A 72,089-nucleotide genomic window follows, 5' to 3' on the forward strand; every position below is an offset into this window, starting at 1 on the left:
TACCGTGTCATACAGTACCAACGCCATACTAACGTCTACATGACGCCTCACTGTTAACTACCGTGTCATACAGTACCAACGCCATACTAACGTCTACATGACTCCTCACTGTAACTACCGTGTCGTACAGTACCAACGCCATACTAACGTCTACATGACGCCTCACTGTAACTACCGTGTCATACAGTACCAACGCCGTAGTAACGTCTACATGACGCCTCACTGTAACTACCGTGTCATACAGTACCAACGCCGTAGTAACGTCTACATGACGCCTCACTGTTAACTACCGTGTCATACAGTACCAACGCCATACTAACGTCTACATGACGCCTCACTGTTAACTACCGTGTCGTACAGTACCAACGCCATACTAACGTCTACATGACGCCTCACTGTAACTACCGTGTCATACAGTACCAACGCCATACTAACGTCTACATGACGCCTCACTGTAACTACCGTGTCATACAGTACCAACGCCGTACTAACGTCTACATGACGCCTCACTGTTAACTACCGTGTCATACAGTACCAACGCCATACTAACGTCTACATGACGCCTCACTGTAACTACCGTGTCATACAGTACCAACGCCATACTAACGTCTACATGACTCCTTACTGTAACTACCGTGTCATACAGTACCAACGCCATACTAACGTCTACACGACGCCTCACTGTAACTACCTTGTCATACAGTACCAACGCCATACTAACGTCTACATGACGCCTCACTGTAACTACCGTGTCATACAGTACCAACGCCATACTAACGTCTACATGACGCCTCACTGTAACTACCGTGTCATACAGTACCAACGCCATACTAACGTCTACATGACGCCTCACTGTAACTACCGTGTCATACAGTACCAACGCCATACTAACGTCTACACGACGCCTCACTGTAACTACCGTGTCATACAGTACCAACGCCATACTAACGTCTACATGACTCCTTACTGTAACTACCGTGTCATACAGTACCAACGCCATACTAACGTCTACACGACGCCTCACTGTAACTACCTTGTCATACAGTACCAACGCCATACTAACGTCTACATGACGCCTCACTGTAACTACCGTGTCATACAGTACCAACGCCGTATTAACGTCTACATGACGCCTCACTGTAACTACCGTGTCATACAGTACCAACGCCATACTAACGTCTACATGACGCCTCACTGTAACTACCGTGTCATACAGTACCAACGCCATACTAACGTCTACACGACGCCTCACTGTTAACGCCGTACTAACGTCTACACGACGCCTCACTGTAACTACCGTGTCATACAGTACCAACGCCATACTAACGTCTACATGACGCCTCACTGTAACTACCGTGTCATACAGTACCAACGCCATACTAACGTCTACATGACGCCTCACTGTAACTACCGTGTCATACAGTACCAACGCCGTACTAACGTCTACATGACGCCTCACTGTAACTACCGTGTCGTACAGTACCAACGCCATACTAACGTCTACATGACGCCTCACTGTAACTACCGTGTCATACAGTACCAACGCCATACTAACGTCTACAAGACGCCTCACTGTAACTACCGTGTCATACAGTACCAACGCCGTACTAACGTCTACACGACGCCTCACTGTAACTACCGTGTCATACAGTACCAACGCCATACTAACGTCTACATGACGCCTCACTGTAACTACCGTGTCGTACAGTACCAACGCCATACTAACGTCTACATGACGCCTCACTGTAACTACCGTGTCATACAGTACCAACGCCATACTAACGTCTACATGACGCCTCACTGTAACTACCGTGTCATACAGTACCAACGCCATACTAACGTCTACATGACGCCTCACTGTAACTACCGTGTCATACAGTACCAACGCCGTACTAACGTCTACATGACGCCTCACTGTTAACGCCATACTAACGTCTACATGACGCCTCACTGTAACTACCGTGTCATACAGTACCAACGCCGTACTAACGTCTACATGACGCCTCACTGTTAACTACCGTGTCATACAGTACCAACTCCGTACTAACGTCTACATGACGCCTCACTGTTAACGCCATACTAACGTCTACATGACGCCTCACTGTAACTACCGTGTCATACAGTACCAACGCCGTACTAACGTCTACACGACGCCTCACTGTAACTACCGTGTCATACAGTACCAACGCCATACTAACGTCTACATGACGCCTCACTGTAACTACCGTGTCGTACAGTACCAACGCCATACTAACGTCTACAAGACGCCTCACTGTAACTACCGTGTCGTACAGTACCAACGCCATACTAACGTCTACACGACGCCTCACTGTAACTACCGTGTCGTACAGTACCAACGCCATACTAACGTCTACATGACGCCTCACTGTAACTACCGTGTCATACAGTACCAACGCCATACTAACGTCTACATGACGCCTCACTGTTAACTACCGTGTCGTACAGTACCAACGCCATACTAACGTCTACATGACGCCTCACTGTTAACTACCGTGTCGTACAGTACCAACGCCGTACTAACGTCTACATGACGCCTCACTGTAACTACCGTGTCATACAGTACCAACGCCGTACTAACGTCTACACGACGCCTCACTGTAACTACCGTGTCGTACAGTACCAACGCCATACTAACGTCTACATGACGCCTCACTGTAACTACCGTGTCGTACAGTACCAACGCCATACTAACGTCTACATGACGCCTCACTGTTAACTACCGTGTCATACAGTACCAACGCCATACTAACGTCTACATGACGCCTCACTGTAACTACCGTGTCATACAGTACCAACGCCATACTAACGTCTACATGACGCCTCACTGTTAACTACCGTGTCATACAGTACCAACGCCATACTAACGTCTACATGACGCCTCACTGTAACTACCGTGTCGTACAGTACCAACTCCGTACTAACGTCTACACGACGCCTCACTGTTAACTACCGTGTCATACAGTACCAACGCCATACTAACGTCTACATGACGCCTCACTGTAACTACCGTGTCATACAGTACCAACGCCATACTAACGTCTACATGACGCCTCACTGTAACTACCGTGTCATACAGTACCAACGCCATACTAACGTCTACATGACGCCTCACTGTAACTACCGTGTCATACAGTACCAACGCCATACTAACGTCTACATGACGCCTCACTGTAACTACCGTGTCATACAGTACCAACGCCATACTAACGTCTACATGACGCCTCACTGTAACTACCGTGTCATACAGTACCAACGCCATACTAACGTCTACACGACGCCTCACTGTAACTACCGTGTCGTACAGTACCAACGCCATACTAACGTCTACACGACGCCTCACTGTAACTACCGTGTCGTACAGTACCAACGCCATACTAACGTCTACATGACGCCTCACTGTTAACTACCGTGTCATACAGTACCAACGCCATACTAACGTCTACATGACGCCTCACTGTAACTACCGTGTCATACAGTACCAACTCCGTACTAACGTCTACATGACGCCTCACTGTTACTACCGTGTCATACAGTACCAACGCCATACTAACGTCTACATGACGCCTCACTGTAACTACCGTGTCATACAGTACCAACGCCATACTAACGTCTACATGACGCCTCACTGTAACTACCGTGTCGTACAGTACCAACGCCATACTAACGTCTACATGACTCCTCACTGTTAACTACCGTGTCATACAGTTCCAACGCCATACTAACGTCTACATGACGCCTCACTGTAACTACCGTGTCATACAGTACCAACGCCATACTAACGTCTACATGACGCCTCACTGTAACTACCGTGTCATACAGTACCAACGCCATACTAACGTCTACATGACGCCTCACTGTAACTACCGTGTCATACAGTACCAACGCCATACTAACGTCTACAAGACGCCTCACTGTAACTACCGTGTCATACAGTACCAACGCCATACTAACGTCTACATGACGCCTCACTGTAACTACCGTGTCATACAGTACCAACGCCGTACTAACGTCTACATGACGCCTCACTGTAACTACCGTGTCATACAGTACCAACGCCATACTAACGTCTACATGACGCCTCACTGTAACTACCGTGTCATACAGTACCAACGCCATACTAACGTCTACATGACGCCTCACTGTAACTACCGTGTCATACAGTACCAACGCCATACTAACGTCTACATGACGCCTCACTGTAACTACCGTGTCATACAGTACCAACGCCATACTAACGTCTACATGACGCCTCACTGTAACTACCGTGTCATACAGTACCAACGCCATACTAACGTCTACATGACGCCTCACTGTAACTACCGTGTCATACAGTACCAACGCCATACTAACGTCTACATGACGCCTCACTGTAACTACCGTGTCATACAGTACCAACGCCATACTAACGTCTACACGACGCCTCACTGTTAACGCCATACTAACGTCTACATGACGCCTCACTGTAACTACCGTGTCATACAGTACCAACGCCGTATTAACGTCTACATGACGCCTCACTGTAACTACCGTGTCGTACAGTACCAACGCCATACTAACGTCTACATGACGCCTCACTGTAACTACCGTGTCGTACAGTACCAACGCCATACTAACGTCTACATGACGCCTCACTGTAACTACCGTGTCATACAGTACCAACGCCATACTAACGTCTACATGACGCCTCACTGTTAACTACCGTGTCATACAGTACCAACGCCATACTAACGTCTACATGACTCCTCACTGTAACTACCGTGTCGTACAGTACCAACGCCATACTAACGTCTACATGACGCCTCACTGTAACTACCGTGTCGTACAGTTCCAACGCCATACTAACGTCTACATGACTCCTCACTGTAACTACCGTGTCGTACAGTACCAACGCCGTACTAACGTCTACATGACGCCTCACTGTAACTACCGTGTCATACAGTACCAACGCCATACTAACGTCTACATGACGCCTCACTGTAACTACCGTGTCATACAGTACCAACGCCATACTAACGTCTACATGACGCCTCACTGTAACTACCGTGTCATACAGTACCAACGCCGTACTAACGTCTACATGACGCCTCACTGTAACTACCGTGTCATACAGTACCAACGCCATACTAACGTCTACATGACGCCTCACTGTAACTACCGTGTCGTACAGTACCAACGCCATACTAACGTCTACATGACGCCTCACTGTAACTACCGTGTCATACAGTACCAACGCCATACTAACGTCTACATGACGCCTCACTGTAACTACCGTGTCATACAGTACCAACGCCGTAGTAACGTCTACATGACGCCTCACTGTAACTACCGTGTCATACAGTACCAACGCCGTAGTAACGTCTACATGACGCCTCACTGTTAACTACCGTGTCATACAGTACCAACGCCATACTAACGTCTACATGACGCCTCACTGTTAACTACCGTGTCGTACAGTACCAACGCCATACTAACGTCTACATGACGCCTCACTGTAACTACCGTGTCATACAGTACCAACGCCATACTAACGTCTACATGACGCCTCACTGTAACTACCGTGTCATACAGTACCAACGCCGTACTAACGTCTACATGACGCCTCACTGTTAACTACCGTGTCATACAGTACCAACGCCATACTAACGTCTACATGACGCCTCACTGTAACTACCGTGTCATACAGTACCAACGCCATACTAACGTCTACATGACTCCTTACTGTAACTACCGTGTCATACAGTACCAACGCCATACTAACGTCTACACGACGCCTCACTGTAACTACCTTGTCATACAGTACCAACGCCATACTAACGTCTACATGACGCCTCACTGTAACTACCGTGTCATACAGTACCAACGCCATACTAACGTCTACATGACGCCTCACTGTAACTACCGTGTCATACAGTACCAACGCCATACTAACGTCTACATGACGCCTCACTGTTACTACCGTGTCATACAGTACCAACGCCATACTAACGTCTACATGACGCCTCACTGTTACTACCGTGTCATACAGTACCAACGCCGTACTAACGTCTACATGACGCCTCACTGTAACTACCGTGTCATACAGTACCAACGCCATACTAACGTCTACATGACGCCTCACTGTAACTACCGTGTCATACAGTACCAACGCCATACTAACGTCTACATGACGCCTCACTGTTAACTACCGTGTCATACAGTACCAACGCCATACTAACGTCTACATGACGCCTCACTGTAACTACCGTGTCATACAGTACCAACGCCATACTAACGTCTACATGACGCCTCACTGTAACTACCGTGTCATACAGTACCAACGCCGTATTAACGTCTACATGACGCCTCACTGTAACTACCGTGTCATACAGTACCAACGCCATACTAACGTCTACATGACGCCTCACTGTAACTACCGTGTCATACAGTACCAACGCCATACTAACGTCTACACGACGCCTCACTGTTAACGCCGTACTAACGTCTACACGACGCCTCACTGTAACTACCGTGTCATACAGTACCAACGCCATACTAACGTCTACATGACGCCTCACTGTAACTACCGTGTCATACAGTACCAACGCCATACTAACGTCTACATGACGCCTCACTGTAACTACCGTGTCATACAGTACCAACGCCGTACTAACGTCTACATGACGCCTCACTGTAACTACCGTGTCGTACAGTACCAACGCCATACTAACGTCTACATGACGCCTCACTGTAACTACCGTGTCATACAGTACCAACGCCATACTAACGTCTACAAGACGCCTCACTGTAACTACCGTGTCATACAGTACCAACGCCATACTAACGTCTACATGACGCCTCACTGTAACTACCGTGTCATACAGTACCAACGCCGTACTAACGTCTACATGACGCCTCACAGTAACTACCGTGTCATACAGTACCAACGCCATACTAACGTCTACATGACGCCTCACTGTAACTACCGTGTCATACAGTACCAACGCCATACTAACGTCTACATGACGCCTCACTGTAACTACCGTGTCATACAGTACCAACGCCGTACTAACGTCTACATGACGCCTCACTGTTAACTACCGTGTCATACAGTACCAACGCCATACTAACGTCTACATGACGCCTCACTGTAACTACCGTGTCATACAGTACCAACGCCGTACTAACGTCTACATGACGCCTCACTGTTAACTACCGTGTCATACAGTACCAACGCCATACTAACGTCTACATGACGCCTCACTGTAACTACCGTGTCATACAGTACCAACGCCATACTAACGTCTACATGACTCCTTACTGTAACTACCGTGTCATACAGTACCAACGCCATACTAACGTCTACACGACGCCTCACTGTAACTACCTTGTCATACAGTACCAACGCCATACTAACGTCTACATGACGCCTCACTGTAACTACCGTGTCATACAGTACCAACGCCATACTAACGTCTACATGACGCCTCACTGTAACTACCGTGTCATACAGTACCAACGCCATACTAACGTCTACATGACGCCTCACTGTTACTACCGTGTCATACAGTACCAACGCCATACTAACGTCTACATGACGCCTCACTGTTACTACCGTGTCATACAGTACCAACGCCGTACTAACGTCTACATGACGCCTCACTGTAACTACCGTGTCATACAGTACCAACGCCGTACTAACGTCTACATGACGCCTCACTGTTAACTACCGTGTCATACAGTACCAACGCCGTACTAACGTCTACATGACGCCTCACTGTAACTACCGTGTCATACAGTACCAACGCCATACTAACGTCTACATGACGCCTCACTGTAACTACCGTGTCATACAGTACCAACGCCGTATTAACGTCTACATGACGCCTCACTGTAACTACCGTGTCATACAGTACCAACGCCATACTAACGTCTACATGACGCCTCACTGTAACTACCGTGTCATACAGTACCAACGCCATACTAACGTCTACACGACGCCTCACTGTTAACGCCGTACTAACGTCTACACGACGCCTCACTGTAACTACCGTGTCATACAGTACCAACGCCATACTAACGTCTACATGACGCCTCACTGTAACTACCGTGTCATACAGTACCAACGCCATACTAACGTCTACATGACGCCTCACTGTAACTACCGTGTCATACAGTACCAACGCCGTACTAACGTCTACATGACGCCTCACTGTAACTACCGTGTCGTACAGTACCAACGCCATACTAACGTCTACATGACGCCTCACTGTAACTACCGTGTCGTACAGTACCAACGCCGTACTAACGTCTACATGACGCCTCACTGTAACTACCGTGTCGTACAGTACCAACGCCATACTAACGTCTACATGACGCCTCACTGTAACTACCGTGTCGTACAGTACCAACGCCATACTAACGTCTACATGACGCCTCACTGTAACTACCGTGTCATACAGTACCAACGCCATACTAACGTCTACATGACGCCTCACTGTTAACTACCGTGTCATACAGTACCAACGCCATACTAACGTCTACATGACTCCTCACTGTAACTACCGTGTCGTACAGTACCAACGCCATACTAACGTCTACATGACGCCTCACTGTAACTACCGTGTCGTACAGTTCCAACGCCATACTAACGTCTACATGACTCCTCACTGTAACTACCGTGTCGTACAGTACCAACGCCGTACTAACGTCTACATGACGCCTCACTGTAACTACCGTGTCATACAGTACCAACGCCATACTAACGTCTACATGACGCCTCACTGTAACTACCGTGTCATACAGTACCAACGCCATACTAACGTCTACATGACGCCTCACTGTAACTACCGTGTCATACAGTACCAACGCCGTACTAACGTCTACATGACGCCTCACTGTAACTACCGTGTCATACAGTACCAACGCCATACTAACGTCTACATGACGCCTCACTGTAACTACCGTGTCGTACAGTACCAACGCCATACTAACGTCTACATGACGCCTCACTGTAACTACCGTGTCATACAGTACCAACGCCATACTAACGTCTACATGACGCCTCACTGTAACTACCGTGTCATACAGTACCAACGCCGTAGTAACGTCTACATGACGCCTCACTGTAACTACCGTGTCATACAGTACCAACGCCGTAGTAACGTCTACATGACGCCTCACTGTTAACTACCGTGTCATACAGTACCAACGCCATACTAACGTCTACATGACGCCTCACTGTTAACTACCGTGTCGTACAGTACCAACGCCATACTAACGTCTACATGACGCCTCACTGTAACTACCGTGTCATACAGTACCAACGCCATACTAACGTCTACATGACGCCTCACTGTAACTACCGTGTCATACAGTACCAACGCCGTACTAACGTCTACATGACGCCTCACTGTTAACTACCGTGTCATACAGTACCAACGCCATACTAACGTCTACATGACGCCTCACTGTAACTACCGTGTCATACAGTACCAACGCCATACTAACGTCTACATGACTCCTTACTGTAACTACCGTGTCATACAGTACCAACGCCATACTAACGTCTACACGACGCCTCACTGTAACTACCTTGTCATACAGTACCAACGCCATACTAACGTCTACATGACGCCTCACTGTAACTACCGTGTCATACAGTACCAACGCCATACTAACGTCTACATGACGCCTCACTGTAACTACCGTGTCATACAGTACCAACGCCATACTAACGTCTACATGACGCCTCACTGTTACTACCGTGTCATACAGTACCAACGCCATACTAACGTCTACATGACGCCTCACTGTTACTACCGTGTCATACAGTACCAACGCCGTACTAACGTCTACATGACGCCTCACTGTAACTACCGTGTCATACAGTACCAACGCCATACTAACGTCTACATGACGCCTCACTGTAACTACCGTGTCATACAGTACCAACGCCATACTAACGTCTACATGACGCCTCACTGTTAACTACCGTGTCATACAGTACCAACGCCATACTAACGTCTACATGACGCCTCACTGTAACTACCGTGTCATACAGTACCAACGCCATACTAACGTCTACATGACGCCTCACTGTAACTACCGTGTCATACAGTACCAACGCCGTATTAACGTCTACATGACGCCTCACTGTAACTACCGTGTCATACAGTACCAACGCCATACTAACGTCTACATGACGCCTCACTGTAACTACCGTGTCATACAGTACCAACGCCATACTAACGTCTACACGACGCCTCACTGTTAACGCCGTACTAACGTCTACACGACGCCTCACTGTAACTACCGTGTCATACAGTACCAACGCCATACTAACGTCTACATGACGCCTCACTGTAACTACCGTGTCATACAGTACCAACGCCATACTAACGTCTACATGACGCCTCACTGTAACTACCGTGTCATACAGTACCAACGCCGTACTAACGTCTACATGACGCCTCACTGTAACTACCGTGTCGTACAGTACCAACGCCATACTAACGTCTACATGACGCCTCACTGTAACTACCGTGTCATACAGTACCAACGCCATACTAACGTCTACAAGACGCCTCACTGTAACTACCGTGTCATACAGTACCAACGCCATACTAACGTCTACATGACGCCTCACTGTAACTACCGTGTCATACAGTACCAACGCCGTACTAACGTCTACATGACGCCTCACAGTAACTACCGTGTCCTACAGTACCAACGCCATACTAACGTCTACATGACGCCTCACTGTAACTACCGTGTCATACAGTACCAACGCCATACTAACGTCTACATGACGCCTCACTGTAACTACCGTGTCATACAGTACCAACGCCGTACTAACGTCTACATGACGCCTCACTGTTAACTACCGTGTCATACAGTACCAACGCCATACTAACGTCTACATGACGCCTCACTGTAACTACCGTGTCATACAGTACCAACGCCGTACTAACGTCTACATGACGCCTCACTGTTAACTACCGTGTCATACAGTACCAACGCCATACTAACGTCTACATGACGCCTCACTGTAACTACCGTGTCATACAGTACCAACGCCATACTAACGTCTACATGACTCCTTACTGTAACTACCGTGTCATACAGTACCAACGCCATACTAACGTCTACACGACGCCTCACTGTAACTACCTTGTCATACAGTACCAACGCCATACTAACGTCTACATGACGCCTCACTGTAACTACCGTGTCATACAGTACCAACGCCATACTAACGTCTACATGACGCCTCACTGTAACTACCGTGTCATACAGTACCAACGCCATACTAACGTCTACATGACGCCTCACTGTTACTACCGTGTCATACAGTACCAACGCCATACTAACGTCTACATGACGCCTCACTGTTACTACCGTGTCATACAGTACCAACGCCGTACTAACGTCTACATGACGCCTCACTGTAACTACCGTGTCATACAGTACCAACGCCGTACTAACGTCTACATGACGCCTCACTGTTAACTACCGTGTCATACAGTACCAACGCCGTACTAACGTCTACATGACGCCTCACTGTAACTACCGTGTCATACAGTACCAACGCCATACTAACGTCTACATGACGCCTCACTGTAACTACCGTGTCATACAGTACCAACGCCGTATTAACGTCTACATGACGCCTCACTGTAACTACCGTGTCATACAGTACCAACGCCATACTAACGTCTACATGACGCCTCACTGTAACTACCGTGTCATACAGTACCAACGCCATACTAACGTCTACACGACGCCTCACTGTTAACGCCGTACTAACGTCTACACGACGCCTCACTGTAACTACCGTGTCATACAGTACCAACGCCATACTAACGTCTACATGACGCCTCACTGTAACTACCGTGTCATACAGTACCAACGCCATACTAACGTCTACATGACGCCTCACTGTAACTACCGTGTCATACAGTACCAACGCCGTACTAACGTCTACATGACGCCTCACTGTAACTACCGTGTCGTACAGTACCAACGCCATACTAACGTCTACATGACGCCTCACTGTAACTACCGTGTCGTACAGTACCAACGCCGTACTAACGTCTACATGACGCCTCACTGTAACTACCGTGTCATACAGTACCAACGCCGTACTAACGTCTACATGACGCCTCACTGTAACTACCGTGTCATACAGTACCAACGCCGTACTAACGTCTACATGACGCCTCACTGTAACTACCGTGTCATACAGTACCAACGCCGTAGTAACGTCTACATGACGCCTCACTGTAACTACCGTGTCATACAGTACCAACGCCGTACTAACGTCTACATGACGCCTCACTGTAACTACCGTGTCATACAGTACCAACGCCATACTAACGTCTACATGACTCCTCACTGTAACTACCGTGTCGTACAGTACCAACGCCATACTAACGTCTACATGACGCCTCACTGTAACTACCGTGTCGTACAGTACCAACGCCATACTAACGTCTACATGACTCCTCACTGTAACTACCGTGTCGTACAGTACCAACGCCGTACTAACGTCTACATGACGCCTCACTGTAACTACCGTGTCATACAGTACCAACGCCATACTAACGTCTACATGACGCCTCACTGTAACTACCGTGTCATACAGTACCAACGCCATACTAACGTCTACATGACGCCTCACTGTAACTACCGTGTCATACAGTACCAACGCCGTACTAACGTCTACATGACGCCTCACTGTAACTACCGTGTCATACAGTACCAACGCCATACTAACGTCTACATGACGCCTCACTGTAACTACCGTGTCGTACAGTACCAACGCCATACTAACGTCTACATGACGCCTCACTGTAACTACCGTGTCATACAGTACCAACGCCATACTAACGTCTACATGACGCCTCACTGTAACTACCGTGTCATACAGTACCAACGCCGTAGTAACGTCTACATGACGCCTCACTGTAACTTCCGTGTCATACAGTACCAACGCCGTAGTAACGTCTACATGACGCCTCACTGTTAACTACCGTGTCATACAGTACCAACGCCATACTAACGTCTACATGACGCCTCACTGTTAACTACCGTGTCGTACAGTACCAACGCCATACTAACGTCTACATGACGCCTCACTGTAACTACCGTGTCATACAGTACCAACGCCATACTAACGTCTACATGACGCCTCACTGTAACTACCGTGTCATACAGTACCAACGCCGTACTAACGTCTACATGACGCCTCACTGTTAACTACCGTGTCATACAGTACCAACGCCATACTAACGTCTACATGACGCCTCACTGTAACTACCGTGTCATACAGTACCAACGCCATACTAACGTCTACATGACGCCTCACTGTAACTACCGTGTCATACAGTACCAACGCCATACTAACGTCTACATGACTCCTTACTGTAACTACCGTGTCATACAGTACCAACGCCATACTAACGTCTACACGACGCCTCACTGTAACTACCTTGTCATACAGTACCAACGCCATACTAACGTCTACATGACGCCTCACTGTAACTACCGTGTCATACAGTACCAACGCCATACTAACGTCTACATGACGCCTCACTGTAACTACCGTGTCATACAGTACCAACGCCATACTAACGTCTACATGACGCCTCACTGTTACTACCGTGTCATACAGTACCAACGCCATACTAACGTCTACATGACGCCTCACTGTTACTACCGTGTCATACAGTACCAACGCCGTACTAACGTCTACATGACGCCTCACTGTAACTACCGTGTCATACAGTACCAACGCCATACTAACGTCTACATGACGCCTCACTGTAACTACCGTGTCATACAGTACCAACGCCATACTAACGTCTACATGACGCCTCACTGTTAACTACCGTGTCATACAGTACCAACGCCATACTAACGTCTACATGACGCCTCACTGTAACTACCGTGTCATACAGTACCAACGCCGTATTAACGTCTACATGACGCCTCACTGTAACTACCGTGTCATACAGTACCAACGCCATACTAACGTCTACATGACGCCTCACTGTTAACTACCGTGTCATACAGTACCAACGCCATACTAACGTCTACATGACTCCTCACTGTAACTACCGTGTCGTACAGTACCAACGCCATACTAACGTCTACATGACGCCTCACTGTAACTACCGTGTCGTACAGTTCCAACGCCATACTAACGTCTACATGACTCCTCACTGTAACTACCGTGTCGTACAGTACCAACGCCGTACTAACGTCTACATGACGCCTCACTGTAACTACCGTGTCATACAGTACCAACGCCATACTAACGTCTACATGACGCCTCACTGTAACTACCGTGTCATACAGTACCAACGCCATACTAACGTCTACATGACGCCTCACTGTAACTACCGTGTCATACAGTACCAACGCCGTACTAACGTCTACATGACGCCTCACTGTAACTACCGTGTCATACAGTACCAACGCCATACTAACGTCTACATGACGCCTCACTGTAACTACCGTGTCGTACAGTACCAACGCCATACTAACGTCTACATGACGCCTCACTGTAACTACCGTGTCATACAGTACCAACGCCATACTAACGTCTACATGACGCCTCACTGTAACTACCGTGTCATACAGTACCAACGCCGTAGTAACGTCTACATGACGCCTCACTGTAACTACCGTGTCATACAGTACCAACGCCGTAGTAACGTCTACATGACGCCTCACTGTTAACTACCGTGTCATACAGTACCAACGCCATACTAACGTCTACATGACGCCTCACTGTTAACTACCGTGTCGTACAGTACCAACGCCATACTAACGTCTACATGACGCCTCACTGTAACTACCGTGTCATACAGTACCAACGCCATACTAACGTCTACATGACGCCTCACTGTAACTACCGTGTCATACAGTACCAACGCCGTACTAACGTCTACATGACGCCTCACTGTTAACTACCGTGTCATACAGTACCAACGCCATACTAACGTCTACATGACGCCTCACTGTAACTACCGTGTCATACAGTACCAACGCCATACTAACGTCTACATGACTCCTTACTGTAACTACCGTGTCATACAGTACCAACGCCATACTAACGTCTACACGACGCCTCACTGTAACTACCTTGTCATACAGTACCAACGCCATACTAACGTCTACATGACGCCTCACTGTAACTACCGTGTCATACAGTACCAACGCCATACTAACGTCTACATGACGCCTCACTGTAACTACCGTGTCATACAGTACCAACGCCATACTAACGTCTACATGACGCCTCACTGTTACTACCGTGTCATACAGTACCAACGCCATACTAACGTCTACATGACGCCTCACTGTTACTACCGTGTCATACAGTACCAACGCCGTACTAACGTCTACATGACGCCTCACTGTAACTACCGTGTCATACAGTACCAACGCCATACTAACGTCTACATGACGCCTCACTGTAACTACCGTGTCATACAGTACCAACGCCATACTAACGTCTACATGACGCCTCACTGTTAACTACCGTGTCATACAGTACCAACGCCATACTAACGTCTACATGACGCCTCACTGTAACTACCGTGTCATACAGTACCAACGCCATACTAACGTCTACATGACGCCTCACTGTAACTACCGTGTCATACAGTACCAACGCCGTATTAACGTCTACATGACGCCTCACTGTAACTACCGTGTCATACAGTACCAACGCCATACTAACGTCTACATGACGCCTCACTGTAACTACCGTGTCATACAGTACCAACGCCATACTAACGTCTACACGACGCCTCACTGTTAACGCCGTACTAACGTCTACACGACGCCTCACTGTAACTACCGTGTCATACAGTACCAACGCCATACTAACGTCTACATGACGCCTCACTGTAACTACCGTGTCATACAGTACCAACGCCATACTAACGTCTACATGACGCCTCACTGTAACTACCGTGTCATACAGTACCAACGCCGTACTAACGTCTACATGACGCCTCACTGTAACTACCGTGTCGTACAGTACCAACGCCATACTAACGTCTACATGACGCCTCACTGTAACTACCGTGTCATACAGTACCAACGCCATACTAACGTCTACAAGACGCCTCACTGTAACTACCGTGTCATACAGTACCAACGCCATACTAACGTCTACATGACGCCTCACTGTAACTACCGTGTCATACAGTACCAACGCCGTACTAACGTCTACATGACGCCTCACAGTAACTACCGTGTCATACAGTACCAACGCCATACTAACGTCTACATGACGCCTCACTGTAACTACCGTGTCATACAGTACCAACGCCATACTAACGTCTACATGACGCCTCACTGTAACTACCGTGTCATACAGTACCAACGCCGTACTAACGTCTACATGACGCCTCACTGTTAACTACCGTGTCATACAGTACCAACGCCATACTAACGTCTACATGACGCCTCACTGTAACTACCGTGTCATACAGTACCAACGCCGTACTAACGTCTACATGACGCCTCACTGTTAACTACCGTGTCATACAGTACCAACGCCATACTAACGTCTACATGACGCCTCACTGTAACTACCGTGTCATACAGTACCAACGCCATACTAACGTCTACATGACTCCTTACTGTAACTACCGTGTCATACAGTACCAACGCCATACTAACGTCTACACGACGCCTCACTGTAACTACCTTGTCATACAGTACCAACGCCATACTAACGTCTACATGACGCCTCACTGTAACTACCGTGTCATACAGTACCAACGCCATACTAACGTCTACATGACGCCTCACTGTAACTACCGTGTCATACAGTACCAACGCCATACTAACGTCTACATGACGCCTCACTGTTACTACCGTGTCATACAGTACCAACGCCATACTAACGTCTACATGACGCCTCACTGTTACTACCGTGTCATACAGTACCAACGCCGTACTAACGTCTACATGACGCCTCACTGTAACTACCGTGTCATACAGTACCAACGCCGTACTAACGTCTACATGACGCCTCACTGTTAACTACCGTGTCATACAGTACCAACGCCGTACTAACGTCTACATGACGCCTCACTGTAACTACCGTGTCATACAGTACCAACGCCATACTAACGTCTACATGACGCCTCACTGTAACTACCGTGTCATACAGTACCAACGCCGTATTAACGTCTACATGACGCCTCACTGTAACTACCGTGTCATACAGTACCAACGCCATACTAACGTCTACATGACGCCTCACTGTAACTACCGTGTCATACAGTACCAACGCCATACTAACGTCTACACGACGCCTCACTGTTAACGCCGTACTAACGTCTACACGACGCCTCACTGTAACTACCGTGTCATACAGTACCAACGCCATACTAACGTCTACATGACGCCTCACTGTAACTACCGTGTCATACAGTACCAACGCCATACTAACGTCTACATGACGCCTCACTGTAACTACCGTGTCATACAGTACCAACGCCGTACTAACGTCTACATGACGCCTCACTGTAACTACCGTGTCGTACAGTACCAACGCCATAATAACGTCTACATGACGCCTCACTGTAACTACCGTGTCGTACAGTACCAACGCCGTACTAACGTCTACATGACGCCTCACTGTAACTACCGTGTCATACAGTACCAACGCCGTACTAACGTCTACATGACGCCTCACTGTAACTACCGTGTCATACAGTACCAACGCCGTACTAACGTCTACATGACGCCTCACTGTAACTACCGTGTCATACAGTACCAACGCCGTAGTAACGTCTACATGACGCCTCACTGTAACTACCGTGTCATACAGTACCAACGCCGTACTAACGTCTACATGACGCCTCACTGTAACTACCGTGTCATACAGTACCAACGCCATACTAACGTCTACATGACTCCTCACTGTAACTACCGTGTCGTACAGTACCAACGCCATACTAACGTCTACATGACGCCTCACTGTAACTACCGTGTCGTACAGTACCAACGCCATACTAACGTCTACATGACTCCTCACTGTAACTACCGTGTCGTACAGTACCAACGCCGTACTAACGTCTACATGACGCCTCACTGTAACTACCGTGTCATACAGTACCAACGCCATACTAACGTCTACATGACGCCTCACTGTAACTACCGTGTCATACAGTACCAACGCCATACTAACGTCTACATGACGCCTCACTGTAACTACCGTGTCATACAGTACCAACGCCGTACTAACGTCTACATGACGCCTCACTGTAACTACCGTGTCATACAGTACCAACGCCATACTAACGTCTACATGACGCCTCACTGTAACTACCGTGTCGTACAGTACCAACGCCATACTAACGTCTACATGACGCCTCACTGTAACTACCGTGTCATACAGTACCAACGCCATACTAACGTCTACATGACGCCTCACTGTAACTACCGTGTCATACAGTACCAACGCCGTAGTAACGTCTACATGACGCCTCACTGTAACTTCCGTGTCATACAGTACCAACGCCGTAGTAACGTCTACATGACGCCTCACTGTTAACTACCGTGTCATACAGTACCAACGCCATACTAACGTCTACATGACGCCTCACTGTTAACTACCGTGTCGTACAGTACCAACGCCATACTAACGTCTACATGACGCCTCACTGTAACTACCGTGTCATACAGTACCAACGCCATACTAACGTCTACATGACGCCTCACTGTAACTACCGTGTCATACAGTACCAACGCCGTACTAACGTCTACATGACGCCTCACTGTTAACTACCGTGTCATACAGTACCAACGCCATACTAACGTCTACATGACGCCTCACTGTAACTACCGTGTCATACAGTACCAACGCCATACTAACGTCTACATGACGCCTCACTGTAACTACCGTGTCATACAGTACCAACGCCATACTAACGTCTACATGACTCCTTACTGTAACTACCGTGTCATACAGTACCAACGCCATACTAACGTCTACACGACGCCTCACTGTAACTACCTTGTCATACAGTACCAACGCCATACTAACGTCTACATGACGCCTCACTGTAACTACCGTGTCATACAGTACCAACGCCATACTAACGTCTACATGACGCCTCACTGTAACTACCGTGTCATACAGTACCAACGCCATACTAACGTCTACATGACGCCTCACTGTTACTACCGTGTCATACAGTACCAACGCCATACTAACGTCTACATGACGCCTCACTGTTACTACCGTGTCATACAGTACCAACGCCGTACTAACGTCTACATGACGCCTCACTGTAACTACCGTGTCATACAGTACCAACGCCATACTAACGTCTACATGACGCCTCACTGTAACTACCGTGTCATACAGTACCAACGCCATACTAACGTCTACATGACGCCTCACTGTTAACTACCGTGTCATACAGTACCAACGCCATACTAACGTCTACATGACGCCTCACTGTAACTACCGTGTCATACAGTACCAACGCCGTATTAACGTCTACATGACGCCTCACTGTAACTACCGTGTCATACAGTACCAACGCCATACTAACGTCTACATGACGCCTCACTGTAACTACCGTGTCATACAGTACCAACGCCATACTAACGTCTACACGACGCCTCACTGTTAACGCCGTACTAACGTCTACACGACGCCTCACTGTAACTACCGTGTCATACAGTACCAACGCCATACTAACGTCTACATGACGCCTCACTGTAACTACCGTGTCATACAGTACCAACGCCATACTAACGTCTACATGACGCCTCACTGTAACTACCGTGTCATACAGTACCAACGCCGTACTAACGTCTACATGACGCCTCACTGTAACTACCGTGTCGTACAGTACCAACGCCATACTAACGTCTACATGACGCCTCACTGTAACTACCGTGTCGTACAGTACCAACGCCGTACTAACGTCTACATGACGCCTCACTGTTAACTACCGTGTCATACAGTACCAACGCCATACTAACGTCTACATGACGCCTCACTGTAACTACCGTGTCATACAGTACCAACGCCATACTAACGTCTACACGACGCCTCACTGTTAACGCCATACTAACGTCTACATGACGCCTCACTGTAACTACCGTGTCATACAGTACCAACGCCATACTAACGTCTACATGACGCCTCACTGTAACTACCGTGTCATACAGTACCAACGCCATACTAACGTCTACATGACGCCTCACTGTAACTACCGTGTCATACAGTACCAACGCCATACTAACGTCTACATGACGCCTCACTGTTAACTACTGTGTCATACAGTACCAACGCCATACTAACGTCTACATGACGCCTCACTGTAACTACCGTGTCATACAGTACCAACGCCATACTAACGTCTACATGACGCCTCACTGTAACTACCGTGTCATACAGTACCAACGCCGTATTAACGTCTACATGACGCCTCACTGTAACTACCGTGTCGTACAGTACCAACGCCATACTAACGTCTACATGACGCCTCACTGTAACTACCGTGTCGTACAGTACCAACGCCGTACTAACGTCTACATGACGCCTCACTGTAACTACCGTGTCGTACAGTACCAACGCCATACTAACGTCTACATGACGCCTCACTGTAACTACCGTGTCATACAGTACCAACGCCGTACTAACGTCTACATGACGCCTCACTGTAACTACCGTGTCATACAGTACCAACGCCATACTAACGTCTACATGACGCCTCACTGTAACTACCGTGTCATACAGTACCAACGCCGTACTAACGTCTACATGACGCCTCACTGTAACTACCGTGTCGTACAGTACCAACGCCATACTAACGTCTACATGACGCCTCACTGTAACTACCGTGTCATACAGTACCAACGCCGTAGTAACGTCTACATGACGCCTCACTGTAACTACCGTGTCATACAGTACCAACGCCGTACTAACGTCTACATGACGCCTCACTGTAACTACCGTGTCATACAGTACCAACGCCATACTAACGTCTACATGACGCCTCACTGTTAACTACCGTGTCATACAGTACCAACGCCATACTAACGTCTACATGACTCCTCACTGTAACTACCGTGTCGTACAGTACCAACGCCATACTAACGTCTACATGACGCCTCACTGTAACTACCGTGTCGTACAGTACCAACGCCATACTAACGTCTACATGACTCCTCACTGTAACTACCGTGTCGTACAGTACCAACGCCGTACTAACGTCTACATGACGCCTCACTGTAACTACCGTGTCATACAGTACCAACGCCATACTAACGTCTACATGACGCCTCACTGTAACTACCGTGTCATACAGTACCAACGCCATACTAACGTCTACATGACGCCTCACTGTAACTACCGTGTCATACAGTACCAACGCCATACTAACGTCTACATGACGCCTCACTGTAACTACCGTGTCATACAGTACCAACGCCGTACTAACGTCTACATGACGCCTCACTGTAACTACCGTGTCATACAGTACCAACGCCATACTAACGTCTACATGACGCCTCACTGTAACTACCGTGTCATACAGTACCAACGCCATACTAACGTCTACATGACGCCTCACTGTAACTACCGTGTCATACAGTACCAACGCCGTAGTAACGTCTACATGACGCCTCACTGTAACTACCGTGTCATACAGTACCAACGCCGTAGTAACGTCTACATGACGCCTCACTGTTAACTACCGTGTCATACAGTACCAACGCCATACTAACGTCTACATGACGCCTCACTGTTAACTACCGTGTCGTACAGTACCAACGCCATACTAACGTCTACATGACGCCTCACTGTAACTACCGTGTCATACAGTACCAACGCCATACTAACGTCTACATGACGCCTCACTGTAACTACCGTGTCATACAGTACCAACGCCGTACTAACGTCTACATGACGCCTCACTGTTAACTACCGTGTCATACAGTACCAACGCCATACTAACGTCTACATGACGCCTCACTGTAACTACCGTGTCATACAGTACCAACGCCATACTAACGTCTACATGACGCCTCACTGTAACTACCGTGTCATACAGTACCAACGCCATACTAACGTCTACATGACTCCTTACTGTAACTACCGTGTCATACAGTACCAACGCCATACTAACGTCTACACGACGCCTCACTGTAACTACCTTGTCATACAGTACCAACGCCATACTAACGTCTACATGACGCCTCACTGTTAACTACCGTGTCATACAGTACCAACGCCATACTAACGTCTACATGACGCCTCACTGTAACTACCGTGTCATACAGTACCAACGCCATACTAACGTCTACATGACGCCTCACTGTAACTACCGTGTCATACAGTACCAACGCCGTATTAACGTCTACATGACGCCTCACTGTAACTACCGTGTCATACAGTACCAACGCCATACTAACGTCTACATGACGCCTCACTGTAACTACCGTGTCATACAGTACCAACGCCATACTAACGTCTACACGACGCCTCACTGTTAACGCCGTACTAACGTCTACACGACGCCTCACTGTAACTACCGTGTCATACAGTACCAACGCCATACTAACGTCTACATGACGCCTCACTGTTAACTACCGTGTCGTACAGTACCAACGCCATACTAACGTCTACATGACGCCTCACTGTTAACTACCGTGTCGTACAGTACCAACGCCATACTAACGTCTACATGACGCCTCACTGTTAACTACCGTGTCGTACAGTACCAACGCCATACTAACGTCTACATGACGCCTCACTGTAACTACCGTGTCATACAGTACCAACGCCATACTAACGTCATAAGGTGAATAGTTGATATTAATAAAACGTTAGAAATGTAGCGTTTTCCCCGTGCAGGTCGACAGTCCGGTGTAGCCACATGTAGTGTAGTCTACGGCTTGTGTATTTCCTGTTATCTCTAAAGGCCTAGAAAAGGCTGTCCAATCTGTAGGTAATCTGTCTTTTCCCTCAACACCTCATGATATGTTATTTTATCTCCCCCTATACAGAGCTAAATGTTGTTAGCCAATCACAAACTGTGTTCCCAGTAGCCTAAACAGACAACCAGTAAGAGTTGTCCATGGCTTTCTGTCGGCTAGAGGAGTCGGCCGTGATTGGGAGTCTCATAGGACGGCGCCCAGCGTCGTTAGGGTTTGGCCCAGGTAGACACCCCTACTGAATGGAGCTGTGGGTTTATGTCTCCTGTCACTGGGTCTACACATTAACACTGGATCTGAACTGAATGGAGCTGTGGGTTTATGTCTCCTGTCACTGGGTCTACACATTAACACTGGATCTGAACTGAATGGAGCTGTGGGTTTATGTCTCCTGTCACTGGGTCTACACATTAACACTGGATCTGAACTGAATGGAGCTGTGGGTTTATGTCTCCTGTCACTGGGTCTACACATCAACACTGGATCTGAACTGTAGGAGCTGTGGGTTTATGTCTCCTGTCACTGGGTCTACACATTAACACTGGATCTGAACTGAATGGAGCTGTGGGTTTATGTCTCCTGTCACTGGGTCTACACATCAACACTGGATCTGAACTGTAGGAGCTGTGGGTTTATGTCTCCTGTCACTGGGTCTGAACTGTAGGAGCTGTGGGTTTATGTCTCCTGTCACTAGGTCTACACATTAACACTGGATCTGAACTGTAGGAGCTGTGGGTTTATGTCTCCTGTCACTGGGTCTGAACTGTAGGAGCTGTGGGTTTATGTCTCCTGTCACTGGGTCTACACATTAACACTGGATCTGAACTGTAGGAGCTGTGGGTTTATGTCTCCTGTCACTGGGTCTACACATCAACACTGGATCTGAACTGTAGGAGCTGTGGGTTTATGTCTCCTGTCACTGGGTCTACACATTAACACTGGATCTGAACTGAATGGAGCTGTGGGTTTATGTCTCCTGTCACTGGGTCTGAACTGTAGGAGCTGTGGGTTTATGTCTCCTGTCACTGGGTCTACACATCAACACTGGATCTGAACTGTAGGAGCTGTGGGTTTATGTCTCCTGTCACTGGGTCTGAACTGTAGGAGCTGTGGGTTTATGTCTCCTGTCACTAGGTCTACACATTAACACTGGATCTGAACTGTAGGAGCTGTGGGTTTATGTCTCCTGTCACTGGGTCTACACATCAACACTGGATCTGAACTGTAGGAGCTGTGGGTTTATGTCTCCTGTCACTGGGTCTACACATTAACACTGGATCTGAACTGAATGGAGCTGTGGGTTTATGTCTCCTGTCACTGGGTCTGAACTGTAGGAGCTGTGGGTTTATGTCTCCTGTCACTGGGTCTACACATCAACACTGGATCTGAACTGTAGGAGCTGTGGGTTTATGTCTCCTGTCACTGGGTCTACACATTAACACTGGATCTGAACTGAATGGAGCTGTGGGTTTATGTCTCCTGTCACTGGGTCTACACATCAACACTGGATCTGAACTGTAGGAGCTGTGGGTTTATGTCTCCTGTCACTGGGTCTGAACTGTAGGAGCTGTGGGTTTATGTCTCCTGTCACTAGGTCTACACATTAACACTGGATCTGAACTGTAGGAGCTGTGGGTTTATGTCTCCTGTCACTGGGTCTACACATCAACACTGGATCTGAACTGTAGGAGCTGTGGGTTTATGTCTCCTGTCACTGGGTCTACACATTAACACTGGATCTGAACTGAATGGAGCTGTGGGTTTATGTCTCCTGTCACTGGGTCTGAACTGTAGGAGCTGTGGGTTTATGTCTCCTGTCACTGGGTCTACACATCAACACTGGATCTGAACTGTAGGAGCTGTGGGTTTATGTCTCCTGTCACTGGGTCTGAACTGTAGGAGCTGTGGGTTTATGTCTCCTGTCACTAGGTCTACACATTAACACTGGATCTGAACTGTAGGAGCTGTGGGTTTATGTCTCCTGTCACTGGGTCTACACATCAACACTGGATCTGAACTGTAGGAGCTGTGGGTTTATGTCTCCTGTCACTGGGTCTACACATTAACACTGGATCTGAACTGAATGGAGCTGTGGGTTTATGTCTCCTGTCACTGGGTCTGAACTGTAGGAGCTGTGGGTTTATGTCTCCTGTCACTGGGTCTACACATCAACACTGGATCTGAACTGTAGGAGCTGTGGGTTTATGTCTCCTGTCACTGGGTCTGAACTGTAGGAGCTGTGGGTTTATGTCTCCTGTCACTGGGTCTACACATTAACACTGGATCTGAACTGAATGGAGCTGTGGGTTTATGTCTCCTGTCACTGGGTCTACACATCAACACTGGATCTGAACTGTAGGAGCTGTGGGTTTATGTCTCCTGTCACTGGGTCTACACATTAACACTGGATCTGAACTGTAGGAGCTGTGGGTTTATGTCTCCTGTCACTGGGTCTACACATTAACACTGGATCTGAACTGTAGGAGCTGTGGGTTTATGTCTCCTGTCACTGGGTCTACACATTAACACTGGATCTGAACTGAATGGAGCTGTGGGTTTATGTCTCCTGTCACTGGATCTGAACTGAATGGAGCTGTGGGTTTATGTCTCCTGTCACTGGGTCTACACATTAACACTGGATCTGAACTGAATGGAGCTGTGGGTTTGTCTCCTGTCACTGGATCTGAACTGAATGGAGCTGTGGGTTTATGTCTCCTGTCACTGGGTCTACACATTAACACTGGATCTGAACTGTAGGAGCTGGGGGTTTATGTCTCCTGTCACTGGGTCTACACATTAACACTGGATCTGAACTGTAGGAGCTGTGGGTGTATGTCTCCTGTCACTGGGTCTACACATTAACACTGGATCTGAACTGAATGGAGCTGTGGGTTTGTGTCTCCTGTCACTGGGTCTACACATTAACACTGGATCTGAACTGAATGGAGCTGTGGGTTTATGTCTCCTGTCACTGGGTCTACACATTAACACTGGGTCTACACATTAACACTGGATCTGAACTGAATGGAGCGGTGGGTTTATGTCTCCTGTCACTGGGTCTACACATTAACACTGGATCTGAACTGAATGGAGCTGTGGGTTTATGTCTCCTGTCACTGGATCTGAACTGAATGGAGCTGTGGGTTTATGTCTCCTGTCACTGGGTCTACACATTAACACTGGATCTGAACTGAATGGAGCTGTGGGTTTATGTCTCCTGTCACTGGGTCTACACATTAACACTGGATCTGAACTGAATGGAGCTGTGGGTTTATGTCTCCTGTCACTGGGTCTACACATTAACACTGGATCTGAATGGAGGGGTGGGTTTATGTCTCCTGTCACTGGATCTGAACTGAATGGAGCTGTGGGTTTATGTCTCCTGTCACTGGATCTACACATTAACACTGGATCTGAACTGAATGGAGCTGTGGGTTTATGTCTCCTGTCACTGGGTCTACACCTTAACACTGGATCTGAACTGAATGGAGCTGTGGGTTTATGTCTCCTGTCACTGGGTCTACACATTAACACTGGATCTGAGCTGGGGGTTTATGGCTCCTGTCACTGGGTCTACACATTAACACTGGATCTGAACTGTAGGAGCTGTGGGTTTATGTCTCCTGTCACTGGGTCTACACATTAACACTGGATCTGAACTGTAGGAGCTGTGGGGTTTATGTCTCCTGTCACTGGGTCTACACTAACACTGGATCTGAACTGTAGGAGCTGTGGGTTTATGTCTCCTGTCACTGGGTCTACACTAACACTGGATCTGAACTGTAGGAGCTGTGGGGTTTATGTCTCCTGTCACTGGGTCTACACATTAACACTGGATCTGAACTGAATGGAGCTGTGGGTTTATGTCTCCTGTCACTGGGACTACACATCAACACTGGGTCTGAACTGAATGGAGCTGTGGGTTTATGTCTCCTGTCACTGGGTCTACACATTAACACTGGGTCTGAACTGAATGGAGCTGGGGGTTTATGTCTCCTGTCACTGGGTCTACACATTAACACTGGATCTGAACTGTATGGAGCTGTGGGTTTATGTCTCCTGTCACTGGATCTACACATTAACACTGGATCTGAACTGTAGGAGCTGTGGGTTTATGTCTCCTGTCACTGGGTCTACACCTTAACACTGGATCTGAACTGTTAATAGTTCTGATGTCTTCAACATTATTCTACAATGTAGAAAATAGTAAAAATAAAGAAAAACCCTTGACTGAGTAGGTGTGTACAAACTTTTGACCGGTCGTGTATCTGTTCAGGCTGATGTATGTTTCAACCAATAAATAAAAAATATTTATATAGCCCTTCTTACATCAGCTGATATCTGAAAGTGCTGTACAGAAACCCAGCCTAAAACCCCAAACAGCAAGCAATGCAGGTGTAGAAGCACGGTGGCAAGGAAAAACTCCCATGAAAGGTCTAAACCTAGGAAGAAACCTAGAGAGGAACCAGGCTATGAGGGGTGGCCAGTCCTCTTCTGGCTGTGCCGGGTGGAGATTATAACAGAACATGGCCAAGATGTTCAAATGTTCATAAATGACCAGCATGGTCAAATAATAATAATCACAGTAGTTGTAGAGGGTGCAGCAAGTCAGCACCTCAGGAGTAAATGTCAGTTGGCTTTTCATAGCCGATCATTCAGAGTATCTCTACCGCTCCTGCTGTCTCTAGAGAGTTGATAACAGCAGGTCTGGGACAGGTAGCACGTCCGGTAGACAGGTCAGGGTTTCATAGCCGATCATTAAGAGTATCTCTACCGATCCTGCTGTCTCTAGAGAGTTGAAAACAGCAGGTCTGGGACAGGTAGCACGTCCGGTGAACAGGTCAGCACCTCAGGAGTAAATGTCCGTTGGCTTTTCATAGCCGATTATTCAGAGTTAGAGACAGCAGGTGCGGTAGAGAGAGAGTCCAAAACAGCAGGTCCGGGGACAAGGTAGCACGTCCAGTGAACAGACTGTTTCTATTTGAGGTGTATGTTCAGGCTGATGTATGTATTTGAGATTTTGGACCTCTACACTAGTGTAAACATCTGTCCTTGTCCAGAGAGCCAGAACCTGCGGAGGCAACAGGTTGACAGATGGGAGAGAGGAGTTTGTGTCTGTGCCCGTGTGTCTGACAGAGGGAGTGTGTGTCTATGCCCGTGTGTCTGTGTCTGACAGAGGGAGTGTGTGTCTGTGTCTGACAGAGGGAGTGTGTGTCTATGCCCGTGTGTCTGTGTCTGACAGAGGGAGTGTGTGTCTGTGTCTGACAGAGGGAGTGTGTGTCGATGCCCGTGTGTCTGTGTCTGACAGAGGGAGAGTGTGTCTGTGTCTGACAGAGGGAGAGTGTGTCTGTGTCTGACAGAGGGAGAGTGTGTCTGTGTCTGACAGAGGGAGAGTGTGTCTGTGTCTGACAGAGGGAGAGTGTGTCTGTGTCTGACAGAGGGAGAGTGTGTCTGTGTCTGACAGAGGGAGAGTGTGTCTGTGTCTGACAGAGGGAGAGTGTGTCTGTGTCTGACAGAGGGAGAGTGTGTCTGTGTCTGACAGAGGGAGAGTGTGTCTGTGTCTGACAGAGGGAGAGTGTGTCTTAGCTCACACACTTCTATCTCTGACAGCTCCACCAAACAGTTGTCCTCCACCTCCCAAAATAACCTCCATACCACAGCCTAATATGTCCAGCAGCAACTGTGTTACCCTCCAGCCCCCCACCCTGCTCCAAGCTCTCAGCCTGTGCTGAGAAGGCATCATATATCCAGGCAGGACAATACAGTCGATTTACTGCTGCCTCATTGTAGCCTGGTGACAGCTGGTCAGTGGTAAGCTTTGGGGACTCGAGGATCAGACGAGGCCTCTCTCTGTCCATCGGAGCCTAGTCAGCCAGTCTTTCTGTGTCTGTCCATCGGAGCCTGGTCAGCCAGTCTTTCTGTGTCTTTCTGCCGGCGTCTGGTCAGCCAGTCTTTCTGTGTCTTTCTGCCGGCGTCTCCTCACCATGCAGCCTTCAACCATGGACGTCAGCACCACCAAGCTCATCCAGCCCACTACGGACCTCACCATCACCCAGTTGAACCAGGAGTGTCTCCTCCACCTCCTCTCCTACCTGGATAAAGACAGTCGAAGGTGTTTCTCCCTGACCTGCCATCGCCTCAGAGAGGTCTACCTGGACCCCAGGCTGTGGTCACTGCTCTTGTTCCGCTCCCCCTCTGAGCTGAGGAGAGAGAACTATGTGTTAGGACCGTCGCTGCGCTATCTGGCGGTCACGTGGCACAGCACCAGGGTCAAGGTCTGTAACATAGAGGACTGGATGAAGAATCAGTTCCAGAAGGATCTCTGTAGCAAACATGAGAGTCTGGTCAGCAGCTTCCTAGAACGTGTCTGTACCATGTAAGTAAATATGTCTGCTTATATATGTTAACCTGTGTTTCTGTTTGTATATGTTAACCTGTGTTTCTGTTAACCTGTGTTTCTGTCTCTATATGTTAACCTGTGTTTCTGTCTGTATATGTTATCCTGTGTTTCTGTCTGTATATGTTAACCTGTGTTTCTGTCTGTATATATTAACCTGTGTTTCTGTCTGTATATATTAACCTGTGTTTCTGTCTGTATATGTTATCCTGTGTTTCTGTCTCTATATGTTAACCTGTGTTTCTGTTATCCTGTGTTTCTGTCTGTATATGTTAACCTGTGTTTCTGTCTGTATATATTAACCTGTGTTTCTGTCTGTATATGTTATCCTGTGTTTCTGTCTCTATATGTTAACCTGTGTTTCTGTTAACCTGTGTTTCTGTCTGTATATATTAACCTGTGTTTCTGTCTGTATATATTAACCTGTGTTTCTGTCTGTATATGTTATCCTGTGTTTCTGTCTCTATATGTTAACCTGTGTTTCTGTTATCCTGTGTTTCTGTCTGTATATGTTAACCTGTGTTTCTGTCTGTATATGTTAACCTGTGTTTCTGTCTGTATATGTTAACCTGTGTTTCTGTTAACCTGTGTTTCTGTTATCCTGTGTTTCTGTCTGTATATGTTAACCTGTGTTTCTGTTAACCTGTGTTTCTGTTAACCTGTGTTTCTGTCTGTATATGTTAACCTGTGTTTCTGTTATCCTGTGTTTCTGTCTGTATATGTTAACCTGTGTTTCTGTCTGTATATGTTATCCTGTGTTTCTGTCTGTATATGTTAACCTGTGTTTCTGTCTGTATATATTAACCTGTGTTTCTGTCTGTATATATTAACCTGTGTTTCTGTCTGTATATGTTATCCTGTGTTTCTGTCTCTATATGTTAACCTGTGTTTCTGTCTGTATATGTTAACCTGTGTTTCTGTCTGTATATGTTATCCTGTGTTTCTGTCTCTATATGTTAACCTGTGTTTCTGTTAACCTGTGTTTCTGTCTGTATATATTAACCTGTGTTTCTGTCTGTATATATTAACCTGTGTTTCTGTCTGTATATGTTATCCTGTGTTTCTGTCTCTATATGTTAACCTGTGTTTCTGTTATCCTGTGTTTCTGTCTGTATATGTTAACCTGTGTTTCTGTCTGTATATGTTAACCTGTGTTTCTGTCTGTATATGTTAACCTGTGTTTCTGTTAACCTGTGTTTCTGTTATCCTGTGTTTCTGTCTGTATATGTTAACCTGTGTTTCTGTTAACCTGTGTTTCTGTTAACCTGTGTTTCTGTCTGTATATGTTAACCTGTGTTTCTGTCTGTATATGTTAACCTGTGTTTCTGTCTGTATATGTTAACCTGTGTTTCTGTTACCCTGTGTTTCTGTCTGTATATGTTATCCTGTGTTTCTGTCTGTATATGTTAACCTGTGTTTCTGTTAACCTGTGTTTCTGTTAACCTGTGTTTCTGTCTGTATATGTTAACCTGTGTTTCTGTTAACCTGTGTTTCTGTTATCCTGTGTTTCTGTCTGTATATGTTAACCTGTGTTTCTGTCTGTATATGTTAACCTGTGTTTCTGTCTGTATATGTTAACCTGTGTTTCTGTCTGTATATGTTATCCTGTGTTTCTGTCTGTATATGTTAACCTGTGTTTCTGTCTGTATATGTTAACCTGTGTTTCTGTCTGTATATGTTAACCTGTGTTTCTGTCTGTATATGTTAACCTGTGTTTCTGTTTGTATATGTTAACCTGTGTTTCTGTCTGTATATGTTATCCTGTGTTTCTGTTATCCTGTGTTTCTGTCTGTATATGTTAACCTGTGTTTCTGTTTGTATATGTTAACCTGTGTTTCTGTCTGTATATGTTATCCTGTGTTTCTGTTTCCATCCAGTGCATTGGGAAAGTATTCAGACCCCTTGACTTTTTCCACATTTTGTTACGTAACAGCCTTATTGTAAAATGGATTAAAGAAAGATCCTCATCAATCTACTCACAATACCTCATAATGACATCACAATACCTCATAATGACATCACAATACCTCATAATGACATCACAATACCTCATAATGACAAAGCTAAAACAGGTTTTTAGAAATGTTTATAAATTTATTACAAATAAAAAAAACATACTGTATTCAGACCCTTTGGTATGAGACTGTAAATGGATTTCAGGTTCATCCTGTTTCCACTGATCATCCTTGAGATGTTTCTACAACTTGATTGGAGTCCAACTGTTGTAAATTCAATTGATTGGACATGATTTGGAAAGGCACATACCTGTCTATATAAAGGTCCCACAGTTGACAGTGCATGTCAGAGCAAAGACCAAGCAATGAGGTGGAAGCAATTGTCCGTAGAGCTCCTAAAGACTCTCAGACCGTGAGAAACAAGATTCTCTGGTCTGATGGAACCTAGATTGAACTCTGGCCTGAATTCCAACCGTCACGTCTGGAGGAAACCAGACACCATCCCTACGGTGAAGCCTGGTGGTGGCAGCATCGTGCTGTGGGCATGTTTTTCAGCGGCAGGGACTGGGAGACTAGTCAGGATCGAGGGAAAGATCAACGGAGCAAAGTACAGAGATCTTTGACGAAAACCTGGTCTAGAGAGCTCAGGATCTGATATTTATGCCTCTAACTTTCTCACTCATCATTATTCCCAATTCATTCAGGACCTTCCGTAACCATGGTAGCATCCACATTATTGTGAAAGTGTTAAGAAACATTATTATTTACAGTAAGTAACTCCAAAATGACACACCACATTATTTAGTGTTCATTTCTATTTCTAAACACAACCAAAACAAACAGCAAATGCATCCAACAAGTTTCTAGAGTCACAAGCTTGGGTGCTAGGAATATGGGACCAAATACTACCCTTTTGACTACTTAGGGTTAGGTGGGCATGAATTCAGTCTGGCCAGCTATTTAGTCTGATTTCAGAGCGCTCTTCTGAGAGAGCTCAGAATAACTGATGAATATGACCGGTGTCAGTGAACATCAGCAAATCAAATGTACAACAAATTATTGTCAGCAGCACAGTTAGTCACCAACACTCTAGATAACATGTAAACAGCCTAACCAGCTCTGCTACGGCTAGTAAAAACTGTAACAGTTAGTCACCAACACTCTAGATAACATGTAACCAGCTCTGCTACGGCGAGTAAAATGGTCAGAGTGAGCTGTTCTCTCATTTGTGTCTGGAAGTAGCTAGCTAGCCAACTTTAGCCAGTTAGCTTGGGTGCTTGGTTGGGACAACGCATGCATTGGCAGGCAAGTTTCAGAAAGACGAGCAGGCGATTCCTAATTGTTTTGAAATTACAGCACTTTTGGTACGTAGTCCCCAAAAGTAGGACAAATTGACTTATACACTGTAACAGTATAAACTTTACGTCGTCCCCTCGCCCCGACACGGGCGCGAACCAGGGACCCTCTACACACATCAACAACAGTCAACCACGAAGCATCGTTACCCATCGCTCCACAAAAGCCGCGGCCCTTGCAGAGCAAGGGGCAACCCTACTTAATGTCTCAGAGCAAGTGACGTAACTGATTGAAATGCTACTAGCGCGTACCCGCTAACTAGCTAGCCATTTCACATCCGTTACACACTACCAGTAAAAAGTTTTAGACACACCTACTCATTCAAGGGTTTTTAGTTCATTTTCATTTTCTACATTGTAGAATAATAGTGAAGACATTAAAACTATGAAATAACACATGTGGAATCATCTAGGTACTAAAATTAGTGTTAAAGAAATCTAAATGTTTTATATTTGAGATTCTTCAAATTGCCACCCTTTGCCTTGATGACAGCTTTGCACACTCTTGGCATTCTCTCAACCAGCTTCATGAGGTAGTCACCTGGAATGCATTTCAATTAACAGGTGTGTCTTAAGTTAATTTGTGGAATTTCTTAACTTCTTCACCGGGTCTTGCTTGTTAGTGCAAGAATAACTGATGAATTTACTATCTCTGAAGAGTGCTCTGGAATCGGAGTAGATCGCTAGCCAGAGTGAATTTGCAAATGCAAGAGATGCTAACTGGATAAGTCGTTCATCATAGCTAGCTAACTAGCTAGCAAAGTGATGGCCATTTCTTGCTAGCTAACCAAATGACACTTACATCTCTAGCTGTAGCCAATGAAAAACGATAAGAGGGGAAAAAGTCAGTCACCATCCACTGACATGACGTCCTCCTAGCAGCTAGCTAGCTAACATTAGGCTCTATGTTTTTAACTTGCTACATAAATAGATAAGCCTATTAGTCACGTTATGACTGACTTGTGATCATTGCTAGTTTGATTGTATTGACGTTCCCAGCCTTAGTTACATTTGTCAGTTTTTGTCCAAAATATTAAGTCATTGAAACTGAAACAATGCATCTTGAATGGAGGCAGCAGACAATGTACCAGTCCAGCTGTGATTTACAACCTGACAGAAATATGTTTTGGACAACCAAGAAATGTCTTGTTGAATTATATGAACCATGCATTGAACTGCATCCATCTATTCTGACAACAATGCCTTTGTGTACGTCATGAAAAGTTGAGTCAAATGGAACCTATTTTTTAAAACCTCAAAGTTGGTTTTGTAGCATAAACTGGAAATGTGGTATTTTTGACTGATATTATCTGGCAAGTAGTTAAAACACTGTCAGTTCCACTTTAAGGAGAGATGCATTAAGTCTCCAATATCTAGTTTTGGGGGTTGTTGTGCCGAGATCCAGATCTATCTACACTCGGACGTGGTCAGATATGACTGGGGCGTGGTCAGATATGACTGGGGCGTGGTCAGATATGACTGGGGCGTGGTCAGATACGACTGGGGCGTGGTCAGATACGACTGGGGCGTGGTCAGATACGACTGGGGCGTGGTCAGATACGACTGGGGCGTGGTCAGATATGACTGGGGCGTGGTCAGATACGACTGGGGCGTGGTCAGATACGACTTGGGCGTGGTCAGATAGGACTGGGGCGTGGTCAGATAGGACTGGGGCGTGGTCAGATAGGACTGGGGCGTGGTCAGATAGGGCTGGGGCGTGGTCAGATATGACTGGGGCGTGGTCAGATATGACTGGGGCGTGGTCAGATACGACTGGGGCGTGGTCAGATAGGACTGGGGCGTGGTCAGATAGGACTGGGGCGTGGTCAGATAGGACTGGGGCGTGGTCAGATAGGACTGGGGCGTGGTCAGATACGACTGGGGCGTGGTCAGATACGACTGGGGCGTGGTCAGATACGACTGGGGCGTGGTCAGATAGGACTGGGGCGTGGTCAGATAGGACTGGGGCGTGGTCAGATAGGACTGGGGCGTGGTCAGATAGGACTGGGGCGTGGTCAGATAGGACTGGTGCCTCTTCTGTTGGAACTAAAAGAAGAACATTAAACCCCCAGAATCTCTTCAGTTTAGCTCTGTTGCAGATAAATGTATCTTGTAAAATTTGCAGTTGAAACCTGTTTGAAGAACGTTAGAATTTTCTTCCTCTTGACTATAGAGAGCCCTCTTGTTGATACTAAAGTCTAATTAACATGAAAACGGTTTAAATTATGGAATTTGCTGACTTTCAGCACCATGAGCTGTCCATTTCCGATGCAAATAGTCCAGGTAGCCATTTGATTAGCTATTCATGAGTCTTGTGGCTTGGGGGTAGAAGCTGTTAAGAAGAATTTTGGACCTAGACTTGGTGCTACGGTACCGCTTGCCGTGCGGTAGCAGAGAGAACAGTCTATGACTAGGGTGGCTGGAGTCTTTTATGCCTTCCTCTGACACCGCCTGGTGTAGAGGTCCTGGATGGCAGGAAACTTGGCCCCAGTGATGTACTGGGCCGTACGTATTACTTCCTTAATATTGGATTTCGTGCACCAGCTGTTTACAAATAGACAGACCTCCACCCCTTGTCTTACCGGAGGCAGCTGTTCCATTTTGCCGATGGACCGAAAACCCAGCCAGCTGCATGTTATCCATGTCGTCGTTCAGCCACGACGCGGTGAAACATAAGATATTACAGTTTTTATTGTCCCGTTGGTAGGATATTAGTGATCATAGCTCGTCCATTTTGTTATCCAATGATTGTACGTTGGCTAATAGTACTGATGGTAGAGGCAGATTACCCAGTCGCCGTCGGATCCTTACAAGGCACCCCCGACCTACGTCCCCGATATCTCCGTCTCTTCTTCATGCGAAACACAGGGATTTGGGCCTTGTCGGGTGTCTGGAGGAAATCCTTCGCATCCGACTCGTAAAAAAAAATAATCTTCGTCCAGCACGAGGTGAGTCATCGCTGTCCTGATATCCAGAAGCTCTTTTTGGTCATAAGAGACGGTTGCAGAAAACATCATGTACATCCTACTGCTGCTGCCATCATTAACTGTCTGTCTGTCTCACACACACTCTCTGAGAGAAACACACGGGCCCCCCTCAGGACACTGTCTCCTGACTAGACTAGCAGGAACAGGTTGTCGGTATGTTGGAGGAGCAACAGCTGCTGTCTGGCCTCCTGACATCCCAGGTGAGCTGGTCTTGCTGTCAGTTACTGAGTGTCTGTCTGGTCACTACAGGGCTCATTGTCTTAAGTGGTATTGTTTTTGTGTCCTGAAGGTTATTGAGGTCACAGCTGTGAGATGACCGATGGGAGTGTTGCCTGTAAGATAAATCCTCTTCAACCCCCTAGAGAAGAACGTCTGATAAAAACACAATATAACAGAAAAAAACACAGTAATCTCCAGAAGCATTGGACAGTGACAATTTGTTTGGGCTCTGTACTCCATCACTTTGGATTTTTAAAAGACACAATTAATATGGGGTTGAAGTGCAGACTGTTAGCTTTCATGTCAGGGCATTTTCATCCATATTGGGTGAACTGTTTAGAAACTACAGCACTTTTTGTACACAGAATATAATGTTAGAATATAATGTTAGAATAGCACACTAATACATTCATGTGGAAGCTACCGTGGTTACGGATAATCCTGAATGAATCGTCAATAATGATGCGTGAGAAAGTTAGACTCACAAATATTCTAACCCCTAAGACATGCTAACCTTTCACCATTACAATAACAGGGGAGGTTAGCATTTTATATCATACCCTCAAGACATGCTAACCTCTCACCATTACCAATAACAGGGAGGTTAGCATTTTATATCATACCCCCAAGACATGCTAACCTCTCACCATTACAATAACAGGGAGGTTAGCATTTTATATCATACCCCCAAGACATGCTAACCTCTCACCATTACAATAACAGGGAGGTTAGCATTTTATATCATAACCCCAAGACATGCTAACCTCTCACCATTACCAATAACAGGGAGGTTAGCATTTTATATCATACCCACAAGACATGCTAACCTCTCACCATTACCAATAACAGGAAGGTTAGCATTTTATATCATACCCACAAGACATGCTAACCTCTCACCATTACAATAACAGGGAGGTTAGCATTTTATATCATACCCCCAAGACATGCTAACCTCTCACCATTAAAATAACAGGGGAGGTTAGCATTTTATATCATACCCTCAAGACATGCTAACCTCTCACCATTACAATAACAGGGGAGGTTAGCATTTTATATCATAACCCCAAGACATGCTAACCTCTCGCCATAACAATAACAGGGGAGGTTAGCATAGCCCCAAGACATGCTAACCTCTCACCAGTACAATAACAGGGGAGGTTAGCATTTTATATCATATCCCCATGACATGCTAACCTCTCACCATTACAATAACAGGGGAGGTTAGCATTTTATATCATATCCCCATGACATGCTAACCTCTCACCATTACAATAACAGTGAGGTTAGCATTTTATATCATAACCCCAAGACATGCTAACCTCTCACCATTACAATAACAGGGGAGGTTAGCATTTTATATCATAACCCCAAGACATGCTAACCTCTCACCATTACCAATAACAGGGGAGGTTAGCATTTTATATCATACCCTCAAGACATGCTAACCTCTCACCATTACAATAACAGGGGAGGTTAGCATTTTATATCATACCCCCAAGACATGCTAACCTCTCACCATTACAATAACAGGGAGGTTAGCATTTTATATCATACCCCCAAGCCATGCTAACCTCTCACCATTACCAATAACAGGGGAGGTTAGCATTTTATATCATACCCTCAAGACATGCTAACCTCTCACCATTACAATAACAGGGAGGTTAGCATTTCATATCATACCCACAAGCCATGCTAACCTCTCACCATTACCAATAACAGGGGAGGTTGGCATTTTATATCATACCCCCAAGACATGCTAACTTCTCACCATTACAATAACAGGGGAGGTTAGAATTTTATATCATACCCCCAAGACATGCTAACCTCTCACCATTACAATAACAGGGGAGGTTAGCATTTTATATCATACCCCCAAGACATGCTAACCTCTCACCATTAAAATAACAGGGGAGGTTAGCATTTTATATCATACCCCCAAGACATGCTAACCTCTCACCATTACAATAACAGGGGAGGTTAGCATTTTATATCATACCCCCAAGACATGCTAACCTCTCACCATTACAATAACAGGGGAGGTTAGCATTTTATATCATACCCCCAAGACATGCTAACCTCTCACCATTACAATAACAGGGAGATTAGCATTTTATATCCTACCCCCAAGACATGCTAACCTCTCACCATTACAATAACAGGGAGGTTAGCATTTTATATCCTACCCCCAAGACATGCTAACCTCTCACCATTACCAATAACAGGGAGGTTAGCATTTTATATCATACCCCCAAGACATGCTAACCTCTCACCATTACAATAACAGGGAGGTTAGCATTTTATATCATACCCCCAAGACATGCTAACCTCTCACCATTACAATAACAGGGAGGTTAGCATTTTATATCATAACCCCAAGACATGCTAACCTCTCACCATTACCAATAACAGGGAGGTTAGCATTTTATATCATACCCACAAGACATGCTAACCTCTCACCATTACCAATAACAGGAAGGTTAGCATTTTATATCATACCCACAAGACATGCTAACCTCTCACCATTACAATAACAGGGAGGTTAGCATTTTATATCATACCCCCAAGACATGCTAACCTCTCACCATTAAAATAACAGGGGAGGTTAGCATTTTATATCATACCCTCAAGACATGCTAACCTCTCACCATTACAATAACAGGGGAGGTTAGCATTTTATATCATAACCCCAAGACATGCTAACCTCTCGCCATAACAATAACAGGGGAGGTTAGCATAGCCCCAAGACATGCTAACCTCTCACCAGTACAATAACAGGGGAGGTTAGCATTTTATATCATATCCCCATGACATGCTAACCTCTCACCATTAAAATAACAGGGGAGGTTAGCATTTTATATCATATCCCCATGACATGCTAACCTCTCACCATTACAATAACAGTGAGGTTAGCATTTTATATCATAACCCCAAGACATGCTAACCTCTCACCATTACAATAACAGGGGAGGTTAGCATTTTATATCATAACCCCAAGACATGCTAACCTCTCACCATTACCAATAACAGGGGAGGTTTGCATTTTATATCATACCCTCAAGACATGCTAACCTCTCACCATTACAATAACAGGGGAGGTTAGCATTTTATATCATACCCCCAAGACATGCTAACCTCTCACCATTACAATAACAGGGAGGTTAGCATTTTATATCATACCCCCAAGCCATGCTAACCTCTCACCATTACCAATAACAGGGGAGGTTAGCATTTTATATCATACCCTCAAGACATGCTAACCTCTCACCATTACAATAACAGGGAGGTTAGCATTTCATATCATACCCACAAGCCATGCTAACCTCTCACCATTACCAATAACAGGGGAGGTTGGCATTTTATATCATACCCCCAAGACATGCTAACTTCTCACCATTACAATAACAGGGGAGGTTAGAATTTTATATCATACCCCCAAGACATGCTAACCTCTCACCATTACAATAACAGGGAGATTAGCATTTTATATCCTACCCCCAAGACATGCTAACCTCTCACCATTACAATAACAGGGAGGTTAGCATTTTATATCCTACCCCCAAGACATGCTAACCTCTCACCATTACAATAACAGGGGAGGTTAGCATTTTATATCATACCCCCAAGACATGCTAACCTCTCACCATTACAATAACAGGGAGGTTAGCATTTTATATCCTACCCCCAAGACATGCTAACCTCTCACCATTACAATAACAGGGAGGTTAGCATTTTATATCCTACCCCCAAGACATGCTAACCTCTCACCATTACAATAACAGGGAGGTTAGCATTTTATATCATAACACCAAGACATGCTAACCTCTCACCATTACAATAACAGGGGAGGTTAGCATTTTATATCATACCCCCAAGACATGCTAACCTCTCATCATTACAATAACAGGGGAGGTTAACATTTTATGTCATACCCCTAAAACATGCTAACCTCTCAGCATTACAATAACAGGGAGGTTAGCATTTTATATCATAACACCAAGACATGCTAACCTCTCACCATTACCAATAACAGGGAGGTTAGCATTTTATATCATACCCTCCAAGACATGCTAACTTCTCACCATTACAATAACAGGGGATGTTAGCATTTTATATCATACCCCCAAGAGGTTAGCATTTTATATCATAACACCAAGACATGCTAACCTCTCACCATTACAATAACAGGGGATGTTAACATTTTATATCATACCCCCAAGAGGTTAGCATTTTATATCATAACACCAAGACATGCTAACCTCTCACCATTACAATAACAGGGAGGTTAGCATTTTATATCATACCCCCAAGACATGCTAACCTCTCACCATTACAATAACAGGGGAGGTTAGCATTTTATATCATATCCCCAAGACATGCTAACCTCTCACCATTACAATAACAGGGGAGATTAGCATTTTATATCATACCCTCAAGACATGCTAACCTCTCACCATTACCAATAACAGGGGAGGTTAGCATTTTATATCATACCCCCAAGACATGCTAACCTCTCACCATTACAATAACAGGGGAGGTTAGCATTTTATATCCCCAAGACATGCTAACCTCTCACCATTACAATAACAGGGGAGGTTAGCATTTTATATCATACCCCCAAGAGGTTAGCATTTTATATCATAACACCAAGACATGCTAACCTCTCACCATTACAATAACAGGGGATGTTAACATTTTATATCATACCCCCAAGAGGTTAGCATTTTATATCATAACACCAAGACATGCTAACCTCTCACCATTACAATAACAGGGAGGTTAGCATTTTATATCATACCCCCAAGACATGCTAACCTCTCACCATTACAATAACAGGGGAGGTTAGCATTTTATATCATATCCCCAAGACATGCTAACCTCTCACCATTACAATAACAGGGGAGATTAGCATTTTATATCATACCCTCAAGACATGCTAACCTCTCACCATTACCAATAACAGGGGAGGTTAGCATTTTATATCATACCCCCAAGACATGCTAACCTCTCACCATTACAATAACAGGGGAGGTTAGCATTTTATATCCCCAAGACATGCTAACCTCTCACCATTACAATAACAGGGGAGGTTAGCATTTTATATCATATCCCCAAGACATGCTAACCTCTCACCATTACAATAACAGGGAGGTTAGCATTAAATATCATACCCCCAAGACATGCTAACCTCTCACCATTACAATAACAGGGAGGTTAGCATTTTATATCATACCCCCAAGACATGCTAACCTCTCACCATTACAATAACAGGGAGGTTAGCATTTTATATCATATCCCCAAGACATGCTCCCATCTCCACAGAGGAACTCTGGAGCTCTGTCATAGTGAATTTGGTTTTTCTGTTTTATATTTTCAGTACATTTTGTTTGAAAAAAATCACTTTGTCATTACGGGGGGTTGTGATGTCATTATGGGGGGTTGTGATGTCATTATGGGGGGTTGTGATGTCATTATTGGGGGTTGTGTGTAGATTGATGAGGAAAAAAATTGATTTAATCCCTTTTAGAATAAGTCTGTAACGTAACAAAATGTCAAAGTCAAGGGGTCTGAATACTTTCCGAAGGCACTGTGTATGTATATGTTGTTCAGTGTAATATTAATACAATGTATTTATATAGTGCTTTTCAAGGACCGACCATCGCCTAACAGCCTTAAGAGTCTATTGACACAACCTTGTGTCAATCTAAGTTACATAAGAAGAAAAAACGTTTTGTTTTTGCATGGGCTCCATCTCAATCATCCGCCTATGTAGAACTTCCGTACTACAGTGGTGTTTGTCAGACCTTGAGACATCCCGAAAATAAATAGGTCTTTTCACAAAAAAAACATCTGTAGCGTCCGAACGGTTAGGCTGTTTTGCTCAACGACCCCCACAACCCCAATGGGACTCCTCTGCCACTGATATGACCTCACTGTGGAATGGGGAGGCTCTCACAAACACCATGGTGTTCTCCGTGTTCCCCTACGACCCCACAAGTGTCACGGGACTCTGCTGAAGGTGACCCGGACAAATGTATGAAGTAGTTTTGTGACAGAAAAAATAAGGGTTTAAATATGTGCAAAAAAATATAGATATTTCCTCAGCTTTATTTTATCTTCTAGATACAAGAGAGACACTTTATTGACCCTCCAGGTCTTGTTAGTTTAGTACCAGCCTTAACCTGGTCTCTTGTCCTCCCTCCAGGTCTTGTTAGTTTAGTACCAGCCTTAACCTGGTCTCTTGTCCTCCCTCCAGGTCTTGTTAGTTTAGTACCAGCCTTAACCTGGTCTCTTGTCCTCCCTCCCTCCAAGTCTTGTTAGTTTAGTACCAGCCTTAACCTGGTCTCTTGTCCTTCCTCCCTCCAGGTCTTGTTAGTTTAGTACCAGCCTTAACCTGGTCTCTTGTCCTCCCTCCAGGTCTTGTTAGTTTAGTACCAGCCTTAACCTGGTCTCTTGTCCTCCCTCCCTCCAGGTCTTGTTAGTTTAGTACCAGCCTTAACCTGGTCTCTTGTCCTTCCTCCCTCCAGGTCTTGTTAGTTTAGTACCAGCCTTAACCTGGTCTCTTGTCCTCCCTCCAGGTCTTGTTAGTTTAGTACCAGCCTTAACCTGGTCTCTTGTCCTCCCTCCAGGTCTTGTTAGTTTAGTACCAGCCTTAACCTGGTCTCTTGTCCTCCCTCCAGGTCTTGTTAGTTTAGTACCAGCCTTAACCTGGTCTCTTGTCCTTCCTCCAGGTCTTGTTAGTTTAGTACCAGCCTTAACCTGGTCTCTTGTCCTCCCTCCAGGTCTTGTTAGTTTAGTACCAGCCTTAACCTGGTCTCTTGTCCTTCCTCCAGGTCTTGTTAGTTTAGTACCAGCCTTAACCTGGTCTCTTGTCCTTCCTCCCTCCAGGTCTTGTTAGTTTAGTACCAGCCTTAACCTGGTCTCTTGTCCTCCCTCCCTCCAGGTCTTGTTAGTTTAGTACCAGCCTTAACCTGGTCTCTTGTCCTTCCTCCCTCCAGGTCTTGTTAGTTTAGTACCAGCCTTAACCTGGTCTCTTGTCCTCCCTCCCTCCAGGTCTTGTTAGTTTAGTACCAGCCCCCTTAACCTGGTCTCTTGTCCTCCCTCCCTCCAGGTCTTGTTAGTTTAGTACCAGCCCCCTTAACCTGGTCTCTTGTCCTCCCTCCCTCCAGGTCTTGTTAGTTTAGTACCAGCCCCCTTAACCTGGTCTCTTGTCCTTCCTCCCTCCAGGTCTTGTTAGTTTAGTACCAGCCCCCTTAACCTGGTCTCTTGTCCTCCCTCCCTCCAGGTCTTGTTAGTTTAGTACCAGCCTTAACCTGGTCTCTTGTCCCTCCTCCAGGTCTTGTTAGTTTAGTACCAGCCTTAACCTGGTCTCTTGTCCTCCCTCCAGGTCTTGTTAGTTTAGTACCAGCCTTAACCTGGTCTCTTGTCCTCCATCCAAGTCTTGTTAGTTTAGTACCAGCCTTAACCTGGTCTCTTGTCCTTCCTCCAGGTCTTGTTAGTTTAGTACCAGCCTTAACCTGGTCTCTTGTCCTTCCTCCCTCCAGGTCTTGTTAGTTTAGTACCAGCCTTAACCTGGTCTCTTGTCCTCCCTCCCTCCAGGTCTTGTTAGTTTAGTACCAGCCTTAACCTGGTCTCTTGTCCTTCCTCCCTCCAGGTCTTGTTAGTTTAGTACCAGCCTTAACCTGGTCTCTTGTCCTCCCTCCAGGTCTTGTTAGTTTAGTACCAGCCTTAACCTGGTCTCTTGTCCTTCCTCCAGGTCTTGTTAGTTTAGTACCAGCCTTAACCTGGTCTCTTGTCCTTCCTCCCTCCAGGTCTTGATAGTTTAGTACCAGCCTTAACCTGGTCTCTTGTCCTCCCTCCCTCCAGGTCTTGTTAGTTTAGTACCAGCATTAACCTGGTCTCTTGTCCTCCCTCCAGGTCTTGTTAGTTTAGTACCAGCCTTAACCTGGTCTCTTGTCCCTCCTCCAGGTCTTGTTAGTTTAGTACCAGCCTTAACCTGGTCTCTTGTCCTTCCTCCAGGTCTTGTTAGTTTAGTACCAGCCTTAACCTGGTCTCTTGTCCTTCCTCCCTCCAGGTCTTGTTAGTTTAGTACCAGCCTTAACCTGGTCTCTTGTCCTCCCTCCAGGTCTTGTTAGTTTAGTACCAGCCTTAACCTGGTCTCTTGTCCTTCCTCCAGGTCTTGTTAGTTTAGTACCAGCCTTAACCTGGTCTCTTGTCCTTCCTCCCTCCAGGTCTTGTTAGTTTAGTACCAGCCTTAACCTGGTCTCTTGTCCTTCCTCCAGGTCTTGTTAGTTTAGTACCAGCCTTAACCTGGTCTCTTGTCCTCCCTCCAGGTCTTGTTAGTTTAGTACCAGCCTTAACCTGGTCTCTTGTCCTCCCTCCAGGTCTTGTTAGTTTAGTACCAGCCTTAACCTGGTCTCTTGTCCTCCCTCCAGGTCTTGTTAGTTAAGTACCAGCCTTAACCTGGTCTCTTGTCCTTCCTCCCTCCAGGTCTTGTTAGTTTAGTACCAGCCTTAACCTGGTCTCTTGTCCTTCCTCCAGGTCTTGTTAGTTTAGTACCAGCCTTAACCTGGTCTCTTGTCCTTCCTCCAGGTCTTGTTAGTTTAGTACCAGCCTTAACCTGGTCTCTTGTCCTTCCTCCAGGTCTTGTTAGTTTAGTACCAGCCTTAACCTGGTCTCTTGTCCTTCCTCCCTCCAGGTCTTTGACTGCTACTGTAGATAATGTTATGTATGCTTTATAACCACACACTTTTCCTTCTAGCACTAACTTTTCTGATGCCTTCTTAATTGAGGAGAACATGTACTGACTATGACATGTGGTTGTCTCACCTAGCTATCTGTAGATGAATGTACTGACTATGACTGTGATATGTGGTTGTCTCACCTAGCTATCTGTAGATGAATGTACTGACTATGACTGTGATATGTGGTTGTCTCACCTAGCTATCTGTAGATGAATGTACTGACTATGACTGTGATATGTGGTTGTCCCACCTAGCTATCTGTAGATGAATGTACTGACTATGACTGTGATATGTGGTTGTCCCACCTAGCTATCTGGAGATGAATGTACTGACTATGACTGTGATATGTGGTTGTCCCACCTAGCTATCTGAAGATGAATGTACTGACTGTGACTGTGATATGTGGTTGTCCCACCTAGCTATCTGGAGATGAATGTACTGACTATGACTGTGATATGTGGTTGTCCCACCTAGCTATCTGGAGATGAATGTACTAACTATGACTGTGATATGTGGTTGTCCCACCTAGCTATCTGAAGATGAATGTACTGACTGTGATATGTGGTTGTCCCACCTAGCTATCTGTAGATGAATGTACTGACTGTGATATGTGGTTGTCCCACCTAGCTATCTGTAGATGAATGTACTGACTATGACTGTGATATGTGGTTGTCCCACCTAGCTATCTGGAGATGAATGTACTGACTATGACTGTGATATGTGGTTGTCCCACCTAGCTATCTGGAGATGAATGTACTAACTATGACTGTGATATGTGGTTGTCCCACCTAGCTATCTGAAGATGAATGTACTGACTGTGATATGTGGTTGTCCCACCTAGCTATCTGTAGATGAATGTACTGACTGTGATATGTGGTTGTCCCACCTAGCTATCTGGAGATGAATGTACTGACTATGACTGTGATATGTGGTTGTCTCACCTAGCTATCTGGAGATGAATGTACTGACTATGACTGTGATATGTGGTTGTCTCACCTAGCTATCTGTAGATGAATGTACTGACTGTGATATGTGGTTGTCTCACCTAGCTATCTGTAGATGAATGTACTGACTGTGATATGTGGTTGTCCCACCTAGCTATCTGGAGATGAATGTACTAACTATGACTGTGATATGTGGTTGTCTCACCTAGCTATCTGAAGATGAATGTACTGACTATGACTGTGATATGTGGTTGTCTCACCTAGCTATCTGTAGATGAATGTACTGACTGTGATATGTGGTTGTCTCACCTAGCTATCTGTAGATGAATGTACTGACTGTGATATGTGGTTGTCTCACCTAGCTATCTGGAGATGAATGTACTGACTATGACTGTGATATGTGGTTGTCTCACCTAGCTATCTGGAGATGAATGTACTGACTATGATATGTGGTTGTCTCACCTAGCTATCTGGAGATGAATGTACTGACTATGACTGTGATATGTGGTTGTCCCACCTAGCTATCTGAAGATGAATGTACTGACTATGACTGTGATATGTGGTTGTCCCACCTAGCTATCTGTAGATGAATGTACTGACTGTGATATGTGGTTGTCCCACCTAGCTATCTGTAGATGAATGTACTGACTGTGATATGTGGTTGTCCCACCTAGCTATCTGGAGATGAATGTACTGACTATGACTGTGATATGTGGTTGTCCCACCTAGCTATCTGGAGATGAATGTACTGACTATGACTGTGATATGTGGTTGTCCCACCTAGCTATCTGGAGATGAATGTACTGACTATGACTGTGATATGTGGTTGTCCCACCTAGCTATCTGTAGATGAATGTACTGACTATGACTGTGATATGTGGTTGTCCCACCTAGCTATCTGTAGATGAATGTACTGACTATGACTGTGATATGTGGTTGTCTCACCTAGCTATCTGTAGATGAATGTACTGACTGTCTCTCTTCAAGAACACCTGCTAAATTCCTCAAATGTTAAATCTACATGCTCCTTCCTTTCTCCAGGTGTCCTAACCTGCTGTCCCTGACCCTGTCTGGCTGCGGGCATATCTCCGACCAGGAAGTGATCCGTGTTCTGCAGAGCTGCAGTCGACTCCGCTCCCTCCGTCTGGAGAACTGCGTCCGGGTCACAGATCTAACCCTGCGGGCCCTGGTGCTCCACGGGGCCGGGCTCCACCAGGTCACAGTGGACTTCTGCCGTAACGTTACCCAGGCAGGGCTGGAGACGGTCAGGGAAAGACGGCCGGACATTAGGCTGACCGCTGAGAGGAGCGCAGGGATGATACCTGATAGTAAACCGGACAAGAGGACGCAGCTACCACTCAGACGGAGTCTTATGCAGAGGGTCCTAATGTTCTCCTGATGACACTACGCCTGTGTCTCTATGGGCCCTGGTTAAAATGAGTGCACTACATAGGGAATAGGGAGCTATTTACGACTAGTGTTCCATTTGGGAGACAACCTACTGCTGCAGAAGGTCCTGCTGTTATCATGATGAGAGGCTATGGCTGGGTCCCAAGTGGCCCCCTATTCCCTTTGTAGTGCACTACTTTAGACCAGAACCCAATATGGACTGCAGAAGGTTCAGCTGTTATCCTGATGACCAGAACCCAATATGGACTGCAGAAGGTTCAGCTGTTATCCTGATGACCAGAACCCAATATGGACTGCAGAAGGTTCAGCTGTTATCCTGATGACCAGAACCCAATATGGACTACAGAAGGTTATCCTGATGACCAGAACCCAATATGGACTACAGAAGGTTCAGCTGTTATCCTGATGACCAGAACCCAATATGGACTACAGAAGGTTCTGCTGATGACCAGAACCCAATACGGACTGCAGAAGGTTCAGCTGTTATCCTGATGACCAGAACCCAATATGGACTGCAGAAGGTTCAGCTGTTATCCTGATGACCAGAACCCAATATGGACTACAGAAGGTTCAGCTGTTATCCTGATGACCAGAACCCAATATGGACTGCAGAAGGTTCTGCTGATGACCAGAACCCAATATGGACTACAGAAGGTTATCCTGATGACCAGAACCCAATAAGGACTACAGAAGGTTCTGCTGATGACCAGAACCCAATATGGACTGCAGAAGGTTATCCTGATGATCAGAACCCAATATGGACTACAGAAGGTTCAGCTGATGACCAGAACCCAATACGGACTACAGAAGGTTCAGCTGATGACCAGAACCCAATATGGACTGCAGAAGGTTATCCTGATGATCAGAACCCAATATGGACTACAGAAGGTTCAGCTGATGACCAGAACCCAATACGGACTACAGAAGGTTCAGCTGATGACCAGAACCCAATATGGACTGCAGAAGGTTCAGCTGTTATCCTGATGACCAGAACCCGATATGGACTGCAGAAGGTTATCCTGATGACCAGAACCCAATATGGACTGCAGAAGGTTATCCTGATGACCAGAACCCAATATGGACTGCAGAAGGTTCAGCTGTTATCCTGATGACCAGAACCCAATATGGACTGCAGAAGGTTATCCTGATGACCAGAACCCAATATGGACTGCAGAAGGTTCAGCTGTTATCCTGATGACCAGAACCCAATATGGACTGCAGAAGGTTATCCTGATGACCAGAACCCAATATGGACTGCAGAAGGTTATCCTGATGACCAGAACCCAATATGGACTGCAGAAGGTTCAGCTGTTATCCTGATGACCAGAACCCAATATGGACTGCAGAAGGTTATCCTGATGACCAGAACCCAATATGGACTGCAGAAGGTTCAGCTGTTATCCTGATGACCAGAACCCAATATGGACTGCAGAAGGTTATCCTGATGACCAGAACCCAATATGGACTGCAGAAGGTTATCCTGATGACCAGAACCCAATATGGACTGCAGAAGGTTATCCTGATGACCAGAACCCAATACGGACTGCAGAAGGTTATCCTGATGACCAGAACCCAATATGGACTGCAGAAGGTTCAGCTGTTATCCTGATGACCAGAACCCAATATGGACTGCAGAAGGTTCAGCTGTTATCCTGATGACCAGAACCCAATATGGACTGCAGAAGGTTCTGCTGATGACCAGAACCCAATATGGACTGCAGAAGGTTATCCTGATGACCAGAACCCAATATGGACTGCAGAAGGTTCAGCTGTTATCCTGATGACCAGAACCCAATATGGACTGCAGAAGGTTATCCTGATGACCAGAACCCAATATGGACTGCAGAAGGTTCAGCTGTTATCCTGATGACCAGAACCCAATATGGACTGCAGAAGGTTATCCTGATGACCAGAACCCAATATGGACTGCAGAAGGTTCAGCTGTTATCCTGATGACCAGAACCCAATATGGACTGCAGAAGGTTCTGCTGATGACCAGAACCCAATACGGACTACAGAAGGTTCAGCTGTTATCCTGATGACCAGAACCCAATATGGACTACAGAAGGTTCAGCTGTTATCCTGATGACCAGAACCCAATACGGACTACAGAAGGTTCAGCTGTTATCCTGATGACCAGAACCCAATATGGACTACAGAAGGTTCAGCTGTTATCCTGATGACCAGAACCCAATATGGACTACAGAAGGTTATCCTGATGACCAGAACCCAATATGGACTGCAGAAGGTTCAGCTGTTATCCTGATGACCAGAACCCAATACGGACTACAGAAGGTTATCCTGATGACCAGAACCCAATACGGACTACAGAAGGTTCAGCTGTTATCCTGATGACCAGAACCCAATATGGACTGCAGAAGGTTATCCTGATGACCAGAACCCAATATGGACTGCAGAAGGTTATCCTGATGACCAGAACCCAATATGGACTGCAGAAGGTTCAGCTGTTATCCTGATGACCAGAACCCAATACGGACTACAGAAGGTTCAGCTGTTATCCTGATGACCAGAACCCAATATGGACTGCAGAAGGTTCAGCTGTTATCCTGATGACCAGAACCCAATATGGACTACAGAAGGTTATCCTGATGACCAGAACCCAATATGGACTGCAGAAGGTTCAGCTGTTATCCTGATGACCAGAACCCAATATGGACTACAGAAGGTTCAGCTGATGACCAGAACCCAATATGGACTGCAGAAGGTTATCCTGATGACCAGAACCCAATATGGACTACAGAAGGTTCTGCTGATGACCAGAACCCAATATGGACTGCAGAAGGTTCAGCTGATGACCAGAACCCAATATGGACTGCAGAAGGTTCTGCTGATGACCAGAACCCAATATGGACTACAGAAGGTTATCCTGATGACCAGAACCCAATATGGACTGCAGAAGGTTCTGCTGATGACCAGAACCCAATATGGACTGCAGAAGGTTCTGCTGATGACCAGAACCCAATATGGACTGCAGAAGGTTATCCTGATGACCAGAACCCAATATGGACTACAGAAGGTTATCCTGATGACCAGAACCCAATATGGACTGCAGAAGGTTCAGCTGTTATCCTGATGACCAGAACCCAATATGGACTGCAGAAGGTTCTGCTGATGACCAGAACCCAATACGGACTACAGAAGGTTCAGCTGTTATCCTGATGACCAGAACCCAATATGGACTACAGAAGGTTCAGCTGTTATCCTGATGACCAGAACCCAATACGGACTACAGAAGGTTCAGCTGTTATCCTGATGACCAGAACCCAATATGGACTACAGAAGGTTCAGCTGTTATCCTGATGACCAGAACCCAATATGGACTACAGAAGGTTATCCTGATGACCAGAACCCAATATGGACTGCAGAAGGTTCAGCTGTTATCCTGATGACCAGAACCCAATACGGACTACAGAAGGTTATCCTGATGACCAGAACCCAATACGGACTACAGAAGGTTCAGCTGTTATCCTGATGACCAGAACCCAATATGGACTGCAGAAGGTTATCCTGATGACCAGAACCCAATATGGACTGCAGAAGGTTATCCTGATGACCAGAACCCAATACGGACTACAGAAGGTTCAGCTGTTATCCTGATGACCAGAACCCGATACGGACTGCAGAAGGTTCAGCTGTTATCCTGATGACCAGAACCCAATATGGACTGCAGAAGGTTCAGCTGTTATCCTGATGACCAGAACCCAATATGGACTGCAGAAGGTTCAGCTGTTATCCTGATGACCAGAACCCAATACGGACTACAGAAGGTTCAGCTGTTATCCTGATGACCAGAACCCAATATGGACTGCAGAAGGTTCAGCTGTTATCCTGATGACCAGAACCCAATATGGACTACAGAAGGTTATCCTGATGACCAGAACCCAATATGGACTGCAGAAGGTTATCCTGATGACCAGAACCCAATACGGACTGCAGAAGGTTCAGCTGTTATCCTGATGACCAGAACCCAATATGGACTACAGAAGGTTCAGCTGTTATCCTGATGACCAGAACCCAATACGGACTACAGAAGGTTCAGCTGTTATCCTGATGACCAGAACCCAATATGGACTGCAGAAGGTTCAGCTGTTATCCTGATGACCAGAACCCAATATGGACTGCAGAAGGTTATCCTGATGACCAGAACCCAATATGGACTGCAGAAGGTTCAGCTGTTATCCTGATGACCAGAACCCAATATGGACTACAGAAGGTTCAGCTGTTATCCTGATGACCAGAACCCAATATGGACTACAGAAGGTTATCCTGATGACCAGAACCCAATATGGACTACAGAAGGTTCAGCTGTTATCCTGATGACCAGAACCCAATATGGACTGCAGAAGGTTATCCTGATGACCAGAACCCAATATGGACTGCAGAAGGTTATCCTGATGACCAGAACCCAATATGGACTGCAGAAGGTTCAGCTGTTATCCTGATGACCAGAACCCAATATGGACTGCAGAAGGTTATCCTGATGACCAGAACCCAATATGGACTGCAGAAGGTTATCCTGATGACCAGAACCCAATACGGACTGCAGAAGGTTCAGCTGTTATCCTGATGACCAGAACCCAATATGGACTGCAGAAGGTTCTGCTGATGACCAGAACCCAATATGGACTGCAGAAGGTTATCCTGATGACCAGAACCCAATATGGACTGCAGAAGGTTCAGCTGTTATCCTGATGACCAGAACCCAATATGGACTGCAGAAGGTTCTGCTGATGACCAGAACCCAATATGGACTGCAGAAGGTTATCCTGATGACCAGAACCCAATATGGACTGCAGAAGGTTCAGCTGTTATCCTGATGACCAGAACCCAATATGGACTGCAGAAGGTTATCCTGATGACCAGAACCCAATATGGACTGCAGAAGGTTCAGCTGTTATCCTGATGACCAGAACCCAATATGGACTGCAGAAGGTTATCCTGATGACCAGAACCCAATATGGACTGCAGAAGGTTATCCTGATGACCAGAACCCAATATGGACTGCAGAAGGTTCAGCTGTTATCCTGATGACCAGAACCCAATATGGACTGCAGAAGGTTCTGCTGATGACCAGAACCCAATATGGACTGCTGAAGGTTCTGCTGATGACCAGAACCCAATATGGACTGCTGAAGGTTCTGCTGATGACCAGAACCCAATATGGACTGCAGAAGGTTCAGCTGTTATCCTGATGACCAGAACCCAATACGGACTACAGAAGGTTCAGCTGTTATCCTGATGACCAGAACCCAATATGGACTGCAGAAGGTTATCCTGATGACCAGAACCCAATATGGACTACAGAAGGTTCAGCTGTTATCCTGATGACCAGAACCCAATATGGACTGCAGAAGGTTATCCTGATGACCAGAACCCAATATGGACTACAGAAGGTTCAGCTGTTATCCTGATGACCAGAACCCAATATGGACTACAGAAGGTTATCCTGATGACCAGAACCCAATATGGACTGCAGAAGGTTATCCTGATGACCAGAACCCAATATGGACTACAGAAGGTTATCCTGATGACCAGAACCCAATATGGACTGCAGAAGGTTATCCTGATGACCAGAACCCAATATGGACTACAGAAGGTTATCCTGATGACCAGAACCCAATATGGACTGCAGAAGGTTATCCTGATGACCAGAACCCAATATGGACTGCAGAAGGTTCAGCTGTTATCCTGATGACCAGAACCCAATATGGACTGCAGAAGGTTCAGCTGTTATCCTGATGACCAGAACCCAATATGGACTGCAGAAGGTTCAGCTGTTATCCTGATGACCAGAACCCAATACGGACTGCAGAAGGTTATCCTGATGACCAGAACCCAATATGGACTGCAGAAGGTTATCCTGATGACCAGAACCCAATACGGACTGCAGAAGGTTATCCTGTTATCCTGATGACCAGAACCCAATAAGGACTACAGAAGGTTCTGCTGATGACCAGAACCCAATATGGACTGCAGAAGGTTATCCTGATGATCAGAACCCAATATGGACTACAGAAGGTTCAGCTGATGACCAGAACCCAATACGGACTACAGAAGGTTCAGCTGATGACCAGAACCCAATATGGACTGCAGAAGGTTCAGCTGTTATCCTGATGACCAGAACCCGATATGGACTGCAGAAGGTTATCCTGATGACCAGAACCCAATACGGACTGCAGAAGGTTCAGCTGTTATCCTGATGACCAGAACCCGATATGGACTGCAGAAGGTTCTGCTGATGACCAGAACCCAATATGGACTACAGAAGGTTATCCTGATGACCAGAACCCAATATGGACTGCAGAAGGTTCAGCTGTTATCCTGATGACCAGAACCCAATATGGACTGCAGAAGGTTATCCTGATGATCAGAACCCAATATGGACTACAGAAGGTTCAGCTGATGATCAGAACCCAATATGGACTGCAGAAGGTTATCCTGATGACCAGAACCCAATATGGACTGCAGAAGGTTATCCTGATGACCAGAACCCAATATGGACTGCAGAAGGTTCAGCTGTTATCCTGATGACCAGAACCCAATATGGACTGCAGAAGGTTATCCTGATGACCAGAACCCAATATGGACTGCAGAAGGTTCAGCTGTTATCCTGATGACCAGAACCCAATATGGACTGCAGAAGGTTCAGCTGATGACCAGAACCCAATATGGACTGCAGAAGGTTATCCTGATGATCAGAACCCAATATGGACTACAGAAGGTTCAGCTGATGACCAGAACCCAATACGGACTACAGAAGGTTCAGCTGATGACCAGAACCCAATACGGACTGCAGAAGGTTATCCTGTTATCCTGATGACCAGAACCCAATAAGGACTACAGAAGGTTCTGCTGATGACCAGAACCCGATACGGACTACAGAAGGTTCAGCTGTTATCCTGATGACCAGAACCCAATATGGACTACAGAAGGTTCAGCTGTTATCCTGATGACCAGAACCCAATATGGACTGCAGAAGGTTATCCTGATGACCAGAACCCAATATGGACTGCAGAAGGTTCAGCTGATGACCAGAACCCAATATGGACTACAGAAGGTTATCCTGATGACCAGAACCCAATATGGACTGCAGAAGGTTATCCTGATGACCAGAACCCAATATGGACTGCAGAAGGTTCAGCTGTTATCCTGATGACCAGAACCCAATATGGACTGCAGAAGGTTCAGCTGTTATCCTGATGACCAGAACCCAATATGGACTGCAGAAGGTTCAGCTGTTATCCTGATGACCAGAACCCAATATGGACTGCAGAAGGTTCAGCTGATGACCAGAACCCAATATGGACTGCAGAAGGTTATCCTGATGACCAGAACCCAATATGGACTACAGAAGGTTCTGCTGATGACCAGAACCCAATATGGACTACAGAAGGTTATCCTGATGACCAGAACCCAATATGGACTACAGAAGGTTCAGCTGTTATCCTGATGACCAGAACCCAATAAGGACTACAGAAGGTTCAGCTGTTATCCTGATGACCAGAACCCAATACGGACTGCAGAAGGTTCAGCTGTTATCCTGATGACCAGAACCCAATATGGACTGCAGAAGGTTCAGCTGTTATCCTGATGACCAGAACCCAATATGGACTGCAGAAGGTTATCCTGATGACCAGAACCCAATATGGACTGCAGAAGGTTATCCTGATGACCAGAACCCAATATGGACTGCAGAAGGTTCAGCTGTTATCCTGATGACCAGAACCCAATATGGACTGCAGAAGGTTCAGCTGTTATCCTGATGACCAGAACCCAATATGGACTGCAGAAGGTTATCCTGATGACCAGAACCCAATATGGACTGCAGAAGGTTCAGCTGTTATCCTGATGACCAGAACCCAATATGGACTGCAGAAGGTTATCCTGATGACCAGAACCCAATATGGACTACAGAAGGTTATCCTGATGACCAGAACCCAATATGGACTGCAGAAGGTTATCCTGATGACCAGAACCCAATATGGACTGCAGAAGGTTATCCTGATGACCAGAACCCAATATGGACTGCAGAAGGTTATCCTGATGACCAGAACCCAATATGGACTACAGAAGGTTATCCTGATGACCAGAACCCAATATGGACTGCAGAAGGTTCAGCTGTTATCCTGATGACCAGAACCCAATATGGACTGCAGAAGGTTCAGCTGTTATCCTGATGACCAGAACCCAATACGGACTACAGAAGGTTCAGCTGTTATCCTGATGACCAGAACCCAATATGGACTACAGAAGGTTCAGCTGTTATCCTGATGACCAGAACCCAATACGGACTGCAGAAGGTTCAGCTGTTATCCTGATGACCAGAACCCAATATGGACTACAGAAGGTTCAGCTGTTATCCTGATGACCAGAACCCAATACGGACTGCAGAAGGTTCAGCTGTTATCCTGATGACCAGAACCCAATAAGGACTGCAGAAGGTTCAGCTGTTATCCTGATGACCAGAACCCAATACGGACTGCAGAAGGTTCAGCTGATGACCAGAACCCAATATGGACTGCAGAAGGTTATCCTGATGACCAGAACCCAATATGGACTGCAGAAGGTTCAGCTGTTATCCTGATGACCAGAACCCAATAAGGACTGCAGAAGGTTCAGCTGTTATCCTGATGACCAGAACCCAATACGGACTGCAGAAGGTTCAGCTGATGACCAGAACCCAATATGGACTGCAGAAGGTTATCCTGATGACCAGAACCCAATATGGACTGCAGAAGGTTCAGCTGTTATCCTGATGACCAGAACCCAATACGGACTGCAGAAGGTTATCCTGATGACCAGAACCCAATATGGACTGCAGAAGGTTATCCTGATGACCAGAACCCAATACGGACTACAGAAGGTTCTGCTGATGACCAGAACCCAATATGGACTGCAGAAGGTTATCCTGATGACCAGAACCCGATATGGACTGCAGAAGGTTATCCTGATGACCAGAACCCAATATGGACTGCAGAAGGTTATCCTGATGACCAGAACCCAATATGGACTACAGAAGGTTCAGCTGTTATCCTGATGACCAGAACCCAATATGGACTGCAGAAGGTTATCCTGATGACCAGAACCCAATATGGACTACAGAAGGTTCAGCTGTTATCCTGATGACCAGAACCCAATAAGGACTACAGAAGGTTCAGCTGTTATCCTGATGACCAGAACCCAATATGGACTACAGAAGGTTCAGCTGTTATCCTGATGACCAGAACCCAATATGGACTGCAGAAGGTTCAGCTGTTATCCTGATGACCAGAACCCAATACGGACTGCAGAAGGTTATCCTGTTATCCTGATGACCAGAACCCAATATGGACTGCAGAAGGTTCAGCTGATGACCAGAACCCAATATGGACTGCAGAAGGTTATCCTGATGACCAGAACCCAATATGGACTGCAGAAGGTTATCCTGTTATCCTGATGACCAGAACCCAATATGGACTGCAGAAGGTTATCCTGATGACCAGAACCCAATATGGACTGCAGAAGGTTATCCTGATGACCAGAACCCAATATGGACTACAGAAGGTTATCCTGATGACCAGAACCCAATATGGACTGCAGAAGGTTATCCTGATGACCAGAACCCAATATGGACTACAGAAGGTTATCCTGATGACCAGAACCCAATATGGACTGCAGAAGGTTCAGCTGTTATCCTGATGACCAGAACCCAATACGGACTGCAGAAGGTTCAGCTGTTATCCTGATGACCAGAACCCAATATGGACTGCAGAAGGTTATCCTGATGACCAGAACCCAATATGGACTGCAGAAGGTTCAGCTGTTATCCTGATGACCAGAACCCAATATGGACTGCAGAAGGTTCAGCTGATGACCAGAACCCAATATGGACTGCAGAAGGTTCAGCTGATGACCAGAACCCAATATGGACTGCAGAAGGTTATCCTGATGACCAGAACCCAATATGGACTGCAGAAGGTTATCCTGATGACCAGAACCCAATATGGACTGCAGAAGGTTATCCTGATGACCAGAACCCAATATGGACTGCAGAAGGTTATCCTGATGACCAGAACCCAATATGGACTGCAGAAGGTTATCCTGATGACCAGAACCCAATATGGACTACAGAAGGTTCAGCTGTTATCCTGATGATCAGAACCCAATATGGACTACAGAAGGTTCAGCTGTTATCCTGATGACCAGAACCCAATACGGACTGCAGAAGGTTATCCTGATGACCAGAACCCAATATGGACTGCAGAAGGTTCAGCTGTTATCCTGATGACCAGAACCCAATACGGACTGCAGAAGGTTCAGCTGTTATCCTGATGACCAGAACCCAATACGGACTACAGAAGGTTCAGCTGTTATCCTGATGACCAGAACCCAATATGGACTGCAGAAGGTTATCCTGTTATCCTGATGACCAGAACCCAATATGGACTGCAGAAGGTTATCCTGATGACCAGAACCCAATACGGACTGCAGAAGGTTATCCTGATGACCAGAACCCAATATGGACTGCAGAAGGTTCAGCTGTTATCCTGATGACCAGAACCCAATACGGACTGCAGAAGGTTATCCTGATGACCAGAACCCAATATGGACTGCAGAAGGTTATCCTGATGACCAGAACCCAATACGGACTGCAGAAGGTTCAGCTGTTATCCTGATGACCAGAACCCAATACGGACTGCAGAAGGTTATCCTGATGACCAGAACCCAATATGGACTGCAGAAGGTTCAGCTGTTATCCTGATGACCAGAACCCAATATGGACTGCAGAAGGTTCAGCTGATGACCAGAACCCAATATGGACTGCAGAAGGTTCAGCTGTTATCCTGATGACCAGAACCCAATACGGACTGCAGAAGGTTATCCTGATGACCAGAACCCAATATGGACTGCAGAAGGTTCAGCTGTTATCCTGATGACCAGAACCCAATATGGACTGCAGAAGGTTATCCTGATGACCAGAACCCAATACGGACTACAGAAGGTTATCCTGTTATCCTGATGACCAGAACCCAATAAGGACTACAGAAGGTTCAGCTGTTATCCTGATGACCAGAACCCAATAAGGACTACAGAAGGTTCTGCTGATGACCAGAACCCAATATGGACTGCAGAAGGTTATCCTGATGACCAGAACCCAATATGGACTGCAGAAGGTTATCCTGATGACCAGAACCCAATATGGACTACAGAAGGTTCAGCTGTTATCCTGATGACCAGAACCCAATATGGACTGCAGAAGGTTCAGCTGTTATCCTGATGACCAGAACCCAATAAGGACTACAGAAGGTTATCCTGATGACCAGAACCCAATACGCACTGCAGAAGGTTCAGCTGTTATCCTGATGACCAGAACCCAATATGGACTACAGAAGGTTCAGCTGTTATCCTGATGACCAGAACCCAATATGGACTACAGAAGGTTCAGCTGTTATCCTGATGACCAGAACCCAATATGGACTGCAGAAGGTTATCCTGATGACCAGAACCCAATATGGACTGCAGAAGGTTCAGCTGATGACCAGAACCCAATATGGACTACAGAAGGTTATCCTGATGATCAGAACCCAATATGGACTGCAGAAGGTTATCCTGTTATCCTGATGACCAGAACCCAATATGGACTGCAGAAGGTTATCCTGATGACCAGAACCCAATATGGACTACAGAAGGTTCAGCTGTTATCCTGATGACCAGAACCCAATATGGACTGCAGAAGGTTATCCTGATGACCAGAACCCAATATGGACTGCAGAAGGTTATCCTGATGACCAGAACCCAATATGGACTACAGAAGGTTCAGCTGTTATCCTGATGACCAGAACCCAATACGGACTGCAGAAGGTTATCCTGATGACCAGAACCCAATATGGACTGCAGAAGGTTATCCTGATGACCAGAACCCAATATGGACTGCAGAAGGTTCAGCTGTTATCCTGATGACCAGAACCCAATATGGACTACAGAAGGTTATCCTGATGACCAGAACCCAATATGGACTGCAGAAGGTTATCCTGTTATCCTGATGACCAGAACCCAATAAGGACTACAGAAAGTTCTGCTGTTATCCTGATGACCACAGACATCTGCTTCTCAAATGGCACCCTATTCCCTATATAGTGCACTACATTTGACAAGGGCCCATTGAGCTCTGGTAAATAGTAATGCATTATATAGGGAATATTTGGGACACATACCATAGTTTCACCACTAGGAGGCAGTGTTGAAATGCCTAAAGGTGAATGGGAGGGTTAATGTTGACTTGTTTTGGACTTCAGACTTATTGATTGGAGCAAAAATAGTTTCGGTTCTGAATTTAAAGTGCCAATTATTATGCATTTTTTGACTTTATACAGATTTTTATTTGAGGTGTTTTTATACTTTTTTGTGTGGTTGGGTTTTATACTGAGATTTGATGGTTTGTTTTATTGAACACTAACTGTGGATGACACAGTTGAGGCCTGTCTCTCTCAATGTTATATAAACTGATTGAGTCATTCACATGTAACGCCTCACGTTTCATTCCCAGAAAATAACAGTGCAGTGCAGGCCATGTTGGACCAATTCCCTTTTGAACACATTACGTTGCTTACTTCACTGGACTCTGTGGATATGTACTGTAGTGCAGAGTTTCCAAAATGTTCTCCCTATGGAGAGATGTGAGAGAGAAGGGGGGAGAGGGCCAGGGGAGGAGGGGAGGAGAGGGCCAGGGGAGGGGAGGAGAGGGCCATGGGAGGGGGGGAGAGGGCCATGGGAGGGGAGGAGATTGCCATGGGAGGGGGGTAGAGGGCAAGGGGAGGGGAGGAGAGGGCAAGGGGAGGGGAGGAGAGGGAGAGGGCAAGGGGAGGGGAGGAGAGGGCAAGGGGAGGGGAGGAGAGGGCAAGGGGAGGGGAGGAGAGGGCCAGGGGAGGGGAGGAGAGGGCAAGGGGAGGAGGAGGGGGCAAGGGGAGGAGGGGGAGAGGGCAAGGGGAGGAGGGGGAGAGGGCAAGGGGAGGAGGGGGAGAGGGCCAGGGGAGGGGAGGAGAGGGCCAGGGGAGGGGAGGAGAGGGCCAGGGGAGGGGAGGAGAGGGCAAGGGGAGGAGGGGGAGAGGGCAAGGGGAGGAGGGGGAGAGGGCAAGGGGAGGAGGGGGAGAGGGCCAGGGGAGGGGAGGAGAGGGCCAGGGGAGGGGAGGAGAGGGCCATGGGAGGAGGGGGAGAGGGCAAGGGGAGGGGAGGAGAGGGCCATGGGAGGGGGGGAGAGGGCCATGGGAGGGGGGGAGAGGGCAAGGGGAGGGGAGGAGAGGGCCATGGGAGGGGGGGAGAGGGCAAGGGGAGGAGAGGGCCATGGGAGGGGGGGAGAGGGCCAGGGGAGGAGGGGGAGAGGGCAAGGGGAAGAGGGGGAGAGGGCCAGGGGAGGAGGGGAGGAGGGGGAGAGGGCCAGGGGAGGAGGGGGAGAGGGCCAGGGGAGGAGGCAATGGGAGGAGGGGGAGAGGGCCAGGGGAGGGGAGGAGAGGGCAAGGGGAGGAGGGGGAGAGGGCAAGGGGAGGAGGGGGAGAGGGCCAGGGGAGGAGGGGGAGAGGGCCAGGGGAGGAGGCAAGGGGAGGAGGGGGAGAGGGCCAGGGGAGGGGAGGAGAGGGCAAGGGGAGGAGGGGGAGAGGGCAAGGGGAGGGGAGGAAGAGGGCAAGGGGAGGGGAGGAAGAGGGCAAGGGGAGGAGGGGGAGAGGGCCAGGGGAGGAGGGGGAGAGGGCCAGGGGAGGAGGCAAGGGGAGGAGGGGGAGAGGGCCAGGGGAGGAGGGGGAGAGGGCCAGGGGAGGGGGGGAGAGGGCAAGGGGAGGGGAGGAGAGGGCAAGGGGAGGAGGGGGAGAGGGCAAGGGGAGGGGAGGGCAAGTGGGGGAGAGGGCCAGGGGAGGAGAGGGAAATAGTTTTTTTCCCTTATCAATCTACACACAATACCCCATAATGACAAAGGAGAAACAGGTTTTTAGAAATAATCAACTGAAATATCACATTTACATAAGTATTCAGACCATTTACTCAGTACTTTGTTGAAGCACCTTTGGCAGCGATTACAGCCTGGAGTCTTCTTGGGTATGATGCTACAAGCTTGGCACTCCTGTATTTGGGGAGTTTCTCCCATTCTTCACTGCAGATCCTCTCTAGCTCTGTCAGGTTGGATGGGGAGCGTCGCTGCACAGCTATTTTCAGGTCTCTCCAGAGATGTTCGATCGGGTTCAAGTCTGGGCTCTGGCTGGGCCACTCAAGGACATTCAGAGACTTGTCCTGAAGCCACTCCTGTGTTGTCTTGGCTGTGTGCTTAGGGTTGTTGTCCTGTTGGAAAGTGAACCTTCGCCCCAGTCTGAGGTCCTGAGAGCTCTGGAGCAGGTTTTCATCAAGGATCTCTCTGTACTTTGCTCTGTTCATCTTTCCCTCGATCCTGATTAGTCTCCCAGTTCCTGCCGCTGAAAAACATCCCCACAGAATGATGTTGCCACCACCATGCTTCACCGTAGGGATGGTGCCAGGTTTCCTCCAGATATGACGCTTGGCATTCAGGCCAAAGAGTTCAATCTTGGTTTCATCAGACCAGAGAATCTTGTTTCCCATGGTCTGAGAGTCCTTTGGGTGCCTTTTGGCAAACTAAGCAGGCTGTCCTGTGCCTTTTGGCAAACTAAGCAGGCTGTCCTGTGCCTTTTGGCAAACTAAGCAGGCTGTCCTGTGCCTTTTGGCAAACTAAGCAGGCTGTCCTGTGCCTTTTGGCAAACTAAGCAGGCTGTCCTGTGCCTTTTGGAAAACTAAGCAGGCTGTCCTGTGCCTTTTGGCAAACTAAGCAGGCTGTCCTGTGCCTTTTGGCAAACTAAGCAGGCTGTCCTGTGCCTTTTGGCAAACTAAGCAGGCTGTCCTGTGCCTTTTGGCAAACTAAGCAGGCTGTCCTGTGCCTTTTGGCAAACTAAGCAGGCTGTCCTGTGCCTTTTGGCAAACTAAGCAGGCTGTCCTGTGCCTTTTGGCAAACTAAGCAGGCTGTCCTGTGCCTTTTGGCAAACTAAGCAGGCTGTCCTGTGCCTTTTGGCAAACTAAGGAGGCTGTCCTGTGCCTTTTGGCAAACTAAGCAGGCTGTCCTGTGCCTTTTACTGAGGAGTGATATTTTAATATCTGATCAATTAGTCTTTTATTAATGAATTATTAATTGCCTCATCAGTTCTCGTAAAATTCTTGGTTACCTGCACGAACCCTAGTTTCCATTATACAATATAGAAATAGGCTTAATTATTTATTTACTAACTAAATAATCACAGAAATGAATCACAAAGGAACAGTAGATATTGGTTACAAAAATTATAGGGAAGATCTAGTAGTAGTAGATCTATAGTTTTGGCAAGTCGGTTAGGACATCTACTTTGTGCATGACACAAGTCATTTTTCCAACAATTGTTTACAGACAGATTATTTCACTTATAACTCACTGTTTCATTTCCAGTGGGTCAGAAGTTTACATACACTAAGTTGACTGCCTAAACAGCTTGGAAAATTCCAGAAAATTATGTCATGGCGTTACATGCTTCTGATAGGCTAATTGACATAATTTGAGTCAATTGGAGGTGTACCTGTGGATGTATTTCAAGGCCTACCTTCAAACTCAGTGCGTCTTTGCTTGAGATCATGGGAAAATCAAAAGAAATCAGCCACAACCTCAGAAAAATATTGTAGACCTCCACAAGTCTGGTTCAGCCTTGGGAGCAATTTCCAAACACCTGAAGGTACCATGTTCATCTGTACAAATAATAGTACACAAGTTTAAACACCATGGGACCACGCAGCCGTCATACCGCTCAGGAAGGAGACACGTTCTGTCTCCTAGAGATGAATATACTTTGGTGCGAAAAGTGAAAATCAATCCCAGAACAACAGCAAAGGACCTTGTGAAGATGCTGGAGGAAACAGGTATTACTACTTTTCACAAATAATTTCATGTTTCACAATATTTAGATGTCAACCTGACACCTGGGGAATGTATACTTTAAAAGATGTCCATCATGAGATCACGAGACCATCATGAGATCACGAGACCATCATGAGATCACGAGACCATCATGAGATCACGAGACCATCATGAGATCACCAGACCATCATGAGATCACGAGACCATCATGAGATCACGAGACCATCATGAGATCACGAGACCATCATGAGATCACGAGACCATCACATGCACATTTGTGGCCTGCTGAAGGTCATTTTGCAGGGCTCTGGCAGTGCACCTCCTTGTACTAAGGCGGAGGTACCGGTCCTGCTGCTGGGTTGTTGCCCTCCTACGGCCTCCTCCACGTCTCCTGATGTACTGGCCTGTCTCCTGGTAGCGCCTGCATGCTCTGGACACTACGCTGACAGACACAGCAAACCTTTTTGCCACAGTTCTCATTGATGTGCCATCCTGGATGAACTGCACTACCTGAGCCACTTGTGTGGGTTGTAGACTCCGTCTCATGCTACCACTAGAGTGAGAGCACCGCCAGCATTCAAAAGTGACCAAAACATCAGCCAGGAAGCATAGGAACTGAGAAGTGGTCTGTTGTCACCACCTGCAGAATCACTCCTTTATTGGGGGTGTCTTGCTAATTGCCTATAATTTCCACCTTTTGTCTATTCCATTTGCACAACAACATGTGAAATTTATTGTCAATCAGTGTTGCTTCCTAAGTGGACAATTTAATTTCACAGAAGTGTGATTGACTTGGAGTTACATTGTGTTGTTTAAGTGTTCCCTTTATTTTTTTGAGCAGTGTAGTTTAGTTCTTCCATTTTGGGGAGTTTTAAACAAAAGGTTGTTGTAGACTCTCTCAATACTGCATTTCTACCAGGTATTTATGACCTGTCATGAAGTCTTATAACTGTAGAGAGAGAGAGGGAGAGATCGAAAGGGCTCTGTTCACAAACAGACCCCACAGAGCCACAGGACAGCAACACAATTAGACCCAATCAAAGCATGAGAAAACAAAAAGATAATTACTTGACACATTGGAAAGAACTAACAAAAAAACCTGGCAAACTAGAATTCTTTTTGGCCCTAAACAGAGAGTATACAGTGTCAGAATACCTGACCAATCTGACTGGCCCTAAACAGAGAGTACACAGTGTCAGAATACCTGACCAATCTGACTGGCCCTAAACAGAGAGTACACAGTGTCAGAATACCTGACCACTGTGACTGACCCAAACTTAAGGAAAGCTTTGACTATGTACAGACTCAGTGAGCATAGCCTTGCTATTGAGAAAGGCCGTCGTAGGCAGACATGGCTCTCAAGAGAAGACAGGCTATGTGCACACTGCCCACAAAATGAGGTGGAAACTGAGCTGCACTTCCTAACCTCCTGCCAAATGTATGCCCATATTAGAGACACATATTTCCATCAGATTACACGGATACACAAAGAATTCGAGTTTATTAGTAAGTGCATCGGCGATGTTGTACTCACAGCAAATATTAAAACATTCCCAAACCAGAAACCGTGTAGCTATTCCCTCCGGAAACAAGCTAAGCGTCAGTATAGAGACAAAGTAGAGTCGCAATTCAACGGCTCAGACACAAGAGGTATGTGGCAGGGTCTACTGCCAATCACGGATTACAAAAAGAAAACCAGCCCCGTCGAGAACGAGGATGTCTTGCTCCCAGACAGACTAAACAACTTCTTTGCTCGCTTTGAGGACAATACAGTGCCACTGACACGGCCCACTACCAAAACCTGCGGACTCTCCTTCACTGCAGCCGACGTGAGTAAAACATTTAAACGTGTTAACCCTCGCAAGGCTGCAGGCCCAGACGGCATTCCCAGCCGCGTCCTCAGAGCATGCGCAGACCAGCTGACTGGTGTGTTTACGGACATATTCAATCAATCCTTATCCCAGTCTGCTGTTCCCACATGCTTCAAGAGGGCCACCATTGTTCCTGTTCCCAAGAAAGCTAAGGTAACTGAGCTAAACGACTACCGCCCCGTAGCACTCACTTCCGTCATCATGAAGTGCTTTGAGAGACTAGTCAAGGACCATACCACCTCCACCCTACCGACACCCTAGACCAGGGGTGTCAAAGTCAAATGGACGGAGGGCCAAATAAAAAATTTAGCTACAAGCCGAGGGCCGGACTGTTCGAATGTTCATTGAAAAAATTTTAAATGACGCATATAGTCTAGTGAACCTAATTGAACCTACTGAAAACCTAACAAATATATTCCAATATGATCAGATAAATAAAGCAATATTTTCTTATGGCTCTGTCAGTAATCTTTAATTTTCAACAGACACAAAAGACAAATTTCCTTTATATAAAAATCCCCATAACATGAACATTAAATGAAAGAAACCGGTATTCAAGGCACCATCAGTAGCCTATATTTTCTATTTTAGCAAAAGTGGGCTAAATTTACTTCAAAGAAAAAAACAATAATAGCAATTTTCTATCATCCACTCAACTGAAATATTTTTAAAATATAATTGGATTGAAATACAATAAAATAAAGTGCAAAAATCTATTAATCAAAAACAACACTTTGTTTAAGGAGAAGTAACATGCAGTGAAAACAAATATTAAACTTTAACTTTTAAACTTGAACTGAGTAAAAACTCTAAATATGTGATTGCACAGTAATGTTCACTTGTTTGAGGTTGAGGGTGATACTTGGTGGTGTCCCATCTTTTCCACAAGTTCATCAATGTTCGGGGTAAGGCTCTGAGCTGAGGAAATCCTCAGAATTGAGTGGAGGTGTTCAGCAGTAAGTCGACTTCTGTGTGATGTTTTGTTCAGGTTCATCAAAGAAAACAGTTGTTCACACAGGTATGTGCTGCCAAACATAGACAACGTTTGAGCAGCCTGGATGCGCAGCTGGGGCATTGTGTCGGAGAGGAAACGGGCGAACTCCGCAGCACCCACTGCCGCATATTTTGCCCTCAGTGCATCATTGCATTGGAGGTCAATCAACTCCATTTGGAGGTTTGGTGGTGAGCTTTCCACGTCAACAGCAAATGGGTTACCGAGCAGTTCCAACCTGCTTTTTTGTGCTTCAAAGTCAGCAAATCGGCGTCGAAAGTCAGCGGCAAGCATACCTATTTTATCAGCCAACTGTGCGCTCGGGAACGCACTGGTAGAGAGCTTCTCTTTCATGGTCTGGCAGCTGGGAAAGTGGCTCAAATTTTCTTTCCGCATCTGCGTCTCCCACAGAGTCAGTTTGGTTTTAAATGCCTTCACTGTACTGTACATATCAGAGATGACATGATCCCGACCCTGCAGCTGCAAGTTCATTGCATTCAGATGACTCGTAATGTCACACAGAAAAGCCATTTCACACAGAAACATTTCGTCTCGGAGTTGTGTTGTGTCTTTCCCTTTGCTGTCCAACAACAGACAAATCTCCTCACGAAGCTCGAAACATCTTTGAAGCACCTTTCCCTGGCTTAGCCATCGCACCTCTGTGTGATAAGGCAAATCACCATGCTCCGTTTCTAACTCCGTCAGAAATGCCTTGAACTGGCGGTGATTCAAACCTTTGGCTCTGATAAAGTTAACTGTGCGCGTGATGATGCTCATTACATGCTCCATTTTCAAGGCTTTACCGCACAACGCTTCCTGGTGTATGATACAATGATAAGCTGTCAGCTCACCTGTCGCGTTTTCCTCTTGCATCTTTTCCCGTATCTTCGCCACCAGTCCGCTCCTGTGTCCACACATCGCAGGTGCTCCGTCGGTTGTCAAACCCACGAGTTTTTCCCAAGGCAGCTCCATCTCATTTACACATCTTGACACCTCTTCATACAAATCATGCCCCGTAGTTGTGCCATGCATAGGACGTAAAGCCAAAAACTCCTCTGTCACGCTTAGGCTGGAGTCCACTCCGCGGATGAAAATTGACAACTGGGCAATGTCAGAAATGTCGGTGCTCTCATCCACAGCCAAGGAATATGCAATGAAATCTTTTCCCTTTTTCACAAGCTGCTCTTTTAGATTGATGGACAACTGGTCTACTCTCTCGGCAATGGTGTTTCTGCTCAGACTCACATTTAAAAAGAGTTGCCTTTTTTCTGGGCAAACTTCGTCACAAACTTTAATCATGCAGTTTTTGATGAAATCCCCCTCCGTAAATGGCCGGGCTGATTTAGCGATCTCTTCTGCCAAAATAAAACTGGCCTTGACAGCAGCCTGGCCTTGTGATTTGGCTTTTTTGAACAGAGCCTGTCGAGATTTGAGGCCTCGTTTTAATTCCTCTGCCTTTTGTAGCCTTTGTTCCATGTCCATATTCTTGTTTTTGTCCGCGTGTTTCGTTTCATAATGTCGTCTCAGATTATACTCTTTCAGTACCGCCACACTTTCTCCACACAGAAGACACACAGGTTTTCCAGCTACCTCCGTGAACATATACTCCGACTCCCACCTTGTTTGAAACCCCCGGTTCTCAGTGTCCACCTTCCGTTTTGCCATTTTTGATGGGTATCTGAAAGTTAATTTTACTGTGATGCTGACGACTGCTGTGCCAATAAATATTGAAATGAAGCAGCCTACTGCTCGGTGCGTCACCGTTGCATTGTGGGAAATGTAGTATTGGTGCGTGTAAAAGATCTGCGGGCTGCCGGCTTGCTGCGGTCTGCGGGCCGGTTCTAATAATAAATCAAGATCATCCCAGGGGCCGTAAAAAACCTTCTCGCGGGCCGGATGTGGCCCGCGGGCCTTGACTCTGACATATGTGCCCTAGACCCACTCCAATTTGCTTACCGGCCCAATAGGTCCACAGACAACGCAATCGCAACCACACTGCACACTGCCCTAACCCATCTGGAATACCTATGTGAGAATGCTGTTCATCGACTACAGCTCAGCATTTAACACCATAGTACCCTCCAAACTCGTCATCAAGCTTGAGGCCCTGGGTCTCGACCCCGCCCTGTGCAACTTGGTCCTGGACTTCCTGACGGGCCGCCCCCAGGTGGTGAAGGTAGGAAACAACATCTCCTCCCCGCTGATCCTCAACACTGGGGCCCCACAAGGGTGCGTTCTGAGCCCTCTCCTGTACTCCCTGTTCACCCACGACTGCGTGCCCATGCACGCCTCCAACTCAATCATCAAGTTTGCAGACAACACAACAGTGGTAGGCTTGATTACCAACAACGACGAGGCGGCCTACAGGGAGGAGGAGAGGGCCCTCGGAGTGTGGTGTCAGGAAAATAATCTCACACTCAACGTCAATAAAACAAAGGAGATGATCGAGGACTTCAGGAAACAGCAGAGGGAGCACCCCCCTATCCACATCGACGGGACAGTAGTGGAGAAGGTAGTAAGTTTTAAGTTCCTCGGCGTACACATCACGGACAAACTGAATTGGTCCACCCACACAGACAGCGTGGTGAAGAAGGCGCAGCAGCGCCTCTTCAACCTCAGGAGGCTAAAGAAATTCGGCTTGTCACCAAAAGCACTCACAATGTTTTACAGATGCACAATCGAGAGCATCCTGTCGGGCTGTATCATCGCCTGGTATGGTAACTGCTCCGCCCACAACCACAAGGCTCTCCAGAGGGTAGTGAGGTCTGCCCAACGCATCACCGGGGGCAAACTACCTGCCCTCCAGGACACCTACACCACCCAATGTCACAGGAAGGCCATAAAGATCATCAAGGACAACAACCACCCGAGCCACTACCTGTTCACCCCGCTATCATCCAGAAGGCGAGGTCTGTACAGGTGCATCAAAGCAGGGACCGAGAGACTGAAAAACAGCTTCTATCTCAAGGCCATCAGACTGTTAAACAGCCACCACTAACATTTAGTGGCCGCTGCCAGCATACTGACTCAACTCCAGCCACTTTAATAATGGGAAAATTGGATGAAATAAATGTACCACTAGCCACTTTAAACTATGCCACTTAATATAATGTTTACATACCCTACATTACACATCTCATATGTATATACTGTACTCTATACCATCTACTGTATCTTGCCATGTTTATGTAATACATGTATCACTAGCCACTTTAAACAATGCCACTTTATATGTTTACATACCTTACAATACTCATCTCATATGTATATACTGTACTCTATACCATCTACTGTATCTTGCCATGTTTATGTAATACATGTATCACTAGCCACTTTAAACTATGCCACTTTATGTTTACATACCCTACAGTACTCATCTCATATGTATATACTGTACTCTATACCATCTACTGCATCTTGCCTATGCCGTTCTGTACCATCACTCATTCATATATCTTTATGTACATATTCTTTATCCCTTTACACTTGTGTGTATAAGGTAGTTGTTGTGAAATTGTTAGGTTAGATTACTCGTTGGTTATTACTGCATTGTCGGAACTAGAAGCACAAGCATTTCGCTACACTCGCATTAACATCTGCTAACCATGTGTATGTGACAAATAACATTTGATTTGAATTCGAAAACAAACCCGATTTTGATAAACTCCCATATCTACTGGGTGAAATACCAGTGACCTGTTGCCACAAGAAAAGGTCAACCAGTGAAGAACAAACACCATTGTAAATACAACCCATATTTATGCTTATTTATTTTCCCTTTTGTACTTTAACCATTCGCGCATCGTTACAACACTGTATATATACACATAATACACATATACACATTAATGTTAATCTGTTATTACTGTCAGTACTGTTCACCTGTTATTACTGTTCACCTGTTAATGTTAATCTGTTATTAATGTTCACCTGTTAATACTGTTCACCTGTTAATGTTAATCTGTTATTACTGTTCACCTGTTATTACTGTTCACCTGTTGTTACTGTTCACCTGTTATTACTGTTCACCTGTTAATGTTAATCTGTTATTACTGTTCACCTGTTAATACTGTTCACCTGTTAATGTTAATCTGTTATTACTGTTCACCTGTTATTACTGTTCACCTGTTAATGTTCACCTGTTAATCTGTTATTACTGTTCACCTGTTGTTACTGTTCACCTGTTATTACTGTTCACCTGTTAATGTTAATCTGTTATTACTGTTCACCTGTTATTACTGTTCACCTGTTAATGTTAATCTGTTATTACTGTTCACCTGTTAATGTTAATCTGTTATTACTGTTCACCTGTTAATGTTAATCTGTTATTACTGTTCACCTGTTAATGTTCACCTGTTATTACTGTTCACCTGTTATTACTGTTCACCTGTTATTACTGTTCACCTGTTATTACTGTTCACCTGTTATTACTGTTCACCTGTTATTACTGTTCACCTGTTAATGTTAATCTGTTATTACTGTTCACCTGTTAATGTTAATCTGTTATTACTGTTCACCTGTTAATGTTAATCTGTTATTACTGTTCACCTGTTAATGTTAATCTGTTATTACTGTTCACCTGTTATTACTGTTCACCTGTTATTACTGTTCACCTGTTATTACTGTTCACCTGTTATTATTGTTCACCTGTTAATGTTAATCTGTTATTACTGTTCACCTGTTATTACTGTTCACCTGTTAATGTTAATCTGTTATTACTGTTCACCTGTTATTACTGTTCACCTGTTAATGTTAATCTGTTATTACTGTTCACCTGTTAATGTTAATCTGTTATTACTGTTCACCTGTTAATGTTAATCTGTTATTACTGTTCACCTGTTATTACTGTTCACCTGTTAATGTTAATCTGTTATTACTGTTCACCTGTTATTACTGTTCACCTGTTATTACTGTTCACCTGTTAATGTTAATCTATTATTACTGTTCACCTGTTAATGTTAATCTATTATTACTGTTCACCTGTTATTACTGTTCACCTGTTATTACTGTTCACCTATTAATGTTAATCTGTTATTACTGTTCACCTGTTATTACTGTTCACCTGTTAATGTTAATCTGTTATTACTGTTCACCTGTTATTACTGTTCACCTGTTAATGTTAATCTGTTATTACTGTTCACCTGTTAATGTTAATCTGTTAATACTGTTCACCTGTTAATGTTAATCTGTTATTACTGTTCACCTGTTAATGTTAATCTGTTATTACTGTTCACCTGTTATTAATGTTCACCTGTTAATGTTAATCTGTTATTAATGTTCACCTGTTAATGTTCACCTGTTATTACTGTTCACCTGTTAATGTTAATCTGTTATTACTGTTCACCTGTTAATGTTAATCTGTTATTACTGTTCACCTGTTATTATTGTTCACCTGTTAATGTTAATCTGTTATTACTGTTCGCCTGTTAATGTTAATCTATTATTACTGTTCACCTGTTAATGTTAATCTGTTATTACTGTTCACCTGTTATTACTGTTCACCTGTTAATGTTAATCTGTTATTACTGTTCACCTGTTATTACTGTTCACCTGTTAATGTTAATCTGTTATTACTGTTCACCTGTTAATGTTAATCTGTTATTACTGTTCACCTGTTATTACTGTTCACCTGTTAATGTTAATCTGTTATTACTGTTCACCTGTTATTACTGTTCACCTGTTAATGTTCACCTGTTATTACTGTTCACCTGTTAATGTTAATCTGTTATTAATGTTCACCTGTTAATGTTAATCTGTTATTACTGTTCACCTGTTATTACTGTTCACCTGTTAATGTTAATCTGTTATTACTGTTCACCTGTTATTACTGTTCACCTGTTAATGTTAATCTGTTATTACTGTTCACCTGTTAATGTTAATCTGTTATTACTGTTCACCTGTTAATGTTAATCTGTTATTACTGTTCACCTGTGATTACTGTTCACCTGTTATTACTGTTCATCTGTTATTACTGTTCACCTGTTATTACTGTTCAACTGTTATTACTGTTCAACTGTTATTACTGTTCACCTGTTAATGTTAATCTGTTATTACTGTTAATCTGTTATTACTGTTCACCTGTTATTACTGTTCACCTGTTATTACTGTTCACCTGTTAATGTTAATCTGTTATTACTGTTCACCTGTTAATGTTAATCTATTATTACTGTTCACCTGTTATTAATGTTCACCTGTTAATGTTAATCTGTTATTAATGTTCACCTGTTAATGTTAATCTGTTATTACTGTTCACCTGTTATTACTGTTCACCTGTTAATGTTAATCTGTTATTACTGTTCACC

At 45.8% G+C, this 72,089-nt stretch overlaps 1 protein-coding gene across 1 annotated transcript; it reads left to right on the forward strand.

The window, feature by feature from the left end:
• The first annotated feature begins 28,616 nt into the window (after positions 1 to 28,616).
• On the forward strand, positions 28,617 to 47,266 carry fbxl22 (F-box and leucine-rich repeat protein 22). Its single transcript, XM_055910116.1, has 2 exons — positions 28,617 to 29,359; positions 46,623 to 47,266. The coding sequence occupies exons 1-2, from the start codon at positions 28,968 to 28,970 to the stop codon at positions 46,978 to 46,980; spliced, it is 750 nt and encodes a 249-aa protein (XP_055766091.1). The 5' UTR covers positions 28,617 to 28,967; the 3' UTR covers positions 46,981 to 47,266.
• The last annotated feature ends 24,823 nt before the right edge of the window (positions 47,267 to 72,089 follow it).

The sequence above is a fragment of the Salvelinus fontinalis genome, unplaced genomic scaffold (assembly GCF_029448725.1).
Source record: "Salvelinus fontinalis isolate EN_2023a unplaced genomic scaffold, ASM2944872v1 scaffold_0001, whole genome shotgun sequence".
Lineage (NCBI taxonomy): Eukaryota > Metazoa > Chordata > Actinopteri > Salmoniformes > Salmonidae > Salvelinus > Salvelinus fontinalis.

Coding starts and splice junctions, on each gene's coding strand:
- fbxl22 (XM_055910116.1), top strand. CDS start 28,968: ATGCAGCCTTCAACCATGGACGTCAGCACCACCAAGCTCATCCAGCCC. Junction 29,360..46,622: donor CTAGAACGTGTCTGTACCAT/GTAAGTAAATAT, acceptor TCCTTTCTCCAG/GTGTCCTAACCTGCTGTCCC.